The sequence below is a fragment of the Agelaius tricolor genome, unplaced genomic scaffold (assembly GCF_023055355.1).
Source record: "Agelaius tricolor isolate 1412-34295 unplaced genomic scaffold, bAgeTri1.0.p SCAF_5, whole genome shotgun sequence".
NCBI lineage: Eukaryota > Metazoa > Chordata > Aves > Passeriformes > Icteridae > Agelaius > Agelaius tricolor.
In genome coordinates this window covers 20114869-20186957 of record NW_027269265.1, presented here as the reverse complement: position 1 = coordinate 20186957, position 72089 = coordinate 20114869, and the positions used below count along the sequence as shown (strand labels likewise).

At 38.8% G+C, this 72089-nt stretch overlaps 1 long non-coding RNA gene across 1 annotated transcript; it reads left to right on the top strand.

Annotated features, from left to right (window-relative positions):
* The first annotated feature begins 48111 nt into the window (after nucleotides 1-48111).
* LOC139590676 (uncharacterized) lies at nucleotides 48112-59462 on the top strand. The gene is made up of 2 exons (XR_011679395.1): nucleotides 48112-48251; nucleotides 55727-59462. It is a non-coding gene; the product is annotated as an uncharacterized lncRNA (long non-coding RNA).
* The last annotated feature ends 12627 nt before the right edge of the window (nucleotides 59463-72089 follow it).

Below are 72089 nucleotides of genomic sequence, written 5' to 3'. Positions count from 1 at the left end.
TTTTCTACCTCAGCTGCTCTTTTCTACTGTATCAGTTAGTGACACTGAAGAAACTACCACTCTGTATGAAAATTGCCCAACTTCTATCATATGACACCCATCTTTACCTCCAGCTGGCTGTGCACACTTTGTTGGAGAACGGATGGGCAAGGTTTCATCACCAGCTGCATCTGCTGAAGTAGTCTGTTGCTCTGTAGTCTTCTGTCAAATATGCAGACTCAGTCTCATCAGCTTTAAATAAAGTAGTATGAGGATTTAATCAAGAAATAGCTCTCTTGTCTGTGCAGTGAACTGTGAGTTGGAATACTGTGATTTGTATGGCAAGTTTTCCCAAATTAATGTTGGTTTTAAGAGATGAAAATTTAGAATTATGTAAACAGACATTCATACAGTAATGCAAGATTTATTATAAAGATCTGAGGTAAATGGATAGAGGCAGAATATGTACTTAAAATACAAAGTATTATTTTTTTAACCTGAAGTTGCATTTAGGTGAGACTTACAACAAGCTTTTTGTTCTTCATTGCTGCATCCTAGCAGCATCACCATGTCCCTCCTTATTAACCTCAAGAGACATACCTGTGCTCCAATCTTGATAGTGGCTTCAGTTTTAATTCCTTTGCTGCCAACTAGGGCAGCCCAAAAGAGGGGAGTCCTTGGTTTACAATCAGAGTAGATTCAGTACAGAAAGTAGCAGGGCAGATTGTTTCTGTATGCTCAGTATCTGTTGTTCATAACTAAACCTAAGCAGGCCGCTGTATTTAGGAAGTCCAGCATTCACTCTTGCTCATTAGTTGTTGTCTTTACTAAAAGAGTCAACAAGGGAGCCAATTAGTGCTGGCTGCAGCTGTGGTCTGTCTTTTTATGGATTCACCTGTTCAGCAGTCAGGAAGGCCAAGACTTACCTGTTCATTTCACACACAGAATTGGGCTACTAGCAGATGATGTTAATGATGATTGGCCTCCATTGTCCTGCTATGTATTTATGGCAAGTGTGAAAGGCGTAATCATTATTACCATCTCTTCATGGCCTTCAGAATTTATTGCCTCTGCAAAAGTGCCCCTTAGGGCTATGAACTTTTATTTATTAACCCTAAAAGAAAGAGAGTGAGCAAAGAATATATTACCACCATCCAAGTTATCAGAAAGCCTAAATCCTGCTTTGAAAGGCTGAAAGTGACAATGCTTTGATTTGAGGTCTTGCCTTATGCATTTATTTCTGAGATTATTGAAAAGAGAACTGATTAGCACAGTTCTGGCATTTCTGTGTTGGTGGACACCTGTCCAAAGAAAATGAGCCATGAACAAGGAGGTGCTTTTGCAAGGGCCATTGAAATGACTGATAATTTTAATGTATTTCAATTATTTTTAAAAAATAGCCTAAGATAGATTCATTTGACAAGTAAATGTGAGAGGCAAACATTGCTACTGTATTTCTATGTATATTTTCATGACCTTATATTTCAGACTTCGTTGTTAGATAGAATTAATGCCTCCCCAGAGAGCTGACTGCACTTTTACTATCTTACTCTTGTGGCAAAAGCAGCATCCTAATTTTTTGTGCCTGTGACCCTTCTTCTACACACAAACTTCTCAAGACATCAAATTTTAGTTGCTAATTATTTCTGCTTTTAGATAGTGTTACATTTACTGAGGATGACAAAATACCTAGAAAACTTTGAGTGAGAACATGTTTTCTTCTCAGTTTTTTCTCTCACAATTTCACACACCTAAAAAGAGAATGCAGTTCCAGATTGTAGAGAAAAATGTATTAATGATGTTTGAACTGCAATTCTTGCAAATAAACCTGAAGTTAACCACTTCAACTGATCGGAGTTGCATAAAGCTTCATCGAAACTTCTTTCCCTCATTTATAGCTCCTTTAGTATCTGATACACCTTAGAAATTATTCTCAGTATTCTTAAATCTCACAAACAGCAATTAAAATATGCAACAATATAGAATTCTCTTGGATGGAAGATGAGAAAAAATGAGAAATGCTCAGCAGCAATGCAAAACATGTTTTACTTAGGGGTTGAAAATTTTGAGAGCATAAGAAAAGCCAAGAAAGTAGTCTAGAGGTTTTATGTAGGCTGTAGTTCATTAGGATGCTTTAAACAACATCATTCTTCACAAAAATTAGTAAGTGATCTAGAGTACATAATCCTTCAAGTGTTTTAAGGTCCCAGTTTCACAAGCATGATAAGGAATGCTTCCAAAAATTCAGTGCCTCTTCAATCCAGTAGCTGTACAAGGAAATATAAAGGACACCTCAGATCTCTATTTACATTGAAATTTTGACATTTCCAAAGTATCAGAAAAAATGCCCACACAGTGTAACCAGGTGGCCAGAAGAGGTGATCATCCCACTGCTTGCAGCCCTGGTGCAGCCTCACCCCAAGGACTCTGTGCAGCTCTGCATCCCACAGTTTAAGAAGGATGTGGAGGTCCTTGAATGTGTTCAGAGAAGGGCAACAAAGCTGGTGACAGGGCTGGAAGGAATACCCTATGAGTTGCAGCTGGGTATGCACTATGCTGGTCTACTTTGGAGGAAAGTAGGCTGAAACTTCACTGTGCTCTGGGGGGGTGCTGAGCTCTTCTCCCTGGTATCCTTCAGCAACACGTGTGGGAATGGTTCAAAGCTATGAAAGGATAGGTTCAGACAACACATTGGGAAACATTTATTTAATAGGAGAGTAAAGGCTCTTGTGGGGCCCTTACAATTGAACTGTTGTTTTCTATATATTTCTCTATTTTGTTGGGTTTTGATGTTTTGGGGTTTTTTTGGAAAGAAAATCCACAGGAAGGACCATGGTATTTTTGGCTTCATCCACATATTTACTTTGTGCCAAAGCCAGATCCTTAGTGAAAATAGGAAACAACTCAGGGAAATGGTCCCCTCAGCCTCCAGGAGGCCAATCTCTGCACCACTTGTGCAGCACCAGGTTGCTGCAAGCACAGCACATATCTTGTCTCAGAGAGCCTGTTAGTGAGCTGTATTCTGACATGCCAGCCTTCACAACAGCCTTGGTAAGCAGAAAGGCTTTCAGGGTTGGTAGTGTTATTTCTGCTCAAAAGAGGGTTTCTGGTTACTTGTGTTATCCCCCATGTTGTTGCTTTTTTTTTTTGGTTGGGTTTTTGTGTTTTTTTGGTCTGTTTTTGCTTTGCTGTAGTTTTTGTTTTTATTACTGTTGGTTATGGGTTTTTGATTTTTTCACATCTGCTCACATAAATTTTGATCTGGAGGGAAATATCAATGTTTCAGTTTTACTTTCAGGCCCAGAGGGTTGCAATTCAAGTCTGTTACCTAACTGTAGTATTGTAACTACATCATCAAGTGACACGACCGATAGAGCTAAGAGAAATTACTGTTTAGCTTTGTGCAGCTGACTAGCAGAAAATGATGCCTGGATCAAGGCCTGTATTTGAGAGATTTCCTGTGAGAATGCAGTGTCAAAGCTTATGACTGAGCTTTCATCTGTCTGGAACATGGAAGAGATATTGCCTATTAGCAATGGCCTCATATGCCCCACCATCAATGGCAATCAGCCAAAGCCGGATGTCACAGGTTAACCCCAAGCCCACTCCATCCTTTGCTCCTCTCTTACAGAGGTGTTATTATTTTTTCATGACAAACTAAGCTAAATAAGGTGTAAGAATTTTCCTGCCATAGAATGTAAATGGAGAAAAAAGCAGAAAGCAGAAGAGAACAAAAAGCCCCTAAGCAAAAGCTCACTTATTAGAGTACTTATTTTTTTCATTAAATCTTGGCATCTACTTTAAGAATTAAAATATTGCTCATTTTCAAATTTTACAACTGACTAGCCTGTGAATTTAGAAGTGCTTGGGGAAGGGTGAATAGTTCATTATCTTGTTCCCTCAATGACACTTTCAAATGTCTTCCTTATTGTGACCTCTATTTTAAATTTATGGGAATCACTTAAGTGTCAAACAAGCTAAGTGGTGCATTTCATTAATGAAAAATTAATGGTGAAGACCCTGGGCTAGTTTTCAGTACTTATTTACAATACATATAATTCATTAGAAGAACATCAGTCAAGCAAGGATCCTGCATGGCTGCAGTGGTGTTGTAAATGTGACTTTATTCTCTTTTTTTCCAGTTAATGAAAGTATGAGGCAGGGAAAAATACACATAAAAGAGATTTAATGAGTCTTTGGAAAAGTGGTAAAATAGGGTACACAAGTCATAAATTCCAATTACTAACTCTGCTCTAACCATTCTTTTTAGTGTAGCAATGAGATAGCAGTCCATAAAAGGATGAAAGTCTTTGTGACAGACAAGGGCCGACTGACTTGCAGAAATATGGGGCTATGATCCACCGGTTAGAATGAGGTGCTGGGGAGAAAGTCATAATGCTCCCATGTTGTCTCCACTGATGTGGTGACACATGACCTGAAACAAGTTCCTTCTTGTCAAAAACTCACTTTCTTCAGAGCCTTCTTAGGGACAGCCTTTGGAGAGAATCTTGCTCTGCTCTTCTATATAATGAGACGAAAAATGAAAGTCACACTTTCATATACTGCAAAAGGCATGGTTTATTATCTCAAATGTAAAGCTGTGCAAAATTGTACAGCTCAAATATATTCTTCAGCTTAAATCAGCCTATAGCTGCCCATAGGCTTTGGATCTGAAATGACACAAGTATTTTCTTTAAAACTTTTTTCATCATATGATAGGTGAGGTGTCTTTCAAAGACATTTCCTTTCAAGCACACTGATGTGAAATCACCATCCTGAATCAAATGTAGATAGTGATAATACAAAAAACTTTGATACTATTTATATGACACAATTCTTGCCAGTATTTTAGGTGCATTTATCAGACAAGTGATTAATACAGCACTAGGCAGTGACTCCCAAATTCTCGGTGGTATGGTATAAAACAATTCAGGCATATGGATTCATAAAAATAAAGTAACTTTGGACACGGAAGAATATGATAATAAGAAAACTTCTTTTAAATAATCTCCTGGTATTCAAATCTACATATCACTCTGCTGGACACATAACTTCCGTTTTTGAGTGTAGAAAGCTCCTATTGTAGTTCAGACTTGCTGCAAAATAGAAGACCAAAAAATTTAAGAAGCCATGCCTTACTTTGTCTGAATATAAAATGAGAATAATGATATCTGTGAAATTTTTGTACTACTTTATTGTTTATTCATGGCACTCTTTACACCCAATCATTGAACTGTCATCCCTGTTCTCATTGCAGAGTTATAAATGTCTTTTTAAGATATGCTCTCAAATGCTCTGAGCACCTGACTGCCTTCAAAGTGATCCTCCAGGTCTGCTGGGGCTCACTCAATGCCAGTTTTCCAAGCAGAGTATTCAGATCAGTCTGCATGAAGGAGTAAATGAGGAATGACAGTTATGAATTTTCTGGCTTTCTATTGGCAGTGGATTAGTAATGTAAAGTACTCTGCATGACAAGTTATTTGTTTTTGCTGAGATTAAATTGAATAACTTGGAAAACTATGTGGGTTTATTACTGTAATAATTTTCATACAGTCATAGCAAATATAAGCACCATAATATCACCCAGATCAGTCCTTAATGGACACAAGTACCATTTAATGTTCTTAAATAAGTTTTGGGATATGAGCTCTGAGGATTATTTTGTTTAATAATACTAATAAAAGAACAAGAAAATATTCAGATGCTGATTATATTCATTGCAGGGGGAGGGAACCAGACTGCAATTATAGAGCACATTGAGGAAGAACTGAGATACTTGCAAGGTTTTTCCCCACACAAATCAGTTGACTTCAGAAGTTTTGTAAGAAGCTTTTTTTTTGTCTCTTGCACAAGTCTTCAAAAGTTTATTAAGAATGAATCAATATTTAGAAGTGGACCAGCACAAGCTGTGCATGTTGCTAGACAGCAGTTCCGCTGTATTGTAAAGAAATTTATTTAGCTGTGGCTGCACATGTGAAAGACTACAGCATGTGCTGTTCAGAGAATTGGGATCAAAATTTTAAAAAATTCCATTAGTTATGATATTATCACCCTTCTAGACAAAGCCTGCTATTTCCTGGTTGCTCATGGGCTTGGCTTAGGACACATGGGGCAAGAAAGATGATGGTAAAACAGCTTTTTCTTTTTTATATGTTTTGATAAATTCTTCAACAGGAAAATTGAATGTGACTGAACTTCTTATTTAATGAAGAATGTTTTCCACATTCTAGGGAAAAAAAAAAAATATACTCCAAGTTGGTATTTCCTATAGCTATTTTTCTTCTTGAAATTTGAGATTATGATACACTGTGAAAAATCTCCAGCCTCAGGAACCTGGGGTATTGTAGTGGGTTGATCCTGGTTGGATACCAGGCCCCCTCCAAAGCTGCTCTCTCACTCCCCTCCCTAACTGAACTGGTGAGAGTAAATATAACAAAGGGATCATGAGTTGTCTGAGTGAAATCACTTGTCAAATACTGACATGGGCAGAAAAGATTCAAATTTGGGATATTAATTGAATTTATTAGTAATAAAAATAAAGCAGGATAATGAGAAGTAAAATAAATGTTAAATATACCTCCCTCCCTCCTTCCCAAGCTCTACTGTCTTCCCTGCAGTGGCACAGGAGGACAGGGAATGTGGTTTATGGTCAGTTCTTCACATTTCTGCTGCTGATCAAGGAGAGGAGTCGTCTGCTCCAGGGTAGGGTCCCTCCCGCGGGAGACAGTTCTCCATGAACCACTGCAAAGTGGCTCAGGCTTTCCCAGGGCACAGTCCTTCAGGCACAGCCTGCTCCCCTGTGGGTCTCCACGGGGTCACAGGTCCTAGCAGGACACCTGCTCCAGCATGGGCTCCTCTCTCCATGTGTCTGCAGTGCCTTGCCAGGACCCTGTTCCAACACAGGCCTCCCATGGGCTCACCGCCTCCTCTCAGGCACCCACCTGCTGCTGGCCTGCCTGCTTTGTGTTCAGTCCTTTCTGCTGCTACCAGCACAATGCATTAAATCAAGGTGCCCCTCTCTTGTACTGCATGGGCGCCTGTAGGTGCCCAGCAGAATGTCCTACTAGTGCTGCTCACTACTCATTTTGAATGCTTGGAGGTAAAACAGGAACCAAGGCAGACCTAACTGGTCTCTTCTGATGCCAAGTGGGAAATGTGTCCTTGTGGCATTCAAGCCCACAGTATTGGAGTGCATAGCTTACAGACATAAATAATCACTCAGAAAGACCTTCTGTTTCCAGTGTCTGAAATGCACTCTCATCAAAGGATTTTAGTATATATAGGTGATGATAACATGATTCCTATCTAATTGTTTCCCATGTGATGTATCTTCCTTCAGTGCTTTCATTTTATTCATGAAGCTCTGACTTGAAAAACTGCTTCTTCAATAATAAATCTCACAGTTATTTATCTAAAATTCTAGATTTCTCTAAACCTCTAGGTTATCCTAAACTTAGCACTTTTATTTCTTTCCATTTCCTCTTTTGCTTTTAATATTTTTGTGAGTGCCAGGCTGGGATGATGAACAGTTCAGAAATTTCTCCAATTGTCTTCAAGTCTGAGATTTTAGAATCAGTTGCTAGTAGCCTTTATCTTTGAGCATGCCAGTGGAAACTGCTTCCTCAAAATGTCTCACTATTGTAAGTGAAAAAACACTAAAAAAAAATACATAGTCTTTGTAAAGATGTTATTCCTTTCAGTCAAAGACTAAATTTCCAGAAATGAGGGAATTGGTGAGTTTGACCCATTAGTTCAGTTTTCAAGCTGTAATACTTTCAACAAAATACCAATGAGTGGCAGTGTGAAACTTTTTCCCTTTGATGAAGCCACCAGATAATCAACAGACATTATGTTAAGGAAAGCTGTTACTTTTGCGGTCTGGGAAAAAAGTTCCAGAGTTTAAAGGCTGCAGAGTTTAAGGGTTCAAGAGCTTAAAGACCATTCATCCATGCATGATTTTGTAGTTATCATACAAGCCAGGCAGGTAGTAAAACCTAGAAGCTGACATAATCAGTATTGAAGCAGACTGGAGATATAGCTGCATCTCTTTTTGATATAACTGCTACTTATTCCACCAAGTACTGAAAAGAAGAGAAGTTGTCTGAGTTTTTTAAAAAATGCATTGGAAAGAGATTAGAATCATAGAATCATAGAATATCCTGAGTTGGAAAGGACCCACAAGGCTCACCAATTATGTGCCTGCTCTGTGTCTGACTGACCAGTTCACTTAATAGCTCATGCCTTGTCTTGTTTCTAGGCTTTCTGACTTTTGGCAGAATGTCAAAGCCAATTTAGAATCATCTCATTAGTCTTTTAAATAAACACAGTATGAAGAACAAAATATTTTAAGACATTATTGTCATTTATACTGATCAAAGACAGGTGCCTCTTGAATCAAAGTCATATCAATCTTTTAAATCAAATTAACCTCTAAAATTTACATCTTTTTCCTATGATAATTAAAGAATGTTTCATACACACTGAGTTCCCAGTTCAACACCCAAATTAGAAGCTGTCTTGTGAATGCAGTGTCAAAGTTCAGAAGACCATTATAAATGAAAAGACAAAATATTTTGCAGTCTCTCAGAATCAGGATCAGAGATTCTTATGTAGTAAGGTAAATTTCTGGTAAACTCTACATATTTTTCACTCAACAAGAGTCTAAGTGCATGGCACAAAAAATCTGGAAAAGGATTCTAGAATGAATAAAATTGCTTGGAACTACTCTTATCTGACTTCTGGAAAATATTTTGTATGGGATATATTTTTACTTAGAATTTTCATTAGCTATAGGGAATATATAAGAAAAAATGCAGAGTACACCACAGAGAACAGTAGGTGGTCTGTGTATATATTTATTGTTTATTATTACATTTTGGACTGTTCTGTGGAACAGAATCATAGTCTTCTTCAGTGAAAAGCATTTATTCAAGAAATCAGCAGCAATAAACACTAATATGCTACACAGGATTTATTCTAATGTAGTGCTCCTTGTTAAGTGGGAACCATATTCTATTCAGAGATCTATGCTGGACTGACAAATATCTGATGTCTGGTAGGTCTGCTAGGTGTGAACAAATGAGAACATGAAACTGAAAGGAATATTGTGGATGGAGGGTGCCTACTGCCAGCCACTGCCATTTCAAGTGTTTATCAGCTGCTTCTTAGAAGTAGTTTTTGGGGAGTTTTATGGTACTTCAGTATTTAATATTGTTCAAGAACCTCACTGTTTTGTGTGATAATTAGTACCTGTATGCCAGCCCACACTTTTATTCATTAAAGAGAGACAAATTATGGGACAAGGACAATTTGTGTGAAGCATAAAGGTCAGGTTTGAAGTTTTGCACAATTGCCCCTCCTGATTCTAGTGATTCAGCTGACAAACTTTCCTCATGAAACGTATTTAACCAAGGAAGAGATTCTATAGCTGTTTTTGTTCAGTGTGCTTCACATAGTCTTCAACACAAAAATTATAAAAACATAAAAGGAAAGTTTTATAGCTTTTAGATAAGGAAGCAGTAATTGTTCCTTTCTTTCACTTCCTCTGGTCTCCTGAGATTAATAACAATCTCACTCTAATTTAAACATGTTTTGATCAGTCAGGTTTGAGAGAATTAACTTCACTTACAGAAGGTTTCTACTTGTGATCTCTTTTCCTTCTTTTGATATATTAGGGAGTATATAAAATAGCTCAAATTTGATATTTTCTTTTGAATTTATGTGTTATCATGAGTTATTATTTTCTGCCTAGTGGAGATAAATTTCAGACATTATTTACTGTATATAAGCAATAACACATTTTATGTACCCCATTGTCCCCTTGCAACATTTTTTATAACTCTATTAAAATAAATGTTAGAAATGAAAGCAAATAAATAGCAAAAAACTTCATACTCTTCATACTCATTCCGATAGGTTATTTTTTCTATTCTGTTTTTTACACAGTGTGACTCACCCGAGTGGTAGTGCATATACAGAAAAGCCAGCAGGTGCTAAAGCCATCTCATTATCTCTGGAGTGCTGCATCCAGGTCTGGGGTTCCCAGCACAGGAAAGATATTGATCTGTTGGAGCAAATCTGGAGAAGGGCCACCAAAGTGATTAGAGGGATGAAGCACCTCTTCTATGAGAAAAATCGGAGAGGATTTGAATTGTTCATCCTAACAACTGGGGAGATCTAATTAGGCCTTCCAGGACCTGTAGGGAGCCTACAAGAAAGATGGAGAGGAACCTTTTACAAGGGCATGAAGAGTCAGGACAAAGGGCAGGGCTTTAAGCTGAAGGAGAGTAGGTTTAGATTAAATATTAGGAAGACATTGTTTACTATGGGGGTAGTGAGGCCCTGGAACAGGTTGCTCCAAGAGTTGTGGATACCGTGTCCCTGGACGTGTTCAAGGCCAGGTTGGATGGGGCTTTAATCAGCCTGTTCCTATGGCAGGGGAGTTGAAACTAGATGATCTTTAAGGTCCCTTCCAACCCAAACCATTTTGTGATACTTTGATTCTGTGATTTCCATTTTGCTTTCAAATGTGAGGGACATGAATGACAACTTGGTATAAACAATAATGCTGCATTGGCAGCTCTACCTTGTGTCAGTAAGTGACAAGCCTCTATAAACTAATCAAAAGGATACTATTGCTTGAATATGTTGGATGCTCTGGCTCCATTCCCTTCCTAAAAGAATTCATTTCAACTTCCCTTTGCCCAGCTCTGGACTATACTCTGCTTGATTTGGTCTATTATGTATATATGCCTTATATATGAATCTGGGTGATTACTGAGAAAGGCTTATGCTGTTGGACAAGATTCTTCTAAAACTGAATTATCTTTTATTGCTCTGCAGAATTTCCACAATAATTCTCCATTAATTCCAGATGGTCAATAAGACCGGTTTTAACTGTATTTGCAGAAGCATCCAAACTTGGCAGGAAGATACAGACTAGAGCAGTTCAGCCACTTTTGCTAGTTCTCCTGTAGTAAGGTTTGCGATGTTATAGAGTCTGAGAATGTAGTTAACATTTGCCTTTTGCAATTTTGCATTATTCTTCAGGGAAGTGCTGCACTGATAAACTGCCTTGCTATCAACAGGCTGTTTCAGGAAAGAAGAGCTGTAAAAGGGAAGGTTTCTGTTGACCAGAGTACAAAGAGAGTTTGTATGTTTTGAAGTTTAAAGTCATAGATCAATTAACACTTTCATATGGATGCTTTAATATCTTTTGATTTTGCTCATGTTCTCACCTCCAGTAATGCTCTCTGTAACGTATGTTCATCGGGAATTCTGTTTGTGGAGGTCTCCAAAGGGTCTTCAGGTAGAAGAGGCTTTCAGAATTATTGAACCAAAAGAAAAAGTAAAATAGAAACATTTTCATGGCTGAACAGAATGATCCTATAGTTAGCCCACACATCTTCTGCTTGTTTTTTTTTTTTTTCCTATAACACATTGTGTTCACTTGGTATTTCTCAAGGACTAGAAAAAACCAAGGTAACTGTTCAATCTGACCTGTGACATAGTAAAGAAGAACTCAACTCTGCTTTCTTTTGTTTCTGTTCTAGATGACTTTATATAAGTTCTTTGCAGTCTAGTGAATTTGTCTCTCTTTCTTAGGGAGCTTTTCCTTCAGACAGGAAATCTCAAATTTTTCCCCAGGTGAACAGTGTTATCAATGTTTCTTAGTACAGGATGGCATAAGATTGTGCAACTACAGCAGGAAAAACATGCTCCTGCAAGGAATTTAAAATAAGAGGGTTTGAGAATGACAGCAAATCACAAAGCCATGAATAATATGGAAGAGGTGTGATCAGGTCTAGACTCTCTTCCAATTGAAACAATGGGAATTTTGAGGTGACCCCTGCATGAACTAACTTAAATTATGAAGTGCATACTCTAGTATATAACATAAGAAAGACAATTTTCTGTTACTGGCAGGAACTATGATAAAAATCACCTGAAAATGAGCAACTTGGGAACAGACTTTCAGAGAATGTGATTTCATGTAAAAGAATAATAAACACATGAAAAAAGGTTGAGAAGGGAGGTGGCTGGACTAGAATAAGTAGTATCTTAAAATAGAAATAGATGAGATTCTTTGCAGACAGTCAACAGGGAAAGAAGAAAATATGGGAAATGTGAAAATGAGGGACATAGAAAAATACAAAGGCTTCTGGTTTGTCAGTGATGTTTTTTTCTTGTCATGTAATGATTTTATTGCTCTTCTGTTATGACAGAAGCTTGCATTGAAAGAAGTTGCACTGATGTCAACTAGCTAATCTTTTCAATAGAAGATTAGAAATGGAAAGAATGTTAAGTAGATTTCTTAGATCTTTATTCAGATTCTGATTGCAGAGAGAAAGACACGGGCAAGATGACAGTAGGGGTTTTAGAGAATGGAACTTGGAGACATAGACAATGAAGTAACTATGTAGTATTTATTTGGTACCTATATTGTTTCACTTGTCTCCTTCCAGTAATGTTTTCCTATTTCATTAGGTGACAAAGGCCAAATTAGGGGTAGAAAATGCTTGGTTCTTTTCCCAGTTTAGCTACTGACTTATTATACCTGTTTCTCTCACTATCCCTACTGTGCCTTATTTTTCCTCTCTAGAAGATGGGGTGGATGGTGCTTTACCACTTCACAGGGTTGTAAGTGAACACTGTTTGGTCCCTGTCAGAGAGATACAGACAAGTACAATATATCATCAAAGATAATTGTCTTCTCTAGCTGATGCCACTATGGATCTGGAAACAGATAAATTTGGACTTTGGAATCCTGATGGGAAAATGTAATTGCATCATTTTTACAATAGCATTATCTTCCTGGTGCCTTTGGAGAATCTGCACCAGATTCCAGCTGCATTGAATGATCTTTCTGCAATACCTTACATTTATAAAAGCTGTTTATTTAAATGTTTCATTTTCAGTAACTTACCAAGTCCAGCAGCAGATATTTTAAGCTTCCATGTCATGACATGACAACCATGCCTAATCCAAGATGAAGAAAAAAAATGTAGAAAGTGATATTTTGATAAATACATTTTTCTAATTACTTCTGTGACTATTGTGATTGCTGGGACTGTTTCTCAGAAATTAGCTGTTATGAACATTTTTATTTGCCCACAGGCATCTGCAGTGATTTCTTTAGGCAGCTGACTAAAGCAAAGTAAACAGGTAGTCATGGGCTAAACCTGTAACATTGCTAGTGCAGCCCTTTGAGGTTCAACTGCCAGCTAGTACTTCACAAACCTTGATTTTTCCTTTCCTTTATTTTGTGTCACTGGTACAGAATTTCTGCCTATCATTTGTTACCATAAGTGTACCTTGACTGAATGTGAAATCCCTATAGTTTTCAAAAGATGGGAGTTTTACTTCTACAGGACTGATGTAAAAAAAACCAAACAACAAGGCTGAAATGTTTATAGGAATTAGTAATGACTAAGACTACTTAGTTGCCTGTATTGGGTGGAGTTATACATCAGATGATTTTCAGTTTTGCTTATTTTTATGTTTGTTTTTTTTCTCCAGCCAACATATTAAAATCTAGTCAGTGAAATTTCTGCCTTACTTGTTACTAGACTGAAGCTGATTAATGAGGTACCCATTTTTCTTCATATCTATGAAGCAAAGAGAAGAGGACTGAAACAGATTAATAATATAGAAGAATATGCCACCTAACATGTCCAATGAAGGGCCTATTAAAAAGAAAGTGAAATATTGCAAACTTGTAGATTTCCTCTAGAAACCTAAATTGTGCTTTGCTTGAATTTTTGTCAGATGAATATTTTACTTTGATTCCTGTAGAAACAGTTCTCCTGTTCATATTCCAGACAGAATAAATCCCAGATGATTCATATCCTATCCTTACCCCTTTCAAGCCTTACAATATTTAAAAAAAGGAAGCAAAAAAAAAAAAAAAAAGAAAAAAGAAAAGAAGAAAGAGTGAACAGCTCAAAAGGTCTCTAGAATAATTTCTTTTCTGCTCTTGTCTGGCCTCCAGTAGCTGATAAAAGGAGTGGGACAATATATAGGTGAGGAAGTGGTGGGAATATGCTAGTGGAAGTTTTAGAATTAGCTCAATTCTGAATTAAACCAAGTTTTTTACTCCTTATGTGAGTGGCGTTGTGGAATTTTGTAGCAGCCAACAGCTGAGATGCTTCAAATAACTGTGACTGCCAGAAGACCAAAAGCAGATGAGGTTGCATGTCAAATCTTTTCTCTCCCACATCAAAGACCTAAATTAACTTCTTAAATTATTTGATTAGGTTGATTTAACCATGGATAACAAGGCTGTCCCTAGATAAAATATTCTCATTCTTATATGGCTTTAACTGTTCGAAATAGAGAAGCATATATTAATTCTTGCTTTGTTGTGGGTCCTGCCATATTACTCATGAATGAGGTACATTTTCTTCTAACTTCTCTAAGTTTGAGAGACTACGTGTAATTTAAGAAAAAGGACAATAAGGAATTTAAGGAAAAGGCTGCATGTAGGAAGGCTCAACATTTTGGACTGATGTACAGATACTGTTTTTATCACTCCCTGTTTTTTTTTAAATTATAATTTTAAATCTATATAAATGCCGTACTTTTTTTATGGTATTTGAGTTTCTTGACTGGGATTTAATGCTATGGAAACACCATTGGAATCCTCTCATGTAATCATGGTTTTGTTCAGATATGGATTCAGAAAGGTTAAAACGGAGCAGCAAAGCCAGAGGCTATAATAATTGCTTCAAGAGTGAGTAGCAGGGAACACATCACAGTGTTAGTAAGAGTGGATTGCATAATTTTAAAGCCAAAGTGCTGTTTCAGTAAGAGAACTCTTCATAGCAGGAGTTCTGTTTATGTACCACTGACTTCTACTGGGCTTCCCCAGACTCTGCACTTGCAGTTTTGTTGTTCCCTGCTACTTACTGCAACATGCAAGAGTATGGAATGATGACAGATAAAAATGGTCTCATAAAGGGGTACAAATTAATAGCCTGAATATATGTTTAAATTTTTCTCATTTGTGTTGGTCTAAAAAAGCAATAATTATCCTACATTTATGCCAACAGAAAGATAATGTAACATTTTGATCATCTCTTTTGCAATTTTACATCACTAAGTATTTTCCATTTCATCATCTAGCCCTTGTCCATATAGCCAAGATTGGGCCATTTGCAAAAGCTTGGCCTTTCAGCATTTATAATGTCACTAAATTTTATACAGACCCACAGGTATTCCCAGAAATCATTCCAAACAAGAAACAGACTTTCTAGACTGTGATAATGCATTTGGATATGAGAAACTGGATTTAGAAGCGGTGCTTTTCCAACCATTACCTATTGGCAATAACCTACTGTGGTCCACCTGAACCAAAACAAGTGCTGGCTCATTTCTGGGTGCTTCCTCCAGCATTTCTGGAAGACACGCCAAGTATGAGGCAATCCAGGCATTGGTTCCTAAAGACCTTTGGCAAAATTTGTCAAGAGTAAAAGCATCACTCTTCAAAACTGCAGAAACCCTTAGGAGGGGTATTGGCCCAATGCAAGAAACTACTTGCTCTGTAATATTTATTTTCTTCTGTGCTTTTAAAAAGGCCTATAATGGCAATAACCCTGACATTAGAACACGGGCTTAATGATGGCTCAACTTTCTTCAACCCATCTTTCCAGCTGGTCATTAATCCCCAGCTGGTGCCAAAGGCTTGTGACTGTAGTATGTTTAATTCATGGGAGTTACACAGATTGCTTCCTGTGAAGATTTGCAGATGTAAATTCAGGAACAAATTAACCTTTTTGCATTTTTGGCTAGAAATCTGCAGCCTTTTTGATATATTTGTCCATGGGGAAAAAGGACTCCAACTCTAGAATCTTTGAACACAATGCAGAAGAAAAGAGAGAAGGGAGTGGAAGAAGGGGAGGGGAAGGGAGGGGAAAAAAACTTACATCTCTTTGGCACCCTGGTTCCCCTTACTTGCTCAAACTGACATGGGTTTTGTACCCCTGTAAGAGCTTTACTTTCTCTGTAACCACAGGTTTCAGGATTGGTTGTTTGTTAATTTGTTCTCTTCCCCTCTAGCTCCCCAGGCTTTGCAGACTGGGCTGTATGAAAAGAGTTGGTGCAGGTGCCAGTTTGTCCATGGCAGGTGTCCTTTTGATCAGGGATGGGGAGGGGGTGTGTTAGCTTTTTATCCATAGATTGCTTTATAAAGAATAGCATAACCCTCTAGTATCAAGGTTAAGAGCTAATCTTTACCACAGCTGTAACATATTGGAGCACGATCCAAAGCTATTTATCAGCGCAGACCAACACCAGACACAATTCAGGATGCAATTCCTTAGCACTTCAGTGTTGTTTCTTTAGCAAGCACTGTCAAATTTCTTGCTAAACCCTCTCTCGATTTATCTATTGCCTGCTTTTCTCTTAAGGTTACAAAAGATATTTAGTGTGTGTAATTAATAAAACATTTCATCCTCGTTACTTTAAAGTGTTAACCTGCAAATACAAAATACGAAGTATGTGACTTTCTGCGTTTCAGAGCCGAAAGTCTTCTGCCTAAACTTTGCTTTTCCCAGTTACTGTATCATTGAGGAAAATGAAAATTAGCCTACATTTTTCACCCTCTTCCTTGTGGCTCCTACACAAGAATATCAAGACTATGTACATCAAAACTGGCTCATGATCATTTGACTGTCCAACATGACCTGTCTGGGCCCTTCAGAAGAAGAAATGTGATATGACTGCATTTTCTTCCATGTTTCATCCTGCAGTTGAATGATTTCATGCTAAGTGTTTGGATGCTGTGCTAATGATAAAATACGAATTGAGAGGTGGGGAGAGATCCTGTAAACCTGGAATATAATTTCACAGTTACATTTGTAGCCACAGAACTGCAGATGGTGTGAAAACAGCGTTGATTAAAATAATCAGTCTAGCACTTAATAGCACTTTAGGTTTTCAAATACAACACATTAATAGATTAATCTTTGCCACACCCCATGGGGTATTTTCCTTTGCATTTTCTATATACATAAACTGAGAAACTGCACACAGAGGAGATAGACTTGAATTTAATTTGTTGTTGTGCAGCTTTTGATCTCACTGAGTACTGCTCTGTGACAGAACTAGCTGATTTCTGGTGGTTTTAATTTCTTGCTGAATTTTGTCAGCCCTGTGAGCCCTCGTTCACTTCATCAGCAGGCTGGTTAAAGTAAGAAGGTAAAGAAGTTGTCGCTGTTATGAAATTTTTCTAGCTCCTTTCCTCTCTCCTCCTTAGATTGTTCCCCAGTCAGCAGAGCAGAGAAATGAGTGTAACATGGGCCAGTACAATAAGGCCTAACCAGTTTTAGCTCCTTCTGCTGGTGCCTTGGCCACAGGCTTCACATGTTACCCTCCTCTCTTTCTCATGTTACCTTTTGCTAGGGTGGTGCAGAGGGAACAAGAAAGCAGCTGTGACAGCTGAGGCAGCCAGACTGTTTACAAGGAGCAAAATAAGTGGATATTGTGTTGCTTAGGTACCAGAATAATTTATTTTACTGTGGCAAGTGTCTTGTGGGGGAGTGGGAATCAAACAGTAAGCCAGGCATTCTACAGTTGATGAAGGTGGCTTTTGGACTGCAAAGATTGTTTTTATTGCATCATTTATCTCAAATAAATAATTGAGGTCCAGTAACTCCTGACAGGAAATGACATGAAGACCAGCCTTGCTTTAGGCTGAAGTAGAAGCATCTATCATGTAGATGAACTCTGAACCATGCCAGCAGGATGCATACATTGAAGGGATAATGGCTGGATGATATATTTTGTTATCCTAGGCCTTATTTATCTACTTCAATGTTTTCCTTTTTTTAAACAGGCAGCTATAGTGATAATTGCCAAATGTCTATACAGTAGAAGAACATCATTATATAAAGGGCTTCAGGACATGTGAAGCCATAATCAGGTATTGAAGGATTACCTGGGTTATAAGTTTGCTTATAATGTTTTATAACATTATAAATGCTATGATTAATCTGTTTTCTTCCTCATTTCTTCTCAGTTGTGTTTTACTTTTCTCTCTAAGAAGTCAAGACCAAATTAAGGATATCCAAATCTTGGATTTGTGTGGCCATATTTTGGTAACACGGGAGCTACAGGGATGGCTTCTGTGACAGGCTGCTGAAGCTTCTGCCAGTTCTAGCTGATTCCAAGACAGATGTGCTGCTGGCCAAGATTGGGCCAATTAGAAATTGGGATAATGCCTCTGTGTTAACATATTTAAGAAGAAGAGAAGAAATAATAAGTGATTGCATGGTTGTAATTGTGTCCAGAGAAGAGCAGAGTGAGAATACATGAGAGGAGCAACTCTGCAGACACCAAGGTCAGTGCAGAAGGAGGAGGAGGAGGAGGAGGTGTTCCAGGCACTGGAGCTGGGATTCCCCTGCAGTCTGTGGTGCAGACCATGGTGAAGCAGCTGTGCCACTGCAGCCCATGGAGGATGGTGGAGATGCAGAGATCCACCTGCAGCCCATGGCAGAGAACTCATGCCTGAGGAAGGGGATGCCTGAGAGGGGGCTGTGACCCCATGGGAGACCTGTGCTGGCACAGGCTCCTGGAAGGGACCTGCAGACCCATAGAGAAAGGAACCATGCTGGAGCAGGTTTCCTGATAAAGCAGCCTGTCCTTGAAGGACTGCACCGCATGGAAGAGTGAAGTGTGTTGCTGCATTTCATGGAGAACTGTTGCCTGTGAGATGGACTCAGAGAAGTTCACGGATAAATACTTCCCATGGGAGGGACCCCATGGTGGAGGAGGGGAAGGACTCCTTTTCTTGAGCAGCAGCAGAAACAACAGGTGATGAACTGACCATAACTCCCAATCCCTGTCTCCTTGTGCCACTGGGTTAGTAGGTAGAGCTGAGAAGGAGGGAGGGGTGTGGAGAAGGTGTTTTTAAGGTCTTATTTTACTTCTCATTGCCCTGCTCTAATTTTTTTAGTAATAAATTTAATTAATATCCCCAATTCTAGCCTAATTTGCCCATTTGGTGAGTGATCTCTCCCTGTCCCTATCTCAACCCATGAACCATACATTCTATTTTCTCTCCCCTGTCCATTACACCTTTAAGGTGAAATGATCTTCTAGATTTCTCATCAAATGTCATCAAGACAAGATATTTTCTGTTTCCTTATAGGACATGTTCTCTACACAGAGACAGCTGAAATAGACTCTTCTACAAGATCTCCTTAGAGATGATAGGCAGGAAGTAGTTAAACAGAATGAGGAGGGAGTAACAAAATGTGCTGTTCAGTCCATCTCATCTCCTTGTACTGCAGAATAGGTGTGTCTTGAAGTGCTGAGAGATCCCAAATGAGTCCTTTATCCACATACACTTTGAGTTTTAACATTTACAGTATGTATTACAGAAAAATGCAGTGAACTGTGATTTGAAAACCTTTGGGCTTGGCAGTAAGAAAATGCAACTTGTCAGTTTCTCATTTAAAATTGGGCTTCTACAATTTAAAATTGGGCTTCTCATTGCTCATTAAGAATCCAGAATTTTTTCAGTCCACAATCTTATGCAGGAGCTGTTGCACATCTCACTTTATGGAGAACACATCTGCTTAAGCAAGCACAGCTTTGTTTTTTGACAAGATAGCCTGGTAAGAGGAGCTGCGTTGACATCTACCTGCACTTCTCAAAAGCACTTGATTTCATACCACATGACATTCCAATTAAAAAATTAGAACTATGCAAAATTAATGTAGCACATAATAAATAGATTATAATTGTCTGATGGATTTCAAAAAAGGAATTGTAAATCAGGAATCATCATCCACAGAGGATATTTCCAGCAGGGTTCCATGGGATTCTTTTTCAGTCTAATAAAATTCAGAGGTTTTATTAATGGTTTACAAGTGAGGAAATCAGTGCCTGTATAATTGGCAAAGGACACAGCATTAGTAGGAGTAAATAGTGGTAAAGTTGGATCAGTTTGACAGATCAAGCTAGTTAATTTGGAAAGTGGGTCTTATTTAACCAGCAGTAGTGCAAGGTTGTGTGTTTGGGAACAAGGATAATAGGCTTCACATGTAGAGGTTGCTTCCAGAGAAACAGTGACCCTGAAAGGAGTTAGAAGTCAGGATGGATAATTGACTGAACAAGAGCTCTCAGTGTGATGCTGTTGCTGAAAACTAATGTGACCTCAGATGAATAAGCAGAAAATTGCTGAATAGGAACAGGAAAGCAGAGAGTATGACCCTACAGAGTGATGGGGTATTTTGGAGGCTGGATGAAACCATTAAATGCAGCCCTGGTTTGGGAGTTGAGCCTAAATCATGGGGGTGAAAACACTGCACAACACAGCCCTCTGAACATGGCATGCTGAAGTGAAGACACCCGAGAAAGTTCTCTGTCATCAGAGAACAGTTTGATTTGAAGCCTTCCTTAATAAAGAACCACAAAAAAAGATTCACAAAATAAGCTGAATTGAAAGGAACTCATCAGGAACCCTTCCTTCCTTCCTTCCTTCCTTCCTTCCTTCCTTCCTTCCTTCCTTCCTTCCTTCCTTCCTTCCTTCCTTCCTTCCTTCCTTCCTTCCTTCCTTCCTTCCTTCCTTCCTTCCTTTCCTTCCTCCCTACCTTTGCATCTTCTATATTAAGTAATTATTGCTTTTAATTTCTATTAAATATTTAAATAACCTCAATTTGATATTTAATGTTTAGATTTAGGGTGATGCTGTTGAAGCCCACCCCCATGTGGAGAGCCTGACAGTGAGATGGCTGCGTTATTTTGTGTTGCAGAGACCTGGAGAATTTATTTCTCTCCTGTTGAAATGATTTGAATAACCATAGCAACAGTAAAACCTGCTGTGAATCTTATTGCTTGAAGTGTTGCTGATATCTTCTTCTGGGGATCAAGGTCCTTGTCCCAACTCTACCAGGTTGATTCTGGAGAGATCAATGTAAAAACAAGTGAAGAGTTTCTGACAGATATCTTTTAACACAATTTTCTTCTGTTCTACTTTTCTTTGATTGTTCATGCACTGGCTGTGGGTTTTTTTAATGACTTATTTAAAAGAAACCAGTGTGAAATGCTTAATTTTTAATATTGGGTATTCAAAGCAAACCACACAAATGCTTGAAGAAGTATGTGTATTTTGTGGAGAGTGAAATCCAGCTAATGTAAAACAGCTTGCCTGGCTTAATTAGACCAACTTCAGGGAGTTCAGTGGGAATATTACTGACCTGGTGAGAAAAAAAAAAAACCCACATGTATGCTGAGGTTAGGGGTGGGATTAGGTACTTTTAGGTACAAGAAGCACAAAAAGTTTTAGTATAATGTCAGTCTCTTTGACTGTGAGGTAAGTTGAGGTCTTCTCATTTGCTTTGAGCTGTGAGTCTGTACCTGAAGAGCCAGTGGGACTCAGGTGCCATATGGTAGCTTAAGTCTGAACTGACTCTGTATATTTAGATTATTATTCTTATTATTTTAGCTCTCCAGCCACCTTGTTTCAGTCTCACCCACACAGGTGAGAGTAAGGTACTCATTGAGTTACAGGCTTGTGAATTCAAATGATGCCTATTACTTGTCTTCTGGCTTCAGCTGAGTTTCTCTGGTGTAAAAGGTACATGACTGAATTCAAGAATCGTTAGTTGGGTATGTTCTAGCAGATTTTTTTTTAACTTTTAAAATGTCTAATTCTATATTCTGTATAGATTGAAGTCTTGTGACAGGTGCTGCCTGCCTGCCCTCCAAATCAGCAATACCATGTCATCACATTCCTTTGGCAGTGTTCTGTTTGCTGAGGTTGTGTTGAGCATATATATGTGCAGCCTCTGCTTCTGGCCCCACTTGCCTTTGCTTGATTCAGTGCACAGTTAGTGCAAGCTCAAGGCTGCCAGCAAGCCCCTGGCAGAGGTGCCAGAGCAAAGGCTGAGAACTGAAAATACACAGCTACAATTATTAATGTATTAGAAACCATCCCACTGGCAAAGAAAGCTTTCACAGCAACATTTCACTAAGTTGTTGAAAACTCTTTTTGTTTTCCTGACTCCCATATAAACAAAATAAAACATACTAACTCCTTTGTGAAGGATAGGTATTCCCTCTAACAGGTTGTTGGTCAAGTGCTTCTGCACACAGCAATAGGATCTTAGGTTAAAGCACCCAAATGGCCAGTGCAGGTGGGTTTGGATGTGGAAAAGGCTTGTGTGCCATGAAATGTGGAATATTGGTGTACATTACAGCATGCAAGGATATGCCTGACAGGACAATAGGCAATGGGCACAAACTGAACATCAGGAAATAGTTTTTTACAGTAAAGTGATGAAGCATTAAAACAGAATACACAGTCCTGGGCAACCAGCTCTAAGTGGCCCTGCTTGAGCAGCAGTGGGGTTGAACCAAATGGCCTCTAGAGATGTCTTCCCTTCCAACACAGGATCACCTGTGTTGATAAACCCCTTGTGACCTGTAGTTGATGACAGTGAGAGAAGAAAATCTGGCATGTCTGGCATGTGACTTCTGGTATTTGTGAGTCTGTCCTTTCTGTAGGAAGCAGAGAAAAAACTCAATATGCTTTGCTATACTTCAACTTACAGGCCTCTTGGCCTCTCTACAGCTGTCCCATATATATGAATATTTCCTTTACTATGGTACTCGAAACCTCATCAGAGGGCTGTATAAAGTGTCTGGAGATCTCTGGATTACAGGCATTATGGGAGTCTGTTCTGTATTATGCTGTATTATTCTGTATTAAGAGTTTTCATGCTGGTGAGACTGGTATGTGGGCATTAACTTAGAGCCAGGAAAACATTTATTGTCAGCTTGTGGCATCCATTGCCATGTAAAACAAACAAACAAACAAACAAAAAGTGCCAGTATTACAGAGCAGAAAAGCCTGTTTTCCACAAAGCTTTCGAAAATAAGCACAGTTCCTGCGCTGAGACTTTTAATTGGAGTTTTATCTGGGCAACACTTCCATAGGTTTAAAAATGCATATCTGTGCTTGCCTATATACTTGTGCTCCTAGACTTGATCACCTCGCACTGACACAGAGAGGAGCGGCTGGAATGCAGCACATCCTGTGCTTTCTGCAGGCTGAGGCTCTGCTGAGGCTCCAGCTGCCGCCAGAGAGCACTGTCACTGTGTGCTTGCCGGGCAGGGGCTGCTGCTGCTGCTGCTGCTGGCACTGGCTTCCCCTTCGGGCTGCCTGCGGCAGGAAGGCCCTTAAAGGAGGCCCGGAGTGGGCAGATTGAGTGCCATCTTTACCCCTGAATCCGCGCTGACAGGGCCTTCGGGAGAGGAGCAGCTCCGCCTTGGGAAGGGCAGCCGGCTGCTGGCTCAGCCCTGTGCGCTGGGCCCGAGCCCAGGGTGTACGGCCCCAGACCAGGGAGCTCTGACACCCTGCTCCCTCCTGTCTACAAGGTGTTTTTGACTCAAACCGGCTTCATTTACACTTGAAAAAATATTCCTTTTGTCTTATTAACTCACTTTTTGCCTCTGTTTCAGACCTGAAGAAGGACTCGAGTGTTCCTACAAACATATTTGTGTTTCTTTTGCCTTTATTTTGCACACCAATATAGCCTCACTTGCATTCTGCAGCAAAGCTACTGCTGCTCTGAGTCCTTGAACAGCTCAGGAGTACAGCACTGGGTTTTCTGTGATCATCCATGTGGCTTGCATGCACCTTATCTGCCTGAAACCAATGCACCATGCAAGCCTAATAATTACTTTGAAATTGGATGTGTCCTTTTTTAAGAATAGCAAAGAACTCTGTAGATGGTTCAGTGACCTGCCCCTGAAGTAAACATACTTGCAGGTGTGAAGACAGCATTTAGTTTTCCTTCTGGGGAGGCTGCCAGACCAAATTATAGTCAGTTATCCCAGTTACTGTGAGATATTCACTGCTAAATGAAAGTAGTTAGAGGTCCCATGCATCAGAGCATCGTTCTTTTGTCCGTTTTCTGACTGAGTCTGGTTACAGACATCCTCCGGAGTGGCTAGCAAGGGGTTGCAGTGCAAGGATTCCTCAGTTCCCCTCCCTGGGGTAAAAATGTACATGGGAGTGTGATAGAGGGCTGATCTGGCTCACTGTATCCTCCTTTTCCTGCAGTAACTTGGGTGCTATTTCTGAGCAATGGTGTCTCAGCTTCTTGAAGCAGTGACCTACTGCTTTGTGGAGGTGAGCTGCAGTCGAGGCTACAGTTTCAGAGTACTTGGAGAGCTTCTCTTTTAGCTTGGATAGCATGGCATCACAATAGGAGATGCAGCTCCTGCAGATGGAGACACTGAACTTGCAGGGAACAGCACGAGGTGGTATCCTAATGCTGCTGCTCATTCTATAATGTATAGGTTAAAATAGGCAGCCTGTGGTGAGATGATAGCCCTGGGTCAGATGGAAGAGAATTTTTCTTTAAATAAGTCCTGGGAGTTGAGACAGCACCCTCTTGTTTCCTACAGCCCTCCCTTTCATATAACTCCAGGGCCAAATCCCACTTAATTTATAGGCTCTGACAAGATCTTAGAGCAAGAATGATAGCATGGTTGCAGAGCACAGGCTATCATTTAGTATATAAAGTGCCAATTTTCTGACAAAGTGTATAATCTAATATAGTGTTGTATAGTGTCTGTGTTTGATAGGAAACCTCTGTAAATCACCTCAGATTAAGGGAAGAGTTTAAACTGTTATATGGGTAATGACAAGGAGGAAAGCAAACAATTCAGGCACAAATCTCCATTCTCTCCCCCAACAGAGATTTAAAAAGACAGGAAAATACAATCTGCCTGAAATCTGACTTAGGTTTTTTATGCTGTCTGATATCAATGCATAATTCCTGTTTGCTTCCCCCTCCCCAGGGCTGAGAGAGCTTTACAATCAGGCACATGTTCACATATCCCCACAAAGTGTTTTGAGAGAAATTCTTTCTGTTTTGCAGTGTCCCTTGATGGCAGGATTGAAAATGGCTTTATTCAAATCAGTAAAAGTCTTAAGATTTTACTGTGAAGGTATAAGGAGGTGGATTTCTCCTACTGGCTAAGCCAGGGATCTGTCTCTTCAGGACTTGACAGGCTCTGAAGACAAAAAGGCATATTCGGAAAAGACATGAAAAATAATTACAGATTGATTGCAGGCTGAGTCTGAAACCTGAAAAAAACAGCTTAAAATCCCACTGCAGGATTTGAGGACTTCCAAAAAATTTGTGTCATCAGGGCATGGAGGAGAGATTGAGATTGTCTCTGCTTAATTTACTCATTTGAGGGTCTGCATCAGTGGCACAGAGTAGTCGGTGGTCTGTCACTAGTGGTGTCCCCAGGAGTTCAATACTGAGTCCTGTACTGTTTAACTTGTCCATTAATGACTTGAATGAGGCAAGCAAGTTTGCTGACAGTACGCAGCTGGGAGGAGTGGCTGATAGCCTGGAGTGCTGTGCAGCCCTTTGGAAGGACCTCAGCATGCTGAAGCAATGAGCAGAGAAGAACTGTCTGAAATTCAATAAAGTCAAATGCAATGTCCTGCACCTGGGGAAGAACAACCCCATGCACCAGCAAGGCTGGAGGCTGATCTGGTGGGTAATCTGGGGAGAAGGATCTGGGGGTTCTGGTGGACACCAAGCTGTCTGTGAGCCAGCAGTGTGCCCTTCCTTGTGGCCTATTGCGTGGGTGACCGAGCGCTGGAACAGATTGCCCGTAGAGATTGTGGAGTGTCCCTCACTGGAGCTACTCATGCCCTCTGTATAAATCCTGTGCAATGTGCTCTAAGATTATGCTGCTTGAGCAGGGAGGTTGGACCAGATGATCCACTGTGGTCCCTTCCAACCTAACCCATTCTATGTTTCTGTGATATATATTGCAAGTTTAAATTAGGAGCCTTGGCTTTCTATATAGTCATTAGAACACAAAGCACCTTCTGAAGAAGGAAGAAAGCCCAAGAAAGCCCAAGATGGGATTGAGTGGCACTGATGTGGACTAGAAACTGGAACAGGCAAGTGTTAACTCAAGTGTTCAAAATAAATTTTATGGTTAGGTGGGCAAATAGCTTCTTTCCATTGTGATATTTACCTGGAATGTCATGAAGTTCAGCCTGGAGGATGTCTAGAAATGTGATCTTTCTGCAGTTATTTGCCAGCTTTGGTAGAGCATGCATTGAATTGCTGTGCCATTACACATAGCACACAATAGTAAAACTTCAAAGGAAAATGACCATCTATTTCTCCAAGGAAGCAAGCTAATAATATCAGTATCATTGATATCATTGGCATCAGTAATGGTATCAATCTCTGGGATTTCAGAGTATCAATCTCTGGGATTTCAGACTAAAATAACTTATTCCCTCTAATAATAAGTTATCTTCAAGCTGGGGAAGCTGTGTGTAAGGTAGGTCATGGACAATCTGAGTACATTGTTTTGCAGTTGAAGAATGACAATCACAGTTAAGACAAGGGTTTCAAATAAGGGTACTGAGTTCAGTGCCAGATTTTCAGGACTATTGATCAAGTCCACTACAGCAGAAGTTAAAAATATTCCCTCCAGAAATGCAGTGGCCATTTTATCAGCTGAAATTGGTTGCATCTGAAACTGGAATTGACCTGTGTAAGCCAAGCCCACGGGCTTTTTTTGAAGTGAGATGCCAAGATAGAGTAATCAAATCACTGAAAAAAAATCTCTTTTGCTTAGTGGCAGAGCTGTTTTCTCTAGAAATACTAAAGATAAATGTTTGAACAAGCAATTCCACAGTAAACCAGACTCAGATCTCCTGGCTTTCCATCCCTTGTGACTTAATGGAAGTATATTTAATTAACTCTTCAAACGAGAAAACTCTTTTGAGATAGTCTAGGAAATTGAATCTTGCATCCATATTTTCCAAATTCAGTCTTTCAATAGTTCTACATTAAGCTGCCAAAGTACCAACATATGTGATGGGTCTCCATTGAAATAAGAGGTTTTAATCTTCTCCACGAAGCCAATGAAAATATTCCCTATGTTATTCTGTAATGGTAGATAATTTAGAATAAAATATGAGTTTACTATGGAAGATACTATTTAGGAAAGAACAAGAGCTGACTCTTAGTGGAGTATACCAGCTCCAATTTCAAGAGTTGCATGTAGGATGCCAAACTGAAGGAGTCTTAGCTCTCACTTTCTGAATTACCATTAAGACTTGAAGATGGATGATGAATTTTAAGACCAGGACACCACATTTTATGCAATGGAGTTATGAGGCAAGAGCCAGTTTTGTTTTCTCTCTTTTGGAAGCAGAATCATATTGAAAATCCCTCCTTGATAAGCAGTTAGCAAACCAAAAGAGTATATTTTGTTTCTACATGATTTTTTTTCCCACAATTATTACAGTAGAAGAAGTTACAAAACCTCTACTGTGAATTTACATCTTTTTCAAAAGCATTAAAATTTTCATTCAAATTATCTCATGATCAAGCCACTTCCATTCAGAATCGCCCTTGAGTTGCAGAGTCTCTTGATGGATGGGAGTTATACACTTTCTGATTCTAAGGTAAATTTATGTCCTTCAGTTATTCTCTGTCTAATTAATATGTCATTTATTCCTTCACAGACATCCTTTCCTTACTACTGGGTGCAATATACGTATCCAGATTTCTGGCCCCTCAAAAGGAGAGGGCAAATGGGATACAGATTCAGCTTTTGAGGAAATCATGCAAAGTGCGAGCTACTAAAATAAATTTTTGAAATTTTTTGTGCCAATGTCAAACCATAACATCCTCTAATTCAGAAGTATTGCTTTGGAGAAGAATCTTAATGAGAAAATGTTTTTGAGGTAATAAGAGACACAAGAAAAAACACTGTTTTCCCTGCTTCTCTCTTTTTGATTACTTGGGCTGTGAAATCATTTGACAGTTAGGAATCAATTCCTATGGATTAAAGTAAATTCTGCTTCTGCCTTGCCTTCACTCCAAGGTTAAAGGGATAATAGGACACTATTTTTCACTATCCCATCTGTAGCCCACATCTACAGATGATCTCCTGCTGGGGATGTGTGAGGATCAGTACTAGATGGAAGCAACTTGCATTTTTTTCACTCTTCTAGCAGTAAATATTAAATCCTTGAAAATTTCAAATTTAAAGATTTAAGAGATAAAAGTTCAACTAAACTAAATCAGAGGCTTCTGTCTAGAAAACTGAATACATGCAGCAGTTCAGAGCAGAATCAGGCTCTGTTCCTGGGAAAATAGTGACACAGGAAAAGCCATGGGTTTAGAGCTGAAAAGCAATGTGACATGAGACTACCAGAACATTCCTATAGGGAAAATAAAACCAAAGAGAAAAAATGCTCCATCCCCAGGAATTTAAGAAAGAGTAACAACCAGGATTAAAGAGGGATTTACTCTGTACACAGTGTAGTGAGAGCCAGTACTAGAATATTGAGTCTAGCCAAAGTGTCTACATTTTAAGGAGAGCATTGAAAACATAATTGAAGTGCTAGAGAAAAATGTTATACCATCGGCCTTAAGAGGTTTTCCTAAAGGAGTGACTTGATTGCAGCATGTAAGTGAGAAGAAAATGCCTGGTAGTAAATAGTTCTTTAACCTAATGTAGAAAAACATAATGAGTCAGAAAGTATAAACTAAAGCTGGGAGAAAAAAAAATCTAATCAAATAACATATAAACAGAAGATCTGAGCAGTAAGAAAACTTAACCAAGAACAGTGTTAGATTCTCTGTTCCTTGATGCCTCAAAAGCGAGACTATATTCCTTCCTGGTTGACCCTTTGGCAAAATGTTATTTAGTTAAAAGAGGGTCTGTTGGGATCCACCCCAGTCCAGCTCAATATAAAACCAGAAGAAACAAGGTTTATTTGCTTAACTGGAAACTAAACACCCTAGGAACACCAGAACAACCAAGCCTCAGTCAAAGGTCCTGTTTTGGTAAAAACAAAAAACAGTTGTCACATGTTTTATCTCAAAATCCCTGGATGTTTTCTTAACCAGTAATGAAAAATAATAAATCTCTAAAGGGCTAAAGAATCTAGAGATGTTTCCAGTTCCCATATTCAGAGCTTTCCAGTTGTAGCAAACATGATGAAACAGGACTGTTTTGAATTAGTTGATTTCAGATTCTACCGAGCTGCATCCACTGCAATTAAGAAAATTCATTTGAATGATTGGTCCAGCATTGTTTCTAACTTGTGGTTGGGGTAAATCGCTGGTGTCCAGTGCGTGATAATTCTTAGAAACATGCCCTCTGTTGGGTAATGGGCATAGATCTGGTTGCTCCAAATCTTTCATTGCACTTCCCATTCTCTATGCTTAATTCAGATTCTCATGCTCCAGTGGATCATCAAACCATTTTCTTGAGAGATTTGCAATACTTTCCTTTTTTTTTGCAAGTGGTTCATCTCTAATATTTGACATCTCTAACAAGTGGTAATAATTTCCTTCTAGTTTCAGCTTGTATCATGAAGAAAAAATAGAGATGTGTAATTTTAAAGCTAAAGAAAACAAACAAACTGAATAAGGAAGATACTCTAAAATTTTGTCATTTATCACATTCTAAAGAAAAGTGAGTTGTCTGCCAGGGGATGTGGTGTTTTATCCTGAGGACTATTTGGCTTTTCCTATTTATATGTTCCTTGATCTGATTACTGAGATAAGACAAAACTCATGCATTTGACTTTGAACAAGACTATTGCTATACTTTTCATGGAAGACACTGGAGTTTTGTGGCTGGATTTTCAGCTTGCCTCTACTTGTATGAAACTCTCTTTCTGTAGCAGCACTTTGCCTGTTTCTCTAATCTCAGACAGAACTGGAAGTTCAACCACTCAGCACACCTTCAAGATGTGTCTGTGCTGTTCTAGTGCTCCTGACAAACCAGGCCAGCTGGCTAATTAATTAAAGATGAGACACTTGGTGATGTGCACCTGGAAATCATTACATGCCTGGAGGTTACATGTTCATGAGTCCTCCCTTGGAATTTAGACATTATCTGTTCTGTGTTTGTTTCCTTGGGTATCTGCTGGTAAATTTCAAAGACAGTGATCTGAGAAGATGAAAAATAATTCTTTGCTTCTGACCAGGTGCAATTAGTTGTATTTATTGGTAATAGGAATGCATATTAAAAGTTGACCGGAAATGAAAGCGAATAGAGCAGCCTGGGTCACTGTGTGTGGTTAAATTTATTTGAAAATTAACTTCTCCTGTGAAAATTAAAAAAATACTAACAAAATTGAATTAAGTATTGAGTTTTTTTTCTTGTAGTTCACTCAAAAAATGGAGAGAAATGGTCTGTGTGCCAAGGTACTTCATACCACTCTGTTATGGCCTCAAAACAGAGACTAAGCTGCTCACAGGCTGTCAGCTTTTGAACTTTCTGTTCTACTCTTTCTCTTCCACACAGCAATCATATATTTTTACACAATGTGAAGTCAAATATGTTGCCTCATCACAGCTTGTGGCTGGAAAATGATGATGCTAACACACAGATAACCCAATAAAACTCTTCTGCTGGTCAGAAAATGCTTAATCTTTGAAATAAACATTTCTATAAGAAGTTATCTGATTTGATGAAAATTGTAATGGGAAGTTTTTCAGACCTCAAATGGTATTTGTAACCAGCAATAAGAATCAGAAGAAGCAACTTTAGGATAATATGGCAGTCTGGTATACAGAAAGAATGATCATATGATTATATGTACTGCAAATGAAATTTTAAATTTTTTTTAGAGAGCAGATTTACTAATAATATTTTCCTGCTGCACTTAACTAATAGGAATCTGTCTTGTAGTCAGAGATTTCTGAGATGCATTCCACAGAGCAAGAAATTAGGCAGAAAATTTTAAAGACATCAGTGAATAGTCAGTCATGGAGGTCAACATCGTTCCTCCCCTTCTGCTCTGCTGGAGTCCAGCACAGTTCAATGCACTGAAACATTTTGTTGGATTAACTAATCTGTGTTGGGTCTTAAATATATGATTTAGTGCAGCTGAACAAGCTCCTGAAAGACAGCTGAGCCATGGTAAATCTTGCTTCTAGCCTGTGTCAGATCTGAGATCATTTAGCTTTTCCCGCCATGAAATTACTGGTAATAGCATTACAAACATATGCTTCTATGGCAAAAAAGCTTATTTTAGAGACAGATTATAGTAACTTTTTTCTTTGTTTCTTTCTTTTTCTGTTATTACTGGAGGTTTAAACAACATTTTTTGCCCTTTTTTTCAGAACTGTCTGCAGAGGTCTCCTGTTAGTTTCTGCTACCATCTGTTCTTCTGTTTCACCAGCACAAAACATCAAATAGACCCTTTTTTTAAGCCATTGCCAATTTCACTGAAAGGAGTACATTAAAAAAATCAGAACAGAATAACTGAGAAATTTACAAGAGGAAGAGATGCAAAATTATGGAAAAGCTGTTATGTTTGTTGACAACTTTAAATTAAAGCCCAGATATGCCTTTCCAAGTAGGTGGTGGTCGATCCTATTACCCCCCTTCAGCTGACACTCTGGGTCTAACTTGACTACAGTCAACAAAGCACATTCCTTGGGTGCAGAGGAAGAGTGAAAGATAGGAAGTAATTGAACATATTTGTCCTGGTTTAGGGCAAAACCCAGATTCTTTTGGGTGACTCTGGTTCAATACTCACCAAGAAAAATGGTATTGACTTCTATATTTTTAATAAGCCAAGAGAAGAAAGGTGCGGATCATAAAAGTCAAAGGCTTTAGTGCCAGACACAACTAGATTATCTGTTTCTGTTGCTGCTGTTTACTTTTGACCTTCTGGAATAAAGAAGAAATGAGAAAGGCATGTGACACCCAGATAAATACAAATTGCAGCTACATCAATTTGGTTGCATTAATTTTCTTTAAAAATCTGACTTTATTTTCTTCACTAATAATGTTAGTTATTGTTTAATAAAAAACGTTCACCCCCAAGAAGGCACAAATAATTAGAGGCTTTCCCCAAGGAAGATATTTAAAATCAATATATTCAAAGAGGAAAACTACATGGGAGGTCACTGGGGAGGTCTTAATTTGGGATGCCATCTATCTATCTGTGTCATTCTGGATTATGTACATGCCATACACTGAGGGAGATTAAGGTTTATGATCTTACAAGGAAATAACTCTATAAGAAAAAAAATATGCTATTCAAAGGGCCAGAGAATTTGAAATGAAAAAAAGAAAAAACTAATATTAAAGCCAAGCTGTGTAGGTAATAATGGGATAAAGAAGTAAAAGGCTGATTACAGTGACATCACTCAGAAAAAGAGAATTAAATGTGACAGCTTTGATGGGCTTTAAAGGCAAAAATGTTGGAGTAAGGGTGGTCAAAAAGACACAATTTCTCATTTGTAGTGAGATTAAAGAGACCAAAAATGCCAACTCCAAACCCCGTCCTATAAGAATTTTAAAACCTCTGCTTGTTTTTCCAGTGATTTGTATAAGAGAAGAATGAGAAAAGGCTAAGTGAACTTGCTTGTGTGCATGAAGATCAAGGCCAGTAAAAAGTCGCTGTGCTGGTCAGAAAGCAGTCTTTAATGGCAAGATTTACTGGGATTGTGAAATCATTTCCCTGAAGGAAGCTGCTACAACAGACCCATTGCTTGCCCCGTGTAAAACAGGGCTTTCAGATGTGCTAGGGAGTCCTGTGTAGAGAGCACTCCTGTTGGGACCAAGGTAGCCATGATGTGCTGGCAGCCCTAATGCACCTTGCCTGTTCCTACTGTCTGCTAACCTGCTACAGCCCTTTGTGTAGCCCAGTTGTTTTGGGAAAAAATTTTGAGTACATTTTCCTTTGTCCTAACTAGTTTGGCCGCTTTTTGTGATCTTCCATTTCATTGCCTAAAAGCCGCTTCATTTTGACAATTGTGATTCATGGATTTCTTTAGTATCCTCATGTTCCATTGTTAATGCATCAAGAGAATATATAGGCTTCCAGAAAAGCTGGAAAAGAATAGTCCAATACTATTTCAGTCTCTTAACATTCCTTTGACATTGTGAGAATTATGGAAAGAACCTTAGGATTCTTATTTCTGTTGCCAGCAGCCTACAAGACAGTTAGACTGGAATTGGGAAAGTTGTGATTTGTGATGCCACACTATGCCAAAAGAGGTGGGAAACAGCATTCACTGGCACCTGCACTTGGTCCAAAATTAAAAAGGAAGAGACTGGGTCATTATGTGCAAATCTTTTGTATTAGAGGCCTCAAGTAGCTGCTTGTGCTTCAGCTTAGGTTTGGAAGAAATAAATGAATCCCCAGAAAGCTGAATGCTGTTGGAGGAGGCAGTTAGATTTTCTCTCTTCTTACGTCCTGAATGGGATGTGTTTAACAATACACTTGCTTATTCCACTCCGTGCAAAACCATAAATGTCATCAGGGCTTTCATACAAGGAATGTATCCCCTGCACAACAATGGAGGAAGCAAAAAATGTGCTCTATGTCACAGTGATGAGCGTGTTAGAAAGCACTGGGATGGAGAGCCTGTTAAATGCAGCCCCAGTCAAAGCAGGGTCACAAATTTGTGGTGGTGGGTCAGCTCACTCACACTGATTCCTGACATCCAGGAATATTCAGGCAACTGGATGTCTGAAGAAAGACTGCTTCTAAGATGATCATTGGTGTTGGGCTGTGAACCAGCCCAGCCCAAGCCCAGCAGCAAGGAGCCAAGCCAAGCCGAGTACTGCTGACCACAGCCAAGCCCAGCAGTTTGGAAAGTGAGAGATGCAACATGGATGATCTGGCCTTTTGGGGGTTTACCCATCATTTCTTTCCTCGTCTTAGGCCTGGGGTTGGGGAATGCCAGCTGTGGAGAGCACTCACTGTCTTCTCTTTGTCTCAGGAGACCACATGGCACTAGCTATGGAGAGCATCTGCTGCCTTGTCTTTCTCTTGGGAATAGCTTGTGCCACTGCTGAGCTGCAGGAATGTTGCCACCTTGTTTTTGTTTCAGTGGCCAGGCAGAAATAAGCTGAGGTAATGAACACCTTTTGTGTGTAAAGCACCTTCTCTTTCTCATGCTTTTGTTATTAGTGTTCTTGCTGTTACTGTGGGTTCCTTATTCTCCATTACTGTTTACTTTCAGTAAATTTTTATGTCAATCTGTAGTCCCTGCCTTTGTCCCTGGGGGTGGAGGAGGAGGGAGTGTCTCACCTGGGGCTTACTTCCCAGCTGGGTTTAAACCACCACAAGATCACTAGCTGATGTACTTGAGTGTCTCAAGGATGTTCTTGTGTGCTTTAATGATCCTAGGGTTTACTGTGTTGGCATTTTCTCCTCAGTTTGTATTAGCAGTTTGAAGATAAATTTTAGTAATTTTTATTGGTAGGGTATTGAGTCTTGGCTGCAAGAATGAGGGTCACTATAGCCAGAAGCTGTGAAAGTCAATTTTGACTTAACATCAACCCTGCTGCTTTAGCTCTGGGACTCTGCTGTTCCAGACACACATTTGTAGCAGATTGACTGGAGGGTTGTGAGGCAATTACAAGAACACTTAAATACTTGGCCAAAGCTGCCAAACTATCATTACTTTCCATCAAAACCAGAAACCCCATGTGGAATGCCATGAGCTTGCAGGCAGGTGACTTGTTTCACATATATCTCCATGCACAATATCTACAGTCCTGTACTTTTGTACAAGGCAAAAGATTGATTTTCTTTCTTTTATTGCAGGAATTCCTAATAACACTTACTGTCATTAAAACATTTTCAAGCTTGTGTAGAGGCTAGCATTCAATGTTTCTGTGGGTTTTCTTTCTTGACTATACACAGTGATTATCCAGGGGTGTCTTCAAGAATCATTTTTGGACAATTACATGGAAGAAAGCTGGCAGATATGATAATGAATTGGCAAATGTTTTTATGCCTATCCTACATGGCACATGCCCTCCATGGCTAACAGCTGGTTGAGATCCTTCCTGAACATGGGAACATCTGCAGCACATGGATATTTGTTTAAAGTTTACTGCTACAAAAGAATTTGGGTAGACACGATGTACAAGAGGGATAAAGGGGAAATATCTGAGTAAGCATGAGCTCTTCAGTGAATGGTGTATTTTCTCTTGTGAGATGAGAACATGTTTGTGTTTAGAAAATTAATTATTAACTGGAAGAGACTTTAATGGCAACACTTAACCACATTTGTGAGGCATACATAACTAAATAATTCTCCTGCTGACATATTGAAACAGTGCCTTCCCCTTTCTCTGCCATTATGCCCCATATGTATTTGTCTCCCAAAGAGTCTTAACTAGGACTTTCACCATGAAAGCAAACTCTAATGTTTTTGTGAGTCAAGGGATAATGACAATGGACTAAGGCATTAATGTGTTCGAGAAAGATGATGATTTCCTGCTGCTGCATAAAAGGCAAAGTATCTATTGTTAGAGTAGGAAACACTGTTCCTCTGACAGTGCTGTTTTATCCCAAATGACTGACATATTTCCATCTGATGATGTGGGTATGTCAGAGTGACAGTTTTTCTGTCTTGCATGTATTTTATTTCCTTGAGAAGCTAGTGTTCATTCTCACAGTGCTGTACTGCTTCCATAATGGTATTGGCTCCCCACAAAGTTTGACCTTAAAATCTGTATGTATTGTTCATCCCTCTTGTCAGGCTTAGTAGTGGCCCAAGAATATGGTTCTTATTTGTGCACAGTGTCCATAAAAACAAACAAAAATAAATACTGAGTAAAAATTGTGGGTTAGGAAGACATACTGGCTTTATTCATTTAGAAGTCTCAAGTGCTAGATCCTGGGTCATGCTCATTCATCTGTTAATTTTCTGCATGTACCTCTGAATGCCTTTCTTATACTTTGAACAGTGCAAACCTCCTGCATTGAGATACTTCATTTTGGAACCTTAGTTGTCTGCAAAAAGACTCTGCAAGCAGACTTAAAAGTATAAAGTAAATATTTATTAGATAACACACCTGAGAAAGAGAGAGAGAATTTAGAGAACTACAAGGCAAAATGCTGACAGGCTTACAACCTGATAAAGTACCCCAAGAGTCTTTCTTGACAAAGCAGGCGTGAGTCAGGAGGGGAAGGACTGATTTCTGCTGCTCCCTCAAGCTAATCCTCTATGATGAGGGGTGCCATTTTCCTGGTTTTTCCCTTAGGATTCTATGCCTTTCCACTTCGGTGTTTTGTTCACTTGAATCTCTGAGCTACCTGCTGTCCCTGGCCCAGGGGTAATTTGTAATTTTCCCTTTCTTATCTTTAAGGTCTTTTTTTCTGAAGACATTCTCACAGCATTTTCCAGAGATGATTTCCTGAGAACTCCATGCCAAGATGACAAAACTGTGTCAGATCAGAGCTGGGTCTTAAATCCTTGGAGAACAAAGCTCCTTGCCACAGGCTGAAAGTTTGTGTATATTTGAGATAAGATGGGATAAGTTCTTGCAAGAGGAGTCCATTGAGAATCATTGTATTCACAAAAATGCTATTTGACTTCAGAGGTCTCTCAGTCTCACATTACAAAAAGTTTGCAAGAGGCACTGAGGAAATCACATTTGCTGCATTCTACTCCCTAGGTATTAGCAGAGAGTGACCTTTCATCTGATATATCATGACTGCTCTTATAAATTTCTGTATAGTTATGATTGCTCTGGGATAGAATAGGGACTGGTTTTGAATGTCCATTGCTAAAGAAGCACTCCTTATTTGCTATTGATCAGCATGAGAATGCTGTAGTTTAGGGGACAGCAGTTATGGCCTCTCTTTTCTTCTGTTTTCACTGTATTGCTCAGGAGGTCACAAGTTCAGGTTTCCTTCTTCATATTTATGGATATTTGAGATCTGAGAGGGTAATCCTTAACAAGTGGTTTCTCTAAACCCACCATGAGCACAGCCTAGACCCATCTCCTTTCCTCTGCACGCCTTGGCAGCCTCATTCATCCCCCCCAGCTGAACACGGGGGATATCCAAATTGTAAGGGATAATGTGGAAGACTATTTTGTGGAAAGCACCTTGTCACCAGTGGTATTTTTATTCATATAGAATGAAATAATTCTGAAAGCATGTATGATCCTGATCTTGATTTAGTAATCCATAAAAATCTGTTCTAGCATTTCCCTCTCTCTCTTCCTTCCCTTAGTAAGACCTCCATTTATGACCACTGTCACAAGTGTTTCCTACACACAAATAGAACTCTTTGTAGAGATCCCTGAGAGCCTAGGGTAAACATTTAAAACAATGACAAAATATGCCACACATATTTTGTGCCATAACTGTGAACTCATTTGCTTATATGTCCTGTTCCTTAGTTATCTGCACAATTCAGTAGAAAGATTAAAAATTACTCCAAAAAGCACTAAGAGATTTCATGTTCTATGAGCTTGACTGTAAAACTTCACATTTCCAGTCTCAGTATAAGTGTTAATACTTCTCTTTCTCTTTGAGATTCACTGCATTAGTGAAAATCCTAACTGTTGTCAATAGAGTAGGTTTTCCAAGGTCTACACAATGTGAACAGAAGAAGGGAATGCAGAAAAATGAGGTAGGGCTTGACTCTATAAGTAAAATACCTGGAGACCACAGAAGAAAGTTCATCAGCACTTACAATGTTTGCCAGTGTTTTCATTTTGATGACAACTGGCAGTTTAACTATTTAGTTAAACTTTAGTGAAGACACAAGGTACCCCCAGGCTTTTAGCTCTAGCACACATCTACTGATCCTATATTGCCCTCCCTGTGTCTTATGGTGGGTTTAAACTGCACAGTAATTCTGTCAGCAAGGGTGGGTCTCCCTACCACCATGCTTTCTCTGTTGCCTCTCAGAGAATCTGTGAATTCTCATGAGATGAGTCAGCTGGGGCAGAAAATTCAGGGGAAAATGGGAGTCTTTGTCTGCAGAGACTTTTGCTGTGCCATCAATAGTTCCTTGTGACTGAGGAAAATGACTTGTGAGTGTGGAGGAGTTTTTATTATCTTTAAGTTATGGGGCCCAGTCTGGAACTGTGAAAAGTCAGGAGAGAGAAGCATGCTCTCCTGGTGACCAGAACATAGCCTTGGTTCTCAACACAAAAAACATCTGCCAATGGAGACAATTGCTGTTGTTGCCAGGGTTCTTGTGAGTGCTTGCAGATGGGCTCTAGTATGTACAATGGGGCAGGTGACAATGCCTGTGTCTGATGGTACATTGTTTTCCTCTCATTAGGCTAAGTTCCAGAGTGACATTTCTTTACATCACCAGAAAAATGTGAGGATATGTACTTCAATCAGTTTGTGAGCTGTTCAAATTCTGTGGTGAAACAAATCTGAAATAGCTTAGTCAGTGCCTTTTGTGGCTAACATGGTAACATGATCAGAATCACAGTATTCCTGAATAAGCAGAGACAAAACTTATAGCCCAGTGTTGCACATATACACATTTTGTGGCAGTGAGGAAACACCCAGAAAGATGGGCTGCTGAGATAAGGCTGAAAGTCTTGTACTTCCCAGTGCCTTGTAGCAAGAGGACTGTATGCTATCTCCCATTGCTTGACCAGCTCACTTGGGGGAAAAATAAAAGAATAGAAAAGAATAGAATAGAACAAATCAGAACAGGATATTTCAGTTGTAAAGGATCCTCTATTAGGCTCTTGCTACCATGTCATTACTATTGGTGGGTGACAGAGTTTATGTGCAAGCCAAAGTGTGACGCTACTCCTCCATGTAAGGGACCACCTACCAACTTTTACAGCTAAGCTAAAAATACAACAGAAAGCAGGCTTTTTTTGCTCTGACACCTTTTACAGACGACTGTTGCTAGAACACCTGGAAAGCAACTTTCTTCCAAGTACTTATGCTCATCTTTTTCAGATGGAAACCAGAAGGGTTGAAAATCACATCTGAGCTTTGCACTTGAAAGTGACTGGGAAGTTTGAAGCCACGTGTCTTGGATGGAGCTCATTAGCATTTCACTTGAATAACAGTTTCTGTTTTTCAAGGAGCCTTGTTAGGACTTCATGGAGAGAGTTAAGACCCTTTTCTTAGAGCTGTGCTGTTTCTGCCACGCTTTTCTGCCTCTTCACTGGACTGGATGTTGTGCAATTAAAAGCCAAATGCTAAGCAGATGTGTTGAGAAGGATGATCACTTTTTCCTTACTTAAAGCCACATTCTTGGTGTTTAAAATAGGAAAACCAGTGACCTTAGTTTAGAAATGAGAGACTGGGTACATGGCTTTGAAGATGTCTGTATCTTAGATTCATATGCTGAGCACGTAACTGTTGTTGACACAGGCCTCTTCATTTCCAGCAGGGACTTGCTGAGCTTGGTGTGATGTGGGACTTTGGAGTATGAGGTGGTTTGCAGATGCACGTTGTACATGACATCTGAGGTCAGTGTGTGTAATAGTCTCCATTGGTATGTTTGGCCCAGGATATGCTTTCCTGCTTCCCACTGCTGTGTTGATCTTACATTTTATGGCCTGATTTGTCTGTCCTAGATTTCCACCTTCCATTATGGGACTTTTTCTCTCCCTTTATAGTATTTCAAACTTTTTTCAGTTCAGCAAACAGTTTGTTCCCCCCACTGTCCTTCAAATAAAGTTTTCTTTGGCAATCTCTGTTAGGATAAATTCAATAACTATTTAACTCAGAAGGATCCCTGAGGAGGAAGCCAAGAGTCAAATGCTACAATTATTCACATTTTGGTGAGAGGAATCAGACTTCTCAGGAATCATTTCAAACAAAGCGCTAACAGTTTATTCCTGCTGGGTGGAAGCAGGAAGTGTGCTGGAGGGAACCTGACAGCCTCCTGAGCACCATCAGGAAGCATAAAATGGATGGGCAAGCAGAGGAAGAGAGAGAGGCATTAACAAAGAAAAATGTCTCATTTCCTCCCTGAAACTAATTGGAAAAATATGTTACTATTGTGGCAGTGGTAATTTCTCGAGGTGGCAATATCTGAAGCCTGTCCTGGCGTGGGGCTGACCACAGGTTGGACCTCTACCTGAAATGTCTGTGATTAGTGCAAATTACAGTTGTTTTTTTGCAGTATAAATGGACATACACACACACACACACACACACAAACACATATATATATGTGTGTGCGTGTATATATATGTATATACACACATATAAATATACCAACATATACCTATGTAAGGTTTTCTAGGCTTTCTTTTTTTCTGAGGATCTATGCTTCATTTCTAGTAATTCTTGACTATATGCACATTTACAGAATCCAACATAGCAGGTTGTTGTTTTTTTTTTATTAAACAACTGTGCTTTTATTCTCTGCCTGTTCTCTGTTCTCATCCCCACTTGAGGGTAGCTTACTCCATGAAAATGTAGGGAGAGATGGAGGGAGAACAGAAGTGATGTAATCATATTGGTCACAATATTTTAGAATAAAAATGGAATTACTTATGAATACTGATGCAAGTTTTGGGCAAAAAATGGAAAGAGAAATATTTCCTTTAACACATCAAGGAATGCTGACATCACCCACCCTCTGTAATTTTAGTGCAATTTTCATAAATCCATTCACGTTTCCTTTATGAGGAGGGCCAGCCCAAATTCAAATGTTGCTCACCTGTGCTACTCCAATTCCAATGCTTGTTTGACACCCTTTAATAGCCTCTGTGCCATCAAAAATTCATAGTGTAACTCCTCTCTGTCACAACCATTGGCCCTGAGATATCACCTTTTTTTGTACCAGGGAAGAGGCACAAGGCAAGAATCAGCTTGTGATTGCTGGGATTGAAAGGGCATTTCCTATGAACTGGAGAATTTTCTGCTCATGGATGTTTCATACAGCCCCTTTATGCTACCTCAGCATCACAGGTCTCTTGCACAGGAAGGGAGGGAGAGCTGAAAGGATGCAGGGAATGCACATTCTTGACCATGTGGTATCTGGAGAAAACAATGCTCAAATTCTTAGGTCTAATTCCTTATAAAAGCTTCATTCAAAAATATTTAGTTTCACATCTCTTTGATTATATTTTCTGTGCAGCTGATGCTAAAAGCAAAATGTACAGCCCAAATGTAATGCAGAGGTTCTCTTCTGAATAAAGGGATTGGCACCTATGTCTCAGCAATCTGATTCAAAATATTCAGCCTCTCTGGATGTACTGAGTTATATTCTTTCATAATTTCCTTGGCTCTTCACCCTCCTGAGACAGACAAATGAAATTGTCTGTAGTTTGCAGTTTGCTGTATACATGTTATTTAGGCAAAACATTTTAATAAAGATATAGAGTGAAACTGTTAAATGAAAACATGAGTAGGGGGCCATGCCATATATCTAGGAATGTTAATATGTGGAGAGAAACTAAAATTACAGGTCTGGGAGTTTAATCTGTAGAGGTTTTACAGAGGCAGCAGTGAACTGAAAATTCACAAAGCACCTGCCTGTATTCATAGCATGGTTCTCCTTTTTTTTAAAAAGGACCAGAGATTTCAAGAAGAGATCAAAAAGCAAGTCTTTGTTGCAAACTTCCCACATGCACTTAGAAGCCAGCACCCTTTTAACACCTCTATCCACAGCAACTTTCAAAATTCAACTTATGTGAAAATTAGAGAATACCTTGCAATAATAAATCACCTCCCACTTTCCTCACTCTCTAGTGGTAAGTGTGAGCAGTGTAGAACATTCAAATACACAAAAAGATGAATGAATGCTACAGGTATTCATGGACAAGCCTTATTGTCTAATATTCTGTGAAGTCAATATGGAAGAAAACCCAGAAAAAAAGTATGGATAACTCAGCAGCTGGGGAATTAGCAAAGTGAAACAATGAGATTTCCTTTCTATACTCCAGTGGCTATTTCACACCAACTAGAACAGATTTGGAGATGGAGATAAAGCCAGTGATTAGGATATTATCTTGGAAGAGTGTAGAAAAAAGATCTGACCGTGTTAAAATATTTACTTGAAACCAGACCACTGCCAGCTATGGCTTCTACTTTGAATCTGAATACCAGAGGTTAATAATTTGTAAACCATGCATCATTTTCTCTCTATTGTGCTCATTTTAAGGGCAAACTTCAGGGCTCTAAAATCAGCTGAATTGTCTTAGTGGTTGCAGTCTCCTCCCATTTGGTATCTCTTTCCCCTTCTCTCCCTGAATGGATGATGTCCTTTCTGTTCTCAGTTTTGCATATCATTTACACAACTGTGTATTTTATATTGGCTCAGACATGAAGACATTGATTCAGTGTCTTGCATTCCCTTGGATTCACTAGCCATGTCTTTGCTTCTACAGATGGCAACAATGAGGTCCCTGTGCTGTGGCCCTGGCTCAGCCATCCAGCAAACAGCCAGTTTGGGTGTGATGTGGGAAAGCTCCCTTGGATATTTGGAAGAGCTTGACCCCTACAGCTTCCTGGACAAGCTGTACAGTTATTCTCTGCAGGCTGCAGAATTAATCTTTGCTCACCAAAGCAGTTGCCTGGATGGTAAATGCAGGGATTAAGATGGACAGAGAGGTGGAGAGACATCTTTGAGAGGGTCAGAGACATTTGCCTTCGCAATTTCTTCCTGTTTCTTTCTGTTACATGGTGAATCATCCACCTGAACCAAGCTCTCTGACAGAGACATCACCTCTGCTGTGTGCTGATCCATGCTGATCTTCTTGTTTGATGCACTATTAGAGTGAAAACACTTTGTATATGAAAGAATATACTGAAAAAGAAAAAAGGAAATAAAAAGAAAAAAAAGACATTTTAGGACACATAAGAAAAGAGGGGAACATCTGTACTGTTGTTGATTTGGTTTTTTTAATCTCTTATAAATTTTTTTCAGTTACTTGGTTATACATTTGGCTGTTATTTCTACCAGAGAGTTCCTACAAGCCCAGGTTTCCTGGGCAGCCTCCACTTCTTGGGAGAAGATACAGGATACCTGTCTGGGTATCCTGTAAAACACTTGCTAGTGGCCCTGCCTGCTACAGGCAGCATACATGTCTGGAATGACAGCTTCTGTTTAAGGGCAACATTTAAAGTGTGGGAGATATGGGGAATGGACATTGTTAAAGCATATACAACATTTGTTGTTAATTTAATTTTCTCTCAACTATTACACAGTAGAACAGTGGGAAATGTGAGGCCTTTCCTTAGGGTGGCTGTTGTTCTGATGTAAATGAAACATAATATATAAACTTAAACAATAAAAAAAAATAATTTCTCTTTTAGCTCTAATGTCAGTTATTCCTTTTTCTGAAAAAAAAAAGAAGGGAGGACAGTGATTATGGTAGTGAAGAAGGTTGTTTTATTTTTGCTAATGAAGGTTAGCGTGGATAAAATAAGGTGCTTTTTTTTTCCTCAGATTACTCATAACTTTTTGCTTTTCTTTCCTTATGCAACTTAAATCCAGCACATCTAAGAGATGCTTCTGTCTTGCACAAAACTGAATTCAAATGTAGCTGGCGAGACATCAGTGCATCACTTAGCTGGCTGTGAAAAGTAGCAGGGGCTCTGAGATCCTGTCTGTGTTTAAGAGAGCAATGTGCTAAAAGAAAAATCAGTCAAATCCTCAGATTCACTATGACCCATAAACTGCCTGGCAGAAATTAAATGCCATGGGGAAGTCAGCAGAGTGTGCTTGTGCGTGAGTGTGTGTGATGGAAGTCAGAAATACCCACGCAGAGGGGGAAGGTTTTGCTCTCAGAAGCAGTCAGTAACTGCAGAGGGGACGGTCAGAGCCTTGGCTGCAGCCCTGCAGCATGTCCTCTCTGCACAGCTGGCACAGGCAGGCACCCCCATGAGAGGCAAAGAGAGCACTCCTACCAGTGTGTACATGTGTGGATAGCACAGCACAGACACTGTCCTGCACCCAGGGGTTACTGTGTGACCACAGCGGGGAACTGGATAGGTAAGACCTGCACAGCGCTGAAATCTGGTCCCAGTATCAAACCCCTCATGTTCACTGCTCCTGGCCAGTCAGATGTGTGTTACAATAGCATGCTGTGCAGAGCCTCGGTATAGAATATTTTCACAAGGGAACATTCATTTTCCATACCCTCTTATTCTCTATCTGGAGTTTCCAAGAGCAAAGGGAGAGATGGGAGATCCCAACTCCACTACTGATAGGGCAGCTCAGCAGTCAGCAAATGAAATACTTTCCCTGGTCCCTGTATAATTATCTCCATCTTGAGTCCTGGCCAGCATGACTCATCTACAATTCAGTAAGGGGACAGGCTGGAACTGGGAATGGCAGAATTAATTTATCACATTTTAAAAGAGAGGCAGCTCAGGAAGGGAGGGACTAATGAGATACTTTACAAAGAAATTAGTAGGGTTCTATTAGACTGTCTTCCATGAGGCAGCTGCAATAATGACAGATGGCATCAGGCATGGCCTCCTGATACCTCCCTGCTTCTTCCCTTCTCCCTCACAGGGCTGCCCTCCAGTGCATCATCTCCTCTGATTATTTCCCCATTCCTGGAGTGATGGTGTCCAGCTCATGTACTTTCCTGAGCTCAGGGTATAAAGCAACTGGGGGTGTGTTGTGCATTGCACAGCAATGAAGAGTTCATAGGTGAGACTGGTGAGATACCTCCCACCTCTGAGAGCAAAGGGAGAAGAGCTCATTTTTGCTTGTTTTTGCCTTGATTATGAAGAAGAAGGCCCAGGAGTCCTAGCAGCTCTGCTGACTCAACATTCACTCAGGACTCATTTGCAGCGACTCAAAGGTCATTATTGAATATTTGGTTCAGCAATGCACTTAGAGAGGTAGGATTTTTTTTCCCCTGCATTGAAGGAAGCATGTGAGAACATAATTAGATTAAGTTGGTGATTAAGGCTTGTTGCCTTTAAAAGTGCAATTAGATTCTCCTGTTCTGTATTGAATCAGGTCAAAAAACTGTATTTCTTACAGGTGTGTTCATCTTTACCAACTCATTTAGGTATATTCTGAGATTTTCACCTAGAAATGTTTTTTTGTTTTTTTGCTTGCACATTTTTGTCTCCAAACATTTTCTGAACTTTGCTTCAAATGAAAAAATTGGAATGGAAAAAAGAGTTTTTGTAACTATTGAAAACAGTAAATTCAATTCAAACCTCACAGGTTTCAGATGTGGCACTCAAGTCTGATGCGGAAATTCCTGAAAGACAGTCAAACCCATCCTCAGTTGTGCTGCAGCTTGCTTACCTAAACAAATGCCAAGTTTTCTCTTTGGTTTCAACATTTATCTCCCATGTGCTCAGCTTATATCACAGTGCATTACAGAGTCACAGTTTATACTCTCTTTCCTACCCATCAGGCATCATGCAGAACTTTGCAGTGGTTAAGGAAAACAGATTTTTGTGTCTATAGACAGAGTAAACTTCTGGTGACAAAATGACCTAATCATCTCTAAAGTCATTAGCTTCAACTCTGTATCAATCATTCCATATTGCTGGATAATAATCCCTAATTATGAGCTGCTCCTGGTGTTAGCACTATTTCCATTTAAATGTAGATATTTCCTGACCTTCTGCTTCCTGAGGAAAGGGAGAGCGCTCCTTCTTTTCAAAGTCAAAGGAGGGACACAGCCTGTCTTTGTAAGCACTTTGGGGCCATTTTCACCCCACCAAAAGGTCTCAGGCACCCCTGGGAATAGCAGGTGTTTTCCCAAGGCTGGACAATGTCTGGACTGGTTGGTCAGAGCACGATTCCCACAGTAATTTGGCATTGCAGACACATCAGTGCTGGTAGGGTGTGCAGTGATGATGCTGCAGGAACCTGCTGCCTGTCTGTCAATACAAGCCAGAGCCAGGGCAGTCAGCATGCAGAGGGGTTCATGGTGGTGGAGTGGAGGAAAGGCCAAACATCTTTGGTCTCAGGTCTTGAAGTAGATAGGATTCAGCTTGAGTTTTAAATGCAATCAGGCATTTCTTAAATATAGAACTTGGTACAATCCAGGGACAGTGTATTTTGAATTACCAACTTTGCATTTTTTTTAAATTTTAATCTTTTTGTATGTTGTCTCATTCCTCCATTATCCTTGCTCATAGTTTTCTCCCATTCACAAAGGGGATTAAATATTTATTATTTTATTATCTTGACACATATATATTTATATGCATTGTTTAACATGTCCCATGAAGAAGAAGATTACTGTCTCTGTCTTATTTTGATTGGTGTGTTTTGTTTGATTTTTTTTCCAAAAGTACACAAAAATTTATTAATTACAAAGAGGTAGTTCTTTCTAGAGATACTGAAAGAAATGGGGCATTCTCATAATATAAGGTGCTGACTTCTTTCTCTTCAAACTTAAATCCTTTTAAAATCAACATTGTTAGCAAGGAAAAAGTACAACAGCAAATCTTTTTCTGCTAATGCTTTTTGGCGAGGTAGGATGAAGAATAGGAAAGGTAGTTCAGTTGCCATGGCACTTCACAGACTAGGAGATCTTGTCACCAGGATGCTGACTGTGGCCATGGCTCACTATGGCATAACAACACCACCTGTTTAGTGGGAATAGTGCTGGGAATATGTGACTTGCTACAAGTGTTTCACCTCCAAATCATTGTGGCAATGAGAACTATGGTTACCATGTGCCACAGTCATTTCTGATGTGGTGATGGTGGGGTTTCTGCTTTGTGGACATTAAATTTGCCCACAGAAGGTCCAAAGATAAGAATTTGAATTTTAGATACCATTATTTCTTCAGTGAACTATCCATATACTTCTGATTCTTGTATTTTCACTGTATATATGTGAGTTTATGTATATATTTTTGTAGAATTTATATTTTTGTCTTTGTGTAAGGTGAGCTTCAGAAAATCTGCACTCCTTTATAAGTACTGTCCCTTGAAAAAGAAATCTTTAGAGAGTGGATAAAAAATCAGTTCAGAAAGAAATAATTTGGGTTAAAGAGGTAAATTACAGGTGAATAGAAACAAATTATTATAGGAAAACCTATATTAGTTAATTTTGTTTTGTTTGCATGTAAGTTCAACTTGCAATGGTGGTAAATCAGGAGAATTAAAAATTATTTGTTAGCTTCTTCAAGACAGTAATTTGACTCTTCGCTTTGTTTTAAGAAGCAAATGAGAAAACTTTTGATGGAGAAGACTGTTTCTTTTTTTCTTCATGGACATTTGCTATCTCTAGACTCCACAAACAAACATATTAGCATCTCCTAAGCAGTAACCTGGAACATAGGACTGGGTAGGTTAATGAAAGAAATACATTTCTTTGCTCTGTTATCTTTGAAAAAGTAATTAAATACACCTGATTGTTTACACATTTTCTGAAAGTGATTCCATCAGTAAATTTACTTTATTTCTTTGCCATGTTTTTCTTTGTCAGTTTAATTTCTATTATAAAAATCTTGTGAGTTATAAGGAAATAGCATACTTCTGGAAAAAAAATTGTCATGTTCCTCAATTGGTATCATTACTTCAGTTGAAAAAGGAATAAAGGGTTTTCAACTTTACCACTTATCTTTAACTTAAAAATCAATGAAATCCATTTGAAATAATGGCTTACTGTAAAAAAACCTGCAGATAAGTGGATAAAATGTTACAGAATCCCTGCTTAGCAATTTGTCCAGATATCTAGATAATTTTTCAAGGCTTTTTTTTTCCATTTCTTTTCATTGTTAGATTAGAAACTGTGATTTGTGTTGTATTTTCATTAATGATGTGAAAATTCCATAATACCGTTTATTTTCTTAGAAAAACTTATACTTACTGTCTTTATATAAGACACTTTTTTTTTTAAAATTGGGGTCTAAATAAACAGATTGTAAAAAGCAATCAATTAATATAACTTGGAAAACAGATTATAACCAATTTTTAAAACTTGAAGTAGTTTGGATAAGTTTCTACATAGACTGACCTTACATATCAGATGAGTTCTTATTTTATCCAGTTCTTCTTTTGGAGCCTACAAAACCAGCAACTTTTTTCATAATGGGAATCTTTTCTCCAATGTACATTGCTGCTTTGTGAGTAATGCTTCATTTTACTGTGAAGCCATGTACATGTGTGAGAGATGAAGTTTTGTGCACCTAAGTACAGCTGGCATCCTAGGAAGTTTGACATTGAACTGGAACATGGAAGATGTGACCCATGCTATTGAAAGTGGTGTAAACCCTGATGTTAAACAGGAAAACAAACTTGCTTAATGATGCAAAAACAAAGGCCAAAATAATCTCTAGTTTAAGGAAATTCAATACATTTCACTCAATAAATGGATTCAAGAAAATTCAACTTCTGCATGAAAACACCTGAGAAGATGATTAGGCTTAAAAACTCATCTTCTTCTCTGTCCTTGTTTGCTTAAAGTGCTGCACAAGATGTGAAGAGTTGCAGAGTTCACAAAAATGTTTCCAGTGTCTTCAGAGGACTGTTCAAACACTGCTTGGAGACTGAGGAACTGGTGGAGAAAAAGCTCCCTTCTCTGGTTTAATTTTTAAAAGATGTAGTTCCGGTGAGTTTTTCTGAGACAGTAATGGTTTGAAAAATTCTCCCTAGATGAATTAAATGCTTGTAAGATATATTTGTTCTTGGAATGCAGCAATTGTCCCTGAAATTACTTTGATGAATATTGAATTGTATCTATTTTTACTTCATTGTTCAAAGCTTTTACAGCCCTGTTCAATATTTGTTCTTCTTATAGTGGTCTTTTGAAATACTGAGATTTCATATGTCACACCATGGCACAGGGTAGAACAGTACAATTATTATATAGGGTTTAAGTTTGTATACTGACATGCTCAGCAGAGAGCACACCCACACTTTTACACCTGCCTGTCACCAATGCTAATTACTTCTCTTCCTTTCTCTGTTGGACCAATCTGTTCCATAACACTGACTATTTTAATCTGAAAAAAAGCGCTAATTTTAATTTTTTTTTGCATGGTAGGGGGGGAATTTTGCTTTCAAAAAAAAGGTTTAACTTGTCTGGATTTTTCATCCAGAGCCTAAGATTCAAGTATCTTCCATTCTGAGACAAATTTACCACTTCAGACTGCCTCAAGGGATCAGGCTTGCCAGATTTCTGCTGCAGAAATGAACATGAAAGATCCCTGACTTCTGAGCTTGGTGTCTATCCCTGGATGCTCCTCCTAGAGTTTGTGTCCACGTCATTCCCAGTCTGTTCCCTATGTCCAGCAGCACTGGAGATGGAGGTGAACTTAAACTATGCCCCGTGAGACTCTGAGACTTCCTGGAAAATTGCAACACTGAATGTTTTGGTTTTTTCAGGCAATTGCTTATGGATTTTATTTCCCATTCTCTCATTTTGGAAGCTAGAATGTTTATTCCAAAATGGGTAAATTATTTTTACAAATTAAAATTTTCCCAACTGTCACTTCTGACTTTCAATTACCTACAGTCCTTGTCATATCATGTTTATTTAGATACACATGCCAGGTGACAGCTCTAATCTGTCATTCCTTGGATCATTCCAACCTGTTTAAGCAAAGACTGATTTCAGTATCTGATATTCAGTATTCTGTAAAGCTGCTTGGTATGATCCCCTGTTGTGAGCCAGGTCCTTGGTTTTAATGATAACAGCTAAATACCTTAATGAGTAGGTTGTGCCACTTCTACTCTTGCAAGTCACTTTACTAAGAAGTTTCCTCAGCATGTCAACCAGATTCTTATGATTCATTGTTGTTTGATTCATCAGGTGGATACCATATTTTCTCTTCCAACAACTCAGGAAAGGGTCTGAAGTAAACATTTCCCTGATGCCTTTGTCTGTGAAGACTGACTAAAATTTTTTCAGCAATGTCTTTATTTTCTGTGAATTATCCCTCTGTTTCCCTGAATTCAAAATTCTCTCCTAAAAAGACAGAATAATAAGAACTGAACAATGCTGTTGTTTAAGTTTTACTTCTTGTTTAATTGCTTTTTAATTTCACTTTGCCTTTTATTTCAGTCTTCCATACCTAAGTCTACTTCTTGGTAAACAAAACAGCATATCTGCACTGCAGGCTGCCTCTCAAAGGCAGAAAAAATAAGCAGAGCAAGTTTTAACTAATAAAAATCCCCAAGCGAAAATCAAGATTGATTCTCTCTGTTTGTTTTTTATGTAGGACTGTGAACATCTTTTAATAATGACGAGTGAACTCTCCAGTCATTTTGAATTCTTACATAGATATATTTATCTAGAGGCTTTGGCAATTTTCTTGCAAGGGAAGATTTTTTTTTCCTTTTTGGGCTTGCATACAGTTAGGAAAATTGTCAGGCTAGATGTAATGTGGATAAGGGGAAAAAACCTAGGAATGTATATGACTGTGAGAACAAAAGCCAGCAAGCAGGAGGAAACCAGCTTTTGCCCTCTACGTTCACCAGAATAAATAAGAATTCAGAGTAGGAAGACACAAATACCAGGTATCAAAATCATTAATAATGCAGTTGCCATACAATATATTACTTGTAAATTCCATTTAAAGGGCATGTCACACCATTTAGTACAATCCATTAATCAATACCTTACAGAAAAAGAAACCATCTGTCTTGGTCTGTTCCTCAAATCTAAATGTCCAAACAAGCAGAGATTTGTTCAAGTTAAGTATTAACTGTTCCAAAGCAAGGGAAGAAGCAAGATCATCCAAAAGGGAGCAAAGGTGGTTGGTTACTTTCAGCATAGGTTGATTTCAGCATGAAACTAGTAATCTGATTTAACTCTTCACTGCTTACTGCCATGAATATGTTACAGATCCCTGTTAAAATGCGATCTTTTTACTCAAAAAATGACATTAAAATATAACTCAAAGATACTTGCTAAGACTGAGCAGTGTTAAATGGTTATCTTGGAAACATACTGTAATAGACATCAGCTTGGAATGATCTGACAGACACTTGTACACTTGGCTTGCAGTACACCTAATAAGAGAAAGATAATTTTTCCTGACCTAATTGGCTAAGTGGTCTCAGTGCTGAAGTGCATCTGTCATAATCTTTATGTTTTTGAACTTGTTCTCTGGCATATGAACTTTGTGCTGGTTTGTGGACTCCTGAGAAACTGATCTACAGAAAATCAGAGACTGACTGCAAAACACCTGCTGGAGCTGCACTTTTGTTGGATATCATGTCTGAGGCAAGGTGATCCCAAGCAGAACAAGTGCTGTGAGCAGCCACGTGGACAGGCTGCTGTTTAAGACAAAGCTTCTCTCATTTAACAAGACAATATAAGACATACATTTGTCTTCCCCTCAATTGGTTGTGGGATGCTGTGGACATGATGACTTCAGGATTGAGTCTCTCTGATGGCCCTGAATCTTGAGAAGCACCACTGGTTCTCTTTATCTCATATTGTGATTATGAGTCCATCCATGAGTCCAATGTGAAAAGATAGCTGAACCAGCAGAATATTTACATTAGCATTTGATGAACCTGAGCCTCCACTTTAAACCCAGAACTGGAGTTTCACTTAGCTACTGAAATAGGAAGGCATTTACAAGGGACTTGTCTTGTTCTTTCTGCTTCTCTATATACCTCTGCTTACAAGATGAGCTGGGACAGAGAAAGATCAGATGTGTGTGCTACTCCTGGTATGGATGCAGTCACTTTGATTGAAGCCCATCCCAAAAATGATATGTCTCCAAACCCTGATGAGACTCCCACTGATCTGATCTCCCAGATAGCTCTGAAGTGAACATGAGCTCAGTAGTCTGAAGAAAGAACGGCCTAGGTATTTAGCTGGATCTTGGATTTTGGTCTGGAAGCAGACTGAGATACAGAAACCTGAGCCATGGTATTTGCAGTCATTTGCTATGCACTTTTCACAAGGAAAAGGCTTGAATTTGGATGATTCTGTCTCTTTTCTTTCATCTACTTTGAGTCCTATTCTAGCCCAAGAGCAGAGTGGGTTGAGTCAGAGGGGGTCAAGGGTTTGCTCCTTTACTCTTGCCCTTTCCCACTTCATTGTATGACTCCTGGCATTTTATTGAGAAAGCTGTGTGGCATTTTAACTTCTTATTGATTATAAAGGGGGGAAAAAAAGAAAAAAGAAAAGAAAGAATCCATACAGTGAGGTCTATGTATAGATGTTACTGTGCATCAGCACAGGGAGTACAATTAACCTTAGAGAGCAGTAGCAGTAAAAAGGAGCAGAACAAACTGAAATAATAAAGCTGGCTCTGCACTCTACCATGGTGTCATGGACAGATTGTGCTGAAAAGCATTAGCACTGCAGAGCTTTCAGGTGAGGAGGGTTAATTATCTCTCTGTGAAACATTCATTATGGCACCTGGAAGTACATGGAACTACTGGGCTGCAAGTTCGTTGAGAGGTTCATGATCCTTTGTAGCAAACCCAGAGTCATTCTGGCATGAAACCTTTTCACTTTGCTCCGTGAGCATCCAAGCTCTGCCTCCTACATGCTGCTGTGTTGATGCTTTTTCTCTGCGTAGTCCTGTGATTATGACTTTGGACCTTTGCTGGTTTTGTGCAATATGTAGCACAATGGGACCCTGATATTAATGTGAAGCCTCTGGGTGGGAGTGTGATTCAAATAATGATGCTCCTGAGCAGCCAGGACATTCTCACTGTGCTGTCTTTCAGACTGTCATTTCTTCACACCCATCTGGCCATACTCAAGTGTGAGCTTAAGCTTCTTAACCTTTGCACCCTAGTTTCCTTTTGCCATTTCACCCCAGTCCTTGCTCTTACTAGTTTTCATGCTCCAGAAAGCTGGCTTAATTATCTGGGTTTTTTTTTTGTCACAAATACTCTCTGTGCATTCATTTGCTCATCTACACTTTCACAGAGTAGTTCAAACCATCAGCAGAGACTTTGTCACTACAACCTCCTCTGTTCCATGTTCACTCTGATGCCTACAGGAATTCCCATCTGCAAAGACAGTCGGGGAACTGGACAATACATACATAAAATAGCTTAACAATAGACTGGCATTGTACAAGTAAAGCCATAGCTATAGTGTATTTCTCACTTTTCCTCCAACACATTCGTTTTATCTCTGTAGCAGTAGGGGCTGCCTTGTTCTGCTGGATGTTCTAAACGTGTGTGGGGCTGCACTGCAAAAAGGACCATTATTCAAAACAACCTCTATATTTGCTTTCTTAGTCTTTTTTCAGACAAGGTTTTCATCCTTCCTAAATTATACAGCAGATTGACTGCTGACAGCAAACCTTCATGTGTTCACAACAGACAAATTCTGTTAAAGCAGCCTCTGAGGGCTGGGAGATGTAGCTTTGTATTCTTTGAGATAGTAGACAAAATTTAATCTATTTATTCTGCCTGCTGGTATTATTAAAAACAAACAATTGACCCTCCCCAAAAGAAACATAAAAATGAGAAACCAGTATTTCTTTATTTAAAATGAATCCTTACTACTGGAATTTATGATGTGGTCAGCTGCTTCTCAGAAAGTCAACTAGATCAAAGCTGGTTGAGCAGGAAAGGCAAAAGAAATATCCTGCATGTGAATCTTCCCATAGTTAGTGTCAAACCCACTCATCTGAGTGGCGTAAAGCTTGTAACTCTTGGAAAGACCCACAGTTTAATTTAGAGGCACTCAAGGAATTTGTTTTCTTCCAAAGTTAAGTCTCAGCTGGCTGGGTATTTTGACAAGCATGTCTGAATTTAGACATGTAAATCCCAGTTAATCTTTCTCTGCATGTGAGGTCCCTGCACTTCCCCCCTGAAGTCAAGAGAGAGAAAATTGAGACACAACAGGGAAAGGACTGGCAACTGTGTGAGGACAAAGATGAGATCTGCTGTGGGATCAGTGGGAACTAGATTAGACAGGATTTAAAGTTGTAACAACTGAGGACAGAGAGGAGAGGTTTTTGTCAAATGTCTGTGAGGCTGTATAAAAAGTGAGATAGGAAAGATTGTGAGTAAGAAGAGACTCAGGATTAACAGGTGGAGCAAACAGTGGTAAGGAACAGAAAAACAGTTGATGATAGATGAGGTACAGAAAGGGTCAGAATTGAGCTGAGACTTGAAGGAAGCAGGAAAAGTAGAAACTCAATAAATATGGAGAAAGACATTCACTGATGGCATTCCAAGGGAACTGCTTAGTATCAAAGGCCTTGTTGTATACCATTACCTTGTAAATAAGGCCAGTAATGCAGCCTGAGATTGCAGACAGTGGTCCATGTAAGGGAAAATAGCAAGCAACAATGAACACCGTCAGAAAAGTCACTGTGGTCACTGCTAAAAGTTCAATGGGCATTGGAGAAATGTTTGACAAGATTAATCCATAGAGCAAGAAAGACAAATCCAATGGGAAAGTGAAAAGGATGGAGGAAAGTGGACTGAAAAGAAACAAGTATTTTTCTCCCTGTTTTCTGGAGCATCAAGGTAAATATGCTGGTGTTGATGTCTTCCCTCAGAGCTGAGGGCCAGCTGTATAGCAGCTGCTGATGGCATGCCTCTGTGGTTGTGAAGAAGGCCCAGTGATTGTGAAGAAGTCTCAGTCATGTCCAAAATTTTAATTTTTTCCCTAATTCCCCTAATTCTTTTCTTGTGTGAAAATAATGGAGTCTGATCATCATTGCAATTTTACTCATTATGGTGAAAGTAAATTAGATCTCAATCTATTTTTCTCCAGCTTGTCATCCAAACTGGTCCTATATATACTCCAGAAAATGGAAGTGATTCCTGGTGCAGTAAAAACTTGGCTTTTGTTTTGCATTTTTAATAGAGTAATGGCAGTGTCTTCTTCTTCAGCTAACAATTGTTCTTGTTTCCTCTCCAATCTAAAACTTTGTGTAGCTGCAAAGAGTCAATAAGTAGGTCAAAGAGTGTCCTACCAACTCCAAAAGATTTTCAGAAATGCTTGTTACTCAGCAAATTTCCTGAAATTTTAGCAGCTTTAGTACCTGGTCCACTTTGCTGAATGGTTGATTCAAAATGGAATGCTAAATCTTTATCAGAAATCCCCAATAGTAAATACAGAATTTATGTTTTCATGCAGAAACTATCAAATAGATATTGATGACTAACAATGGTTAAAGTATTATTACTGTTATCTGACACAGTTCGATTGTATAAATGACCTTCCAATGCAGTTAGATTTTGGAAGATTTGATGCGGGCATGAGGAAGGCAAGCTATCAAAAAGGAAGACAGATGTATTAGTGGCATGGCTGTAATATTTCAGATTATGATGATAAAGTATTTTGTTATTGGTCTTCAAAATCCAGACTAAATATTTTTCCTTCTCTTGTTTCATCACATCCCTTTTTAAAATATTTTTATGTCCCCACGTTTGAGGATGTGATCATGTTAACACTTGCAACCCTGTCATGATGGCTTCAAAACAAGAGGAACCGCCAGGAATTATGGACTATGCCAACATTTATACTCCAATACTTAAGCCTAAATCAATCAAACAAAAACATCCTCCCCCTCACCCCAATGAATGGAGCTCTGAGCAATGTGGTCTAGTGAAAGGTGTCCCTCCCCTTGGCAGAGGAATTGGAACTAGATGACCTTTGAAAGTTCTTTCTAACCCAAGCCATTCTTTGATCTATGATTCGATGAACCCAACAATTAGCCAGCTCTGCTCTATGTTGCAGTAGACTGCAAGTCTATGCCTAGACAAAGGCTGCATTCTGCTGAGAAAAATCACAAGTTTTTATGTAATGTGGAGCTGTGCTCTTATATTCAAGTTGTGTCAAAAAGGTGTCTTGAAAGTGCATAAAAAACGAGAGAACTAATAAGTTGCAGGTAAAGTACCTGCCTTTGAACTGATGTCTGACTTGACTAGTGACTTTATATCTAGTTTTCAGAAAACACCACACTATGCTAGTTCTCAAATTTTTATTTGCAATGTACAGTTAATGTAACATTCTTAGCCATTTCCAAGTTGTGAAAAATATTTTTCATTGCTGTAATGATGATGAGGTTGGTGATAGCAGTGTGTTTAAGGGAGAAATCAATGAAGTCTTATTAACATTTGATTTTTTTTAATGTTATTTTGTAGGCAAAAGGATGCCACTTTCATTATTTGCAATGACTTCATTTCACCCGGCATGAAATTTCAGTGGAAAAATAAGAAAGGGAGGTTCAATGCTCTTCTTCTGCTGCTCCAACCGAAATTACATCACAAGGATGCACCAAGTGAATTTAGGCAGTGCAGCTAAAAATTTCCAGAGGCAATATGCTTGGTTTGATTTTTTTTCTGTACAGTCTAAACGGTCACTAAAAGTGCATGCAAGATCCACTTTGTTTTTACAAGGAATGTGACAATCCCACACTTAATGTTTTTTAAATCATGGTATTTAGATCAGTTGAATGGCTTTTCCTTCATTTGTCACAACCATAATTAGTTTATTGACTAGAATAATGCTACTGGTGAATGCCCTATAATTTCTTTTAATTAGAAGAAAACCTTTTGGTTAATAATGAAAATAATTAATCTCCTTTGAAGAAAGGACTAGAAAGGAGTAAGTTGCTTGATCATGAATTGTGAAAAGTTTAAAAAAAAGACTCTAAAGTGAAAGCTATCTTCCTTCTCAGTCTTCAAGATTTCTTTTGTCCACAAGTCATTTATGGCAACTTTGCGGGAATAACATCATTGAGACAGCTTGAATTTTGGGTAGGAAACATTCTGAAAGCATTCATTCAGTCTGATCTGAGAAATCAATAGGAGTAGAAGGTGCTTAGGAAATAAGCTGCACCTCTTATCTGTCAGTTAGGCATCTAAAACTCCATCAGTGTAGCAAATTGGTTAAAAGCCAAAGTTCTGATTCAAAGCTATTTAAAAAGTTGCCCCAGATTCAAAAGAATTTCAGACTGGGGTTTGAGGCCAGGACCCTTATTTAAGCTGTACAGTGGTATTTCCCTCTAGGGTAACTACAGTGGTGCTCAGGATTAAGAGTGATTCAAACTGTAGAACATGTCTGGGGCTACAGAGCTGTACAAAAACTGGAGTCAGTTTTTGTTTGTTCCGAGTAAAAGAAAAACTGACTCCAAAATTTCTATGTTCTGTTCTGCTTTAAAATTCTTTCCCCTCTTCATTTCTAGTTACATAGATAAAACTACTACTTGGGTTGAGATGTAAGATACCTGGTCTGTCACAAGATCAGATGTGATTGAATTAGTTCTAGTCTAGCTGTATGGAGTGTTAGAAATTTCATTATCAGACTTTTGTTGAAAAGGCAAATTGGGTCAATTTGTGCAGAATAGGTGTCAAGCACAGCAATTCTGAAGAGATTTGATGGAATCAGAAAGTCCTATCTCATAAAAAGTTTTTAATTCCAGAAATTGAGAAGCACTGAGGACTCATGAATCTGCTAGAGACTTTGATGCCCTAAGGACTTAGGTTGTATGCAAAAGGGGCTCACATAACTGTCAGTATAAACCCTCAAAATTAAAGAAGAGTTCAGATTGGTTGCTCTTCATAGTACTGAAGATGCAGAAATTTTTCCTTTTGTAGATCATGCAGAAATACAAGTGGATCCTTTCCCCATATTCAAAAACTGGGTGGGGGTTGTTTTATTTCTTCTTTCCTCCACAAGCTTTTTCTTTGATTAGACTAAGTAAAAGGTTAAGAAAAAGACACTCTTATAAGGCAATACTCACAGGTATCACTATCCCTCTGTCCCTGAGCCTTGTTTCATTATGAAAGTCAGTTGGGTTTCCATGTTTGGGCCAAGTTTTTTCTGTACTCACAGTGATAACATGAACCATTCTGACCTCAATTCATCAGTTAATGGGGCTTTACAATAAAGTGAAATTCTCCAACAGAGAATAATGCTACTATCACTGTAAGTGATGTGCAGTGCTATGGTTTATTCTGTTGTCAAGCAGAGAAGGGGATGAACTCTTCATCTCATCTGTAGGAAGCAGGGTGCTTGGAAGCCTCTGGTAAATCATTTATTTTGATGAGCTTGTTTTCATTTGAGCCTGCAGCATTTGATATCCTTCAGTTACTCCCCTACTGAACATTGTTGAGGCTGTGAGTAAATTGCCGTTTGTATCTATCGAGTGATATGTTTCTGCACTTGTGTAGCATCTGCCATCAAGGAACTCAAAATACTATACAAACTTTAATGAGTAAGCTTTCACAACACTCCTGGGATGTGCAGAAGTACTGTTAACCCAATGTAATAGATAAAGAAAGCAAGATGCAGAGAAATCAACAGACATATATTCAGAGTCCTGCATCTACCTTCGTATATATTTTGCAAACTTTTGTTCATACATAAAGAAAAAATTCAATACGCCTAGAAATGCAAATTGAAAAGAGTGCATACATGTTCCCTTTGGGAGAAAAGGATTTAGTGAGTGAACGCTTCAGTATTATGGCATCCAGAAATGTTCCAAATTTATGAGTAGGCATACAGGTATTTGCAAGACAAAACAAAACAAAACAATCCCAAGTACGCTCAAAGACTCATTTTTTCTATGAACACCTGGAAGCCAATTTGGGGCTGACAGCTGTCACATAACTAAGAGAAACATGGGCATATGTTCTGTGAGGGAATAGGGCTCACTGGGAGAAACCACAACAGCTCAAGATAGTCTGTTTTAAATTAGCAAGTGTCTCTTGTGGTCAAGGCTTCTTAGAAAAGTGCTACTCCAGTCATCGATATTTTTATGATACTGAAATGTGCACTATTTTGAATTATTTGGGCAATAGATTTCCCTTAAAGAGACCTGTGAGTCCCACGGGGGCTCCAGGTCTATTTCCTCACTGCTGCCCTCCAGGTCACCTGTCAAGCCCCGGGAGCTGCTCTGCCCTCCCGTCTGGGCACTGCCCGGAGACGCCTTGGAAGTGAATTATTTCAGTTTTTGAAAGCAACAGTAGGGGTTGCTGCTGGGTTAAAAAACAAATCCTCCTTGCTTCCCCCTCTCCTATGGCCTTTCCAGGAGAGCCCACAGCACCTGCCAATTTTAGGAGCAAAAACTCAGCAAAAATCAAATCAGCTATGTTTTAGTCAAGCACAGATCACTAATTAAGGGTCCATTCAGGTCACTGTTAAATAATTATTTTCCACTTTTATTTTCAAAATGGAAATTATAATTTTATATTATACCACTGCAAAAAGTGATGTGAAGGAGCCAGGTGGTAAGAAGTTTATTTGGATTGTTTCTGGTCTCTCAAATGAAAAGGTCCGAAAAGTTCAACACCATAGCAAAATAGACATTTTCCATGTTCCTAACAATTAGTTTTGAACAATTAGTTCAGAGTGAAGGAGACACACCATGTAAAAAAGACCATCCTTAAGGCATTTATTAAATGTCTGGAAACTATGAACTAACTGTGTCTGAGAAGTTAGGACCACATCTAAAATAAAATTGCTGTTGTCAGATTCCCAGAAAAATAATCTCCTGAAAATCTAAGATAATTAGTTATTACAGTCTACATATTTATGAGTGATTTGGGCTAGATCATATTCCTTTTTCAAGCTCTTACTGAAATCTAACTCATCTGGATTACCACAGAGGTTTGTGAATGCTTTAGTGTTTCTTATCATAATCAGAGATGTGATAAGGCTGTTATAATCCTGAAAGAATCTCTGGTAATGGTGTTTATGGCTATGCCTGGCAGATAACCCTAATCAAATGCCAGGTTTTAGGGCATTAATTAATTGTCCGCAGAGTTTGGAAGAAAATGTTTCCTCCCACGTGCTGTACTGCAACAATTGTCAAGGTACATAATGTATGTTGGAGTGAGTTGGTGTATGAGAATTAAACTTTTCTTTGAAATTTTATTTATTTGTCATTTATTTATTGCCATCTGGCAGGGCACCAGACTCACTGGACCATGTAACTAACTTGGTATAGCAAGTCTTACGGAAAAGTAATTCTATTCAGACATGCAGTACAATGTTAATCCTTAGATCTTGACAACAGACAATATGTTCTGAGAAAAACTGTCTTATTAACTCTGCTAATAAATGTGTCTGTGCTGGAAATGAAAAATAGATTACCTCGATACTTGAACTACTGTCAGAGAAGAAATACACATTGCATGCATGAAGAGGAGCTGCCACGTCCTTTATGAACTGCAAGCTGGATTTTTTTCTCACTGATTTCATATTGTGTACCATGCATGGATGCCACAAAATCATGATGACTAGCAAAAATGAAACTCTTTCCTTTCCCAGATGTCTTCCCTCTAAAAATTATTCAGTCACATTTGCATGTTTAAAAATGTCATACCCCAGCATTTAAATGAATAATACATCCCTTGAATAAAATTTGCTCCTGATATAGGTCTAGTGATAGCAGCACAGTTTAATCAGCCATGCATTTGGATAGCTGATTCACTCCAGAAGATAAGAAGCTACAGAGGGAAATTAGCATTCTAGCTCCTTTTAGACTAGTTAAATCTTGTCACCTTAGAAGACCCCAAGACCCTGATCCCAGTGACAGTAGAATGACAAGGATTTCTGTTTTGCCATGCTTTTCTCAAACAGTGTTTGATTTATATGCTGATCAAACTTTAGTGCTTCTGTTGCTACAGATATCAATTTATCTTATCAATTGGCTGTAAATCTATCCAGACTTTATGAAATAGTGACCTCAGACTACCATACTCACTGTCTTTATTTTTTGTAGTGCTGATGCCTGGCTGAAGTCATCACACTGGAAAGAAAATTAGAGCATTTGCTGACTGTCACTAAGTAAATACTAGTCTTTTTTATAATAGCCATGGCAGAAGGAACGAGGCAAACAGAAAAAAGTGTTCTATTTTTCATAGCATGTAAAAATGTACTATTTTATTTCTAATATATAACTCATTGCCATGTATTATTATAACAGGCCTTTGGATAAGCTCATTGGTGTTTTTTAAACCTGAAAGCCCAGTGTGGTCTGTGGTGAAGGAATCTTTTTCCACAGCTGAGAGGGTGCTCAGGAGGACACCTGAATCAGCAGCTGCCCTTTGTGCAGCCTTGCCCTTTCTGCCCAGCTGGGGGGAGAGGCTGCTGGGAAGAAAGGTGTGGAAGAAGAGGAAGAACTTCTAGGGTTGCTGTTTGCTATCATTGCTCAATCAGTGATGAAACAGATGCAGGAAAAGAGAGAAAAATAAGAACTAAAATTATTAAAAAGGAAGCTTGTAATGGACAATAGTCAGGCTTGAAGCAGAATTCAAACAATATCATGTCACATATGTGTTTATTCCAATTAACTTTGTGACAGGCCCATTCATGCAGATTTAAATGTAGCTCTTAATTGGTGTACTTTCCAGGGCATGGTAAGTGATCATTTCAGATAACAGAACAGCAGAAGGGAAAATTAGACTGACAGAGTGAAGAGAGAGAAGATGAAATCTACATGTGGCATGGAACAATAAACTATTATTAAAAATGCTACTAATCAGATCACATGTATTCATTATATATATTTTTTCTGTCTTATAATATTTATTTATTATGATTGATTTTGCAGCAGTGTTTCCCAGAGTGATACAGATTAAAGCCTGATCATAAGGCCTTGGCTGTACTATCTGTTTTTTTTTCTTTTTGGCCTTGGCTGTACTATCTGGATGGGAGACTAGATGAGGGGCTGTCCTTTAAGGACTGTAGCAGGGGAGGTCATTCCTCGGTGAGAAATGAAAGAGCTCAGTGCAGCAGAGACCTTTGCATGCCAACCCTGGCAATCACAAAGTATGCAACTTGCTTTAGGTTCATACTTATGTGCTGTTGACTTTGAGCAATTCAAGGTTAAACATGTGCTAAATGCTTCGCTTTGCATGCTGTGTCTGAAGCAGAGGGAGGGAGCAGTGACAGGTTCATTAGCTCTCTAGCAGGTGCCCAGCTTCCCCTTCATTGCTGTGTTATTATTTAGGCCAGCAATGATCAGAACAGCCACACTTTTAAGAAGCAATGTGAAGTTCCTTAAGACAGCTCATTACAAACAAGACATGCTTTCACGTGCCTGGAAAATAAAACCTCTGTATTTGCATTTTCCAGAAGACTGTTTGCTGCAAAAATCCATGGACCTTGCCTGTTGATACCTACTGAGAACATTCATTGTCTCCAGTCATTGTTAGAACATCTGTTTCCCATTTTGACAAGTATACTTATCCTTCTTCACTCCCACCCCTCCCTTTCACATCCCTCGTCTAAAGATAATGAATAAATTACAGAGAGATGACAAACGTGTTGATAATCAAGATGAAAAACAAATGAAGTAGAAGCAGTTATATTTCTACATGAAGCTGTAAATTGCTTTCTTTGCTTGTGCAGTGAAACTTCTGGCTTGCCATCTAAAAATATGAGAACGCAAGAAAATGGGTAGAAGTATTCTGAGAGAAAAGGGTCGCTCTAAGAGAGGCAACAAAGCCTTTGGGGTCTCTCACCTTTCTGGGAAGAAAAAGGAGATGAGAGAAGAATCCATAAGAACTGAAAGCAAGGTGAGAACCTTGGGTACATGGGGAGTCAGGATAGTGAAGATGGAGTTAGTTTAGTTTTAATTAGGATTTAATGGGTGGATATTTTGCTTATGAAAGTAAACGGCTGGACTGAGGCAGAAGACAGAAGACACAGAGCAGTGGGACACCGGGCAGAGGGACACTGGGCAGAGGGACATTGGGCAGAGGGACATTGGCAGTGGGACATTGGCAGTGGGACATTGGGCAGTGGGACACTGAGCAGAGGCACAATGGGCAGTAGGACAACATGCAGAGGGATACTGGGCAGTGGGACACCAGGCAGTGGGACACTGGGCAGAGGGACATGAGGCAGTGGGACACTGGGCAGAGGCACAGTGGGCAGAGGGACATTGGGCAGTAGGACACCAGGCAGTGGGACATGGGGCAGTGGGACACGGGGCAGAGGCACAATGGGCAGTGGGACACGGGGCAGTAGGACACCAGGCAGTAGAACACCAGGCAGTGGGACACAGGGCAGAGGCACAATGGGCAGTATGACAACATGCAGAGGGACACTGGGCAGTGGGACACCAGGCAGTGGGACACAGGGCAGTGGGACACAGGGCAGAGGCACAATGGGCAGAGGGACATTGGGCAGTGGGACAACAGGCCGAGGGACAACAGGCAATGAGACACCCGGCAGTGGGACACGGGGCAGTGGGACATGAGGCAGTGGGACAACAGGCAATGAGACACCAGGCAGTGGGACATGAGGCAGTGGGACACTGGGCAGAGGGCTGGCCAGCACTGTATTGGCCCCTCAGCACCTGTACTGCAGGTGGCCTTGCAGTGCCTGCACACTCCCCTTGTTTGCTCATTTGTAAGCCCACTTTTGCTGCTAGTTTAGGGCACATCAAAGTATTTTAACCTTCATGCTCCTGAGGTGTTTAATGGAGTAGAACCCCCCTCACTTTCTGTGTTCTCTGCTCTTCCAGCCATAAAGTCTGCCCACAGCCCAGCCAGTGCAATCCTCCCCCAACCCAGAGTTTTATTCTTCCTATTGGCAACTGAATTGGCTGGCAATCCCTCTGAAGTCACAAAAGCTGTTGTATTAGCTTAGTGTCATGCCACTGTAGAACAGGAGTACGACAGCACTGAAGAAGAAGGAGTGACTTATATGTTGGAACATCATCTTTGGCACCTATAAATTAGAATAAATTCAGACTTTTCAGGAAAATTATGGTAGCTTATATGATTTTTAACATGATTGCTTGAGAATATGTTGAAAATTTGCATAGTGATATCAGGATTCCCAGCCTCTGCATTTTAATCAGCTCTCTTGAGCTGAAATGAATGCACTATATAGCTAAATAATTAAGTTACATTAAACATTATTTACCTAAAGATCTGCACAATACGTCTTTCCAGAACATGAAGGGCTGTGAAGTGGATTAATCTGATTCATCTTTTGGTTTTAAAAATTTCATGGATGTATGGCATTCTTGCTCATTAAAATTCAAAACTGGATAAATATGAAATAACTTCAGCTCACTGAATTTTTATATTTGGAGAACACTGAGACATATACAGAAAACAATCCCCTCATAAATAAATTGTGCTATTATTCCAATACAAGCACTTTTTTTACTGCAGTGTGATAATCAGTTGGGGTGGGCATAGTCATGAGAATTATTATAATTAGCATTTTCCAGCATTCTACTATTTGGAAAGAGCGTTGCCAGGTTGCTGTGGGATACACTTCTGAGAATCATCAACCTTGCTACACAAATGAGGAAACTCAGGCAAAGGTGAGGTAACTGCTCCCTTTCAGCAGGAAGAGTCACTGAGGGAATTAATCTGGGGCATTTACAACTCAAAATGTAACACTTTCTTCTAAACTTGGAATAAGTTCATTAACTTACAAGTTCATTATTAACTCGAGTCTGCAGTTTGGAGGCTGTTCAGTTGTCTGTCTGACATGACTGGATGTCTCTCTCTGGCTCCCTCTGAACTCATACCTGCAGCTCAGGAGAAGCCTCGCAGCTGGCAGGTGCAGCCCTTCTCAAGGCCTCTGCACACCTCTTTTCCTTCTTGTCTGGACTGGGAGTGTTGTCACTCTGGGGCCACAGACTGCTGCCCTGGGCTGAGGTCAGATTCTCAAGGTTGAATATAGGAGCTAAAAGATCCCACCAGTTTACACCAGTTCTAGCTTCTGTCTGCCCCAGACCACCTCCACCAGCATGTTTCAGACTTGGCAGCTTATTTTGTTTGACTCTTCTCAGATTTTAACAGAGACCTCCCTCATTTGGAGGACTTTGGTGGGGACAGGGCTCTCAGTAACAGCCCTCATTCATGACATTAACAGATATGAAGTGCAGGCATTGTTATAGTCCCATGGTGCCTCCCTTGGAGAGCCATATGCAGCTCTCTGACCTAGTGGCATTGCTTGAGAATATTCCTGATGGGGCTAAAGACAGGGCAACACTCCACAGGGTCTTGGAAGATGTTTGGTGAGATATTTAGCAGGGACAGAGATGAGGAAATAAGGAAACCTGTTGGTTGAATGATCATAAAACACCTTATCCTCAAGTATCACCTGGTGCTGCAGAAATGCTCTGAGTCTGGCGCTTGTTCTCCAGAGATGAGCAATAGATTCTGCCAAAGCACAACCTGCATGATAGATGTTGCACCTTGAATTCTCTTTTTTACTTTTTCATTTTCTGTGCAGAGCTGTGAGCCATGATAACACAGTGCCAATTATCCATACAGCAAAGAATCAGCAGAAGAAGCCTCTAATCAGCCTTGAATTCTGACTAGGTCCAGAAGTTTGAGATATGACTAAACACTTTTCCTTTGAGATTATCCCCTTGATAACCAGATCAAGGAGATTTCCTAGAAAAACAGGAACTTCAGAGCCCTCATTTGAATGCAGTATTTTATGTTTTTTTAAGATTCATAAATACTACTATAATTCCCCTGCTACTCAAATATTTTTATTCTATACCTCTTAGGAACATGTAAAAAGCACAAAATCCACTAAAATTGGTTAACCACATGTGATTAGATCAAAACTTGTTTCCACATGAAGAAAGTACTGAGGATTTTCTCCTCCCTTCTGCTTGAAACAAGAGTTCAAAGAAACTATACTTTGAGACACTATAATTAGGTTTGATTGAAAAAAAGAAAAGAACTTTTTCTTCTTAATTAATATAAAGCTTCCTTGAGAAAATTTCAAATGCACAAAAGAGTGATTTTCTTTTCATTTGAAAAAGCTTCTAATTTAAAAGTTAAAAGGCCTTTGAGGGCAGTAGTTGCAATGGGAGCACAGCTGAACTTTTTTGGAGGAGAATAATGCTATTATCAGAAACTTATCAGCAAAGAATAGTTCAGTGGGTAAGAGGCTATCTTTGGACTCACAGAACAGTGAAGTTCCTTTGGGGAACACCAAGTAATGAGAAGCACTTTTCAGAAAATAAGAGTGTTTGTGGGTATAGCTTCAAGCAAAACCTTTTGGCATTTTGAAATTATATTTTTGAGTTTTAAAATTAGCTGAAATGATAAGACATGGTAAATAGCATTTAATTTGGCTTAAAAGAAAGGTTTTCAGTTGAAAGAAATGTTTGGGTGAGCAAAAGATGTTCTCTCTCTCAACACACATAGTGCACAGCCATCTGCATCCCTGAAAGCCTCTAACAATGATTTTTGCTCTCAGAATAGACTGAAGAATGTGTTCAGTTTTCCAACTAAAACATCTAGTGTTTACATTACTTGGTTTTTTTCAGAGCTTGGGATTTAGTTTCTGGCTCTGCAACAGAATTCCTGGATAACTTTGTGGACTTGGATGCAGGTTTATAGGAGGAATCTCAAGAAATTTATATCAGATTTAGGCCAGGAAGTTTTAAATCTGATCAACTCTATCTAACTTTAGTGATGGTAAGATTCCAAGAGTGCCATAGTTTTTAAGTAGTGTTTGCCTCGGTGCTTGATGAGGTGCTGCACTGTTGGTTACTCTGAAGGTCTGGCTTCTCTCTAAACCCAGAGTTGCCTCTGGACTCTGTCTCTCAGCTCTCTAGCCAGTTGGATTTGCTCTGAAAGGCATTCTTAATACATGCTTTAGACAAAATGTAGTGCAGCTCCTGTTAGCCTTGAAAACACAGATGAGGTTTCCTGAGGGAGGTTGCCTCCTTTTCCACTGAAGTCTGGGTGTTCTGAGGCCCAGGGAACAGAGGGTCAGTGGGGTGCCTCTCTGTTCTCTGTCCAGAGAAATGTAGCTTGGAACAGGCTTGTGTTCACAGGAAGGTTTCACAGAGAATTCTTTTGAGATTGATTATAGTGACACAAAGAAGGAAAAAGGTTAAGTCCTTGATTGTATCAACAGATTGTTCCCATTCCACAGATATGAAGTGACATGCTTTGAGTTTTCAAATCTAGTTCTTTTCAGTCTGCACTGCAGGACTTGTGGTCAGGATTTTTTTTTTTTTTTTTTTTTTTTTTCCAAGGATGTGAGAGATCCAAGCTCAGTTTCTCTTAAAGGGCTCCCATCCACATTAAACTTCCATCTCCATGGTAGTGCCTAAAATCCCAGACTATGTTCTGGCAGGAGTCCATCCTCCAGGACACCCTGTTCTAGGTGTCCTGTGAACCATGGCCATCAGCTCCTGCACTGAGCAGACAGCTGCTGGGATTGGAGAGAAGGCTGGATTATTGAGAAACTGAGGTGTCCATGGGTTATCAGTGGTTCATTAATCTTCTACTCTCTTGGCACTCCGGGGCTTTTGAAGGTCGAGACTGGTTCACTGTTCATGTGGATGGACTACCAAATCAGATTAGTCTTGTATTTTTTTGCAGTGGATATTGTATTTCACCTACAGGGAAAAAAGGAAGTCCAATTCTGTGGAGAAAGGTAAAAAATGGTACTCCATCCTTTGCCCTGACAATAAAATATAGAATACATTCTCTATGTCCCTAATAGTGCTCTTTCCTTTATTTTTGTGCTGTAGGAAAGGCCCAGAAATATGACTAATCATCCTGAGTGATAGAATAAAATTAATAACTTTTTTTTCTTCTGGCTTATTTTAGATCCTGTGAGACTACTGTAAAACATTCACTGAACATACTAAAGAATAGCTAAAATTCTTAGTATTCCTTGTCATTCAGACTCTTCAGTAGTATTTATATTTTTCAAATTGAATTCTTCCAGAATATGGCTTAATTTTACAAAAATATCATTATTTATTATCTTACAGATTTATTTAATATATTTTCCTGTTAATTTGGAGGATGTAGCCATATACCATCCCAGGAAAATAAAAAGTAGAAAGGGTGATACAAAAAATGAATAGTCACTGTTATTAAAAGTTCAATGATTGCCATGGAAGAATATATAGCTACTTCATATACACGAAAAGTAAGAAGATGCTGAAATAATCATTATGGTAAGAATCCTTAAAGCCATTTTGACATTTTTAGGTGACAAGTATATGAATGGAACAGCCATATTTATGTGAAGTATCCTGTCTCCAGTGCACACCTGAGGAAATCTTTATATTTTCATTTAAAGAGACTTGCAAATACCCCTATCACTACTGACTGTGGAATGTAAGTCTCATGCATGAGCCAGTTTATTTCCTGTTGTGTAGGATGAGTGCATCAGTCTTGTTCTCCATGAAAGTTTCATTTCTAACCTCAGCTTTTACCTGGGCACATAAAAATATATGCTTTGGCAGGTATAAATACTTTTATATGTTGGTTCTAGAAAACTGTGGGACAAAACTCAGATACAATCTGACATGAGTATAAATTGGTAATTCTTCAATAAACCTGTTTAGAGCAATTGAAGAAAAAAACCCCAACAAAACAAACAACAGAAAATGAGGCCAAAAAGGTTTGCAGCAATCAAGATCAGCAGATGAGGATTTGTCCCTAAGAACGTACTTGAAGCATTTCTTCTAAGCAGCACTTCTCCTTAGATAATTACTGCGTAGATAATTTCACTCATCCAGAGATCCATCCCTAGGTGTCTGCCTGGGTATTCTAATCAAGAAAGATGAATTTTTCTTTCAAGTTATTTTCCAATTCAAGGTAGTTCTTGTGTCATTGTGGAGGAACATCTTCACTTAGATGCTGGGCTAACAGGGTTTGTGTGGCTCTTTGCTCATCAATCTCTGCCAGAAGAAAATTCAGATTGGTGTCTCACCAATGGTGCCTTATGCTGTAAATTATATTTTTGCCATATGCAGCTGGTGCTGTTCATGATTTGAGCAGGAAGATTTGAGAGCTACTAAATTCTACTCATACATGTCAGAACATGCCTCAGTGGCCTTCAGAAGAGGAAAGCAGTAGAGTCCTCACAGAGTTATTAAAGCTTTGTGTCTTGTCTACTGGACAGGTACTCAAGTTCAATCTTTCACATTCATGCTCACCTGGTAGGTAATTATTATGAGGCAAATACCCCATTATTTAGCTAAATAATAAGCATGGCACATACTCTTAGACAAGATAATCCTACCAAAGCATTTGCTTAAATTAACATTTTAAAATTAAGCAGGACCTAAACAGGCTAGATAACCTGGAAAGTGAGGTTTGTTTTGTTTTAAAGTCTTTTGTTTGAGAAGGATTTGGAAGAAGAGGGAGCCTGAGGCACAATAATGTAAAAAGACCTAGTAAGGAGTGAACTTGATATGAACCAGAAAGAGGAGACCCCACCTGTACACAGCTTACAGCAGGCAACCCTTTATTGCAGGAAAATTTAACATGAAGATTAAAAAAGACTAGAAGACAAAACTTCTCACTCAGAAGTGGTCCTACTGGGAAACATGATGATGTGGAAAATGTTTATATGGCACTTTATGTCTTTTATGTGTGTTCTGGGAAAAGAGAGACGCTTTCCCTCTGCAGGACTGCCCATAAAGCATGCTTCACCTGTGTACTCATCGCTTAAAATTAAAACAAAATGCCTCATCAGTTAGGATAACACCATCCTGCATTGTCAGGGACTAAATTCCTGTTGTTAGGTCTCAGTTTGAAGTACATTATATTTTAATTACATTCAGTGTATGATCTAGGTTTAGTAGGGCAAAAAACCCATAAAATCTTAGGACAAAACTATTTAAACAGAATAATCTCTGAAGCTAATTACACATAATAGCCAGAAAGGGGAGATTATTTCCCATTTCTTAATATTAATATAATAAATACATTATTATTATATGTATAAGGCATATTAATATATTTTCTGGCATGATTTTTCTCTTTAAAGTATAAAATATTTGAAAGAGTGAGATTTAGAAGAGACTACATTACTAAAGCAGACATAATAATTAACATTTATATAATGTTTGATAATGAACTAGAAATTTATAGTAATTTTACTATGTAATATGTATTTATTAAAATGTTCAAGCACATACATAGTTTTTTGCCAACGTTTTCTTTGCTAATATTACTTGTTAGCTCTACTAGCTAACAGGACTAAAATGAAATACTAAAGCTCTTTCATATACTTTTTATATTTTATCAAACTTTTCACTGTTTTAAAAAAAATAAAATTTGTCAGCTCACTTTTCTTACATGGTGAATTTTACTTTAACTTGTTTCTAGTGGGAAAAAGGTAATGTATTGTAAATAACTAAAAAAAGAGAAACATAAGAAGATAAGAAAATGTTTATCAGTCTTTCCTCCACTTCTTTTCCCTTTCTTAGTGTTTTCTGAAAATTTTATTATTTAAATGCCATAAGCATTTTTGAAGTTCAGGTTTGAAATATCGTTTGATTTTTTAGTGATTTTAGTTGATGTGTGGAACTTATAGACTTGGGGAAATTGTTGAATGACTTACTAAAACTTGGCTGCAGAAAAGGTTGGATAATGTATTTGTATTTTCAAAGTGAAAACTTTTGGGCATTCACTTCAAAGTAATGTCTTAAGACTAAATGTAGTTTTGTTTTATTTTTAAATAAAGGTGTGTGAAAACAGTGTGTCAAAATTTCTGTCTTTATATAAAAATTATTTCCTTCCACTGGCAAATCTGGATCACAATCAAAATTCGTAATTCAATTCTGTTCCCAAGCAGAATATTTCTGTCAGGAGTAATCTAAATTTACTGTCACCAGCCAGATTTCAGCCTGCTTTCAAGATCTGGCACGTTCAGAGCTGTTTGTGGGGAAGCTGTGAAAGATAAAAGGAGAGTAAGTCCATGTAGCCAACTGATCATTTATTGAAATTATGAAGGAATTTTTGACCTCAAGCTACACAGTGGAATTAATTCAGAAATTTGTCCTTTATTCTGCAAAATAGACTCTTTCATACATACATACATACATATATATATATACACATAAAAAAATAAATATATTCACTTTCAGAGGCTTAGTTTGTGGAAGCAGGATTCCAGACTTGTTGAATAGATGGTCCAAATTCTGATTAAATTTTCTTCAAAGTAAAATCAACACTGCATCCCCTTATCTCACCAGAATTATTCTGGAAATGTTTAAACACTGATAAAAGCTCTGCTTTCCTCTGCTTTATTCTCTTTGAAACAAACAATTGTGCTGATTTTTTTATAAATGAGGAAACGTGACATATTCTCAGATAAAATTTCCACCCAGAAACTTCATATATTGAGTAACTGGCCTTGTGCCACTGCCATTATCAATCAAAGATATTAATATAAAATTTTTATCTTAGATCAAAAAAACCCTAAACCCAAATGGGTTGACATCCTCTGGAACAAGACCTTTCCTGAGGGAAATAAGGATTGGAGGAGGTTACTGCGAAAGATCTTTTGACATTCTGATTTCCCAAGTTTTCAGGAAAATCTTTTAGCTTTGACCAGTATTTGTCAGTTCTCACTCTGTATATTCCATTCATGTCTTCAGTACCATTTTTTCTTTAGAGAGGCTATTTTTTTTACGTTTTAGCTATCAGATAGAAGGAAAGATATAGCTGTGAGACTTATGATACTTAGGCTATACTATTAACTACATGGACTTTTTTGTTTTTGAATTTTGCTTGTCCTAAGCAGTGGTATCCCTTGTATCTTAACTACATTGCATTAGTATCCAAAGTCTGAATTAACTATCCGTTGTCTTTTGCTAGACGATCTACAAAGTAGATAAGAAAAACCCACAAGTTCTTCTCTTCCCACAGCTGACACTTAAGGAAAACATTCACCCTTGGGACACCACTTGCAACTATGATTAAATTTAAAGCACATGCTGAGAACCTGAGGAGGCCATCTACTTAAGAAAATTTCCTCTTCAGAAGTTTGGTCTTAGATGGGTAAATGCTTGTCAATTATCTGTGAAATGTTATTGAAATCCACTTCTTTGGGAAATTATGAATATTTATTTAAAGGCTTTGTGAGTGCTGGCTGGTGACTCTATTTTCAATTTCATTACACATATTTTTTCTAGAAGTTGTTGAATATATTTTAAATTATTAAAAAGTCTTGCAGGCAAAATATAACAACCCAAAACACTAGGATAATGTATTACCTAAAAGGCTTAACAACAATAATTTTATATTAAATGTATTTATGGGTACCCAAATATCTGAATTTAATTTTTTAGTGTTAATTTCTCAATTTCACACACAATGAGTAGAAAGGTCTTGCTTTTAAAAATGAACGACCATCCAGTATATTAAGGATATTATTTTCATTAATGGACAGAAATCTGGTTTATGTTAGCAAGAAAACAGGAAAAAAAATTACCATCAACAACTATCCTTTTGTAACATATGAACAAGAGAACTCTCTTACCTTTCTAATTGGTTTGGTTACTTGTCAGATTTGGTACACAAAATTTAGCCATCCAGTCATGATTAGATTAATTTCATATATAATGCCCTTTTTGTACCAGAACTGAACAGTTTTAGATTTCAATTCTCTTCACCTCAGTTCCATTGCCATAATTCAGACTAACTCTTCTGACAGTCAGACAGGAAAGCTCAGTATGCTTCTGAAGAGAAAAACAGCAATGAATATTTTGATTTTAGGTCAGGGTGACAAAATCCAATTCCTGAA